General features: G+C 48.7%; 2 protein-coding genes, 2 non-coding genes and 2 pseudogenes across 4 annotated transcripts; 5 read left to right on the top strand and 1 right to left on the bottom strand.

Moving 5' to 3' along the window:
* Positions 1 to 12,409: 12,409 nt before the first annotated feature.
* LOC143396229 (small nucleolar RNA U3) lies at positions 12,410 to 12,630 on the top strand. Its single transcript, XR_013091085.1, has one exon. It is a non-coding gene; the product is annotated as a small nucleolar RNA U3 (small nucleolar RNA).
* An 8,888-nt stretch (positions 12,631 to 21,518) lies between these two features.
* Positions 21,519 to 21,724, top strand: LOC143396227 (small nucleolar RNA U3). Its single transcript, XR_013091084.1, has one exon. It is a non-coding gene; the product is annotated as a small nucleolar RNA U3 (small nucleolar RNA).
* Positions 21,725 to 24,442: 2,718 nt separating this feature from the next.
* LOC143396222 (small nucleolar RNA U3) lies at positions 24,443 to 24,633 on the top strand (annotated as a pseudogene).
* A 14,576-nt stretch (positions 24,634 to 39,209) lies between these two features.
* LOC143394361 (oxytocin-neurophysin 1) lies at positions 39,210 to 39,961 on the top strand. Its single transcript, XM_076848986.2, has 3 exons — positions 39,210 to 39,329; positions 39,620 to 39,821; positions 39,906 to 39,961. Exons 1-3 carry the CDS (start codon positions 39,210 to 39,212, stop codon positions 39,959 to 39,961), a joined length of 378 nt encoding a protein of 125 aa, XP_076705101.2.
* Positions 39,962 to 47,810: 7,849 nt separating this feature from the next.
* Positions 47,811 to 49,651, bottom strand: LOC143394868 (vasopressin-neurophysin 2-copeptin-like). The gene is made up of 3 exons (XM_076849443.2): positions 49,532 to 49,651; positions 48,116 to 48,317; positions 47,811 to 47,992 (listed from the first exon to the last, which is right to left on the bottom strand). The coding sequence occupies exons 1-3, from the start codon at positions 49,649 to 49,651 to the stop codon at positions 47,811 to 47,813; spliced, it is 504 nt and encodes a 167-aa protein (XP_076705558.2).
* A 12,754-nt stretch (positions 49,652 to 62,405) lies between these two features.
* On the top strand, positions 62,406 to 63,161 carry LOC143394869 (oxytocin-neurophysin 1-like; annotated as a pseudogene).
* Positions 63,162 to 70,741: the final 7,580 nt, after the last annotated feature.

The raw sequence follows: 70,741 nt of genomic DNA, 5'->3' as shown, positions 1-70,741 counted from the left end.
CCAGGTCATCGTCAGTTGGCCTTGTTGTTTCTGGGTTCAGGGCAGGGCAGCGTATACTGAGGGGATCACAACGTGGAGTAAAAACAACTCACCACATTACTGGGAAGCACAAGACAGAGCAAGAACGGGCCAGGGTACCATTGTCCCCTTAAAGGATAAGCTCCCCACAGCCACAAGTCCACCAGCTAGGCTCCACCTCTTCAATGTTGAAGCACATCCTAAAAACACCTCTCTGAGGATCAAGGCTCCTCCACTTGAGTATAAGCCCCATGAAGGCAGGAGGCCCTCCCCACCTACCCTAGGCCCACCTCCTGGAGCATGAGCCCAGAGACTCCTGCATGCCAGGCAAGCACTGCAGCACTGAGTGCACCCCCAGCCTGAGGACAGGATTTCTGCCTGCTTTGGACACTGGTGTTTCTGAGCATCTGTAATGGGGTGCATCAGCAGATGGGGAGGGGGTGAACAGAGGAATTAGGTCAGTTACACATGGACATTTTACTATAGTAATTTATGTGCACAGGTCAGTTTGAGTGAGGTCATTGTGGCCACAGGGTGTGTGGGAGGCCTCCCTGGGGCCATTGCTGGGCACAAGCCCTTGGCTTTCTAAGCCAAGAAGGCCAATGACCTGCATGTCCAACCCAGGTCAGCCTGACCAGCTCCTCAGGGCTGGAGCTCACACTAATGACTCGGGGTCAGCGACTCCAGGACAGAAGGCTCTAGTACCTGCTTGACCATGTTGGTCTCAGAACCTCCTTGAGGAGAGGGACAGGAAGGTAGGAGAGCCCAGGTCTGCCCCATTCTCCTCTCCAAGAGAAGAGGGACTGGTCTCTCTGACACTGGCTCTTATCTCTTCCTCATTACTGCATGTGGGTGCCCCAGGGAGCAGCCTGAGAGGGACTTTAGAGACAGGGTGTCTGCTGCAGTGGGCCTGGGGAGGGGCAGGGAGAGGCATAGGCAGAGGGGCCCCTGCCTTGCAGACCTCAGCTGACCCCACAGGGAGCTCTGGAGCTGAAATGCTCCTTCAGAGCAGAGGTGTCTTGCATTTGGGCCCAAATGGACCAGCCACTGGGTGTGGTCACCAGGAAGGGTGTGACCCTGGGCCAGGTTGCTCTGTGCCCTTAGGTCACCTGCTGACCTCATTCCTAGCTGCTGGTTGGCAAGCACTTTGGGAAAGGGAAGTCTTGGGAGCGCCTGTCCTTTCCTGTTCTCAGGATTGAGCAGCACCCCTTCCAGGGAGCCCATCTGGATATAAATTTTTGTGTTCATTTTCAGATAATCAAAATGCCTCTAGAATTTTTGGTCTTCTTTTGTTGTTGTTTTGTTTCCATCTGGGGAGCCTGTCCCATGTCAGGGACGTTCTATTACTAATCTTTGGACTAAGACGTAGATACCTCTTAGTCCAAAAAATTCATTGGTTTTTGTTTCTTCTGTAGTTTTTTTTTTCTTTCTACAATTATTTTTTCTTTTTTCTTTTTTTTTTTTTACTTCAGATTGGAATCTGGTGTGCTCTGTTACTAAGATATGTTGCCAAGTACTTTTTATTTTTTATTTTGAAATAGGGTCTCAGTAAGTTGCCCAGACTTAGAAACTCCTGCCCAGTTTCCTCACCTGCTGGGATTACATTTCATCTTCCCCAACAGCCCCACAAAGTTTTCAAAGCCATGAAACAAAAGCCATCTTTGATCCACAATTCAAAACAAAAAGGACAAGAAGTTACAAAGGAATCAATTATATTCAAAATAAAGTGAATATCAAAATCAAAATGCATTTTGATATTGTCTTAAATGTGATTCTTTAATAAACCATGAGATAGTCAACTCCTGGGGCAACCCAATGACTGCAATGATCTCCAAATGACAATGATTCTAAATAATCCTTAGAGACATTTGAAGTAACTGTATATAATGGGAGGTTGCCTGTCACCTGTGTTGGTGACATAGCCACAGATATTGCCAATTCCAATAAGGTGGACTGTAGCCCAGCTCCTAGCTGGAGGAAAGGTTGACTTGCAGGTAGAGGTGGGAGAAAGCTGGGATCTTGCCCATGCAAGAGCTGGGGGCAGGGAAGTGGCTGTGGCTGTGTGCTGGGGTGGGGGGGTTTTCTGGTTATTCAGGCTTAGGAAGAGGAGACCTTTACTAGGGGGTCAAGGACTGAATGTGTGTGGGCCAGGGAATATGGGTCGGGGGGGGGGGGTTCCAACCAGAGGCTGTTCCTGCCTGGAGAGGCCCCAGGATCCACATCACAACCCTCACAGCATCCTTCCAGTCCTGGAAGTCTGGAAAAATAGCCCTTGGTGGAGTGCATTCCACTGTCCCCTGTCACCCACTTCTCCTTTTCCCTTCTGTGTGGCCCTGGCCACCTCAGCCTGCTTCCTCCCCTGGCAGCACTGAACTTCCAAATCTCATCCATTAGTCAAGACAGTGACATTGACCCTGGCATGGCACTGGTAATGAGTGGCCTCGTCCTGTGCACACGGTCTGACACACAGCGACCTGCTGTGACCAGTAATGCAACCTGCTTTTTAGTGCTAGGCAGATCCACAGCCAGGGAATAAGAAGGCCAGGCCTGAGGGACGGCCACAGCTGTGGCTCCCCCACTCAGTGTGGCAACACCATGGCCAGCCACAGCCTTGCCTGCTACATCCAAAACTACCTCCTGAGTAGCAAGAGGGCCCTGATGGAGTTGAACATGTGCGAGATGAGCCCACAGGGACCACCACCATGCCACTCCTTTCCCTGGATCCCATCCCTTTCTTACCTGGGACCCCAAGGTGTTTGGCAGGTTTCCACTTCTGTCCTTAGAGCCTAGTTGGTGCCCCAGTACTTGTAGCCCCTTAAATCAGGCCAGCATGGAGGATCCCTGGACTCCCCAGGAACTATAGTCCTAGTGTTCCAAAACTGTTTACCCTGCAAACCTCCAGGAGTTCCCCCTTCCCTGTTGCCTCTCTCTACTTCACTTACTCCTTCTGTCCCACAGTGCCTCCCCTTGGCTGCAGGGACAAAGAGCACTGCTTCTGACCCAGCACCTGCTGCGGGGTCGAGCTGGGCTGCTTCATGGGCACCCCCAAGTCACTGTGCTGTCAGTAGAAGAACTACCTGCCGCCACCCTGCCAGTGGAGCCAAAAGCCGTGCAGGAGCGGGGGCCAGTGCATGGCCGTGGACATCTGCTACAGCTCAGGTGAGCTGGAAGAGGCCAGCACAGGACCCCAGGCTGAGTGGGATGCAGAGAATCCGACACTGACACCAAGTCTCATTGCAGATGGTTGCTGCAGTGACCCTGCATAAGACCCCGAGGTCGCCTTCTCCAAGTGCTGAGTCCTGCCCTCTCCAGACACTTTCTGACCTCACCCCAGCTCCCCATAGCCATCCCAAGAAGGAATGAAAATCCTGAAAACCCAGTGTGGTTGCACATGCCCATAATCTCAGCTACCCTAGGCACCTGGACTGCTGCCCAATGGATCCCACCTCCACCAAGAAAATATTTTCTGAATGATGACCTTGATGCCTATGGACATATTTCCACGGCACCCCTTGCTCCCTAAAGGCACCTCTAAATGTAATGAAAATCAAGCAAAACCACCACAGTGGTGCTCGGTGTATAACCAGTGACTGTGGTGTCTGGGCAGGAGGATCCCAAGTTTGAGGACATTATTAACAACAAGATGAGACTCTGTGCCAAAGTGAAAATTAAATGGGGCTAAGGATGTAGCTCAGAGGTAGAGCAGCCCTGTTTAAATCCCTTTTCTGTAAAAATAAAGAAAACGAAATAAAACAAAGCAGTTCTTTCCTATTCTTCTCTGGTCTAGGGGGTCAGAAATAAGGGGAGGCATTGGGGAATGAATGACTGCTCCCTACTGGGACTACATTTCAGCTATGCTGCTCCAACTGAGACCATAAGGGTCTCAAACCTTATGGTCTCAGTTGGAGGAGACTGGCGCAGGGAGGACCCTAAAAGGGCCAGCTCCAGAGAGATGGAAACAATCCAGCATCCCACTCCCAGCAGGGGCTGGGACCTGGAGCAGGGCACTCTAGAGGAAGTCCAAAAGGACAGCATCTAGTCATCTGCACACAGACACAGTGTCTGAGATTCTTTAATAAACCATGAGATAGCCAACTCCTGGGGCAACCCAATGACTGCCATGATGTGATTGGGGAGGGGGAAGGGACAGTAGGGATCCAGTGACTCCCTGACTCCTGGAGAGAGGCTACCTACGTACTCCTGCTTGCAGATTGAAAGAGTAGAGCTGACCAAGTGGACAGCTCTGGGGGGACAGCTGAAGAGCCACCACCATGTTTCAAAGAGCTGGACTCTCACACCCCAAGGAGGCCACTGCTGTGCTGAGCTGGGGAGGCTGGACTGGGGCACCCACAAGACACTCCCCTGCTCTCCCCACAGCTGGGTCTCAACCCAGTGGCCTGACTCCTGCCCGTGTAGAATCAGAACTTGTCAGAGATGGTCACCACCCAGAGGACCTGCAATCCTCAGCACCCACAGCCACAGAAATGACCACCAAGCGCAGAGGGGAGAGCAAACTGGCAGAACCTTCCGTCTATACTGCCCACCTATTCCCATGTAGTGACACCCCGTCCTCCACAGAAAATCTTAACTAAGCTTCTCCAGAAATCTTCACCATAATTGATTTTAGGACTATCAGCAAAAGAGTCTCTACAAAAGAGTTCAATGTATGTAAACTTCCTATTTTCCTGTGGCTCTATTTTACTTGGTCACCGGCCTGGAAGAAATCAGCACTCCAGGTGCTGAATGCCCCTTTACTAGTTTTTCACAAACATTTATCCAGTACAGTGGTTTGTAAAAATGTGTTTGCAAATGCAAAATGTGATTTTTAAAAAAAAAGACAAATCTGTTAACAAGCCTCTGGCTTTGAGACAGAGCTTCACAAAGATGTCTACATTTCTAAGAGAAGAGAAGTTACCAATTGGGATCCATGGTAACAGCTGGCAGGGGGAGGAAAGAAAGGGGAGAAGAAGATCCCCCTTTTCATGTGTTGTCCTTGAAGGGTTAACTTGCCCAGAACAGTGAAAGAAAAGCTGCTTTTATATGAACTTCTTCAGACTGTGAACTTCTGAGTCCCTACCCTTACGTGCTGGGTTTAAAGTTCTGAAACTACCTGAACTTGGGATTCATGGGATTAATTAATTGGTGAAAGCTGTACCCTCTGAACCTGGCTGCAGCCAAATAAAACTATTTCCTGCTATCTTTGGTGCCCTGACTCATCTGTCCCCTACAACACCCAGGTCAAGGATCTTTTGTGGGATCAGACAAAAGCCCATTCCTCTTTCCCAGAACATGCCTCATTCACCTGCCCATGAGTCTAGCCACAACCTCAGAAGGACCTGCTCACACTCTACTCCAAAACAAGAGGAGTAGATCATTCGTTGTCTGTTAAAAATTGCATATGCTATGTGAGTGTACCTCACTGACAGAGAGCTTGTCTAATGTGTGAAAGGCTCTGGGTCCATCCCAACACTGTGAAATTAAATAAGCATATAAATAAATAAACTAATAAAGTATAAGTAAATAAATAGTAAGTATATAAACCCAATAAAACATCCCATTTCTGTAGTTTTCTCCCAGAGTGAGTGGGGAGACCAACAAGAACGAACCCCAAAGCCCTATCAATAATGAGTGAGGCTCAATCACAGGGTGGACAACACAAAAAATACATTGTGATACTATAAGGTTTGAAATAAATTAATCAATTTTTTGGTGATGGGAACTGAAGATTGTCTCTATTAAATATAAAATGGCAAAACTAATGTATGGTGCTAAAGTTCTAGGATGGCACAGTGATACGAAAGGATGTTGGGGGGCTTCTGGATTGCTGGTCACATCACCTTTCTTGGACTGGAAGCTGGTGAAACAGATGTGTTCAATTTATAAAACTCATTACACCATTGGGCCTGGTAACACACACTCATAATCCCAGGTACTGGTGAGGCTGAGGCAGGAGGAGTGCAATTTCCAGAAGAGCCTCAGCAGAAAGCATTATACCCAACATCCAGAGGATGTGTGATTTGGGGGGGACTCATGAAACCCTCACAAAAATCCAACAGAGTTGCCACCAAAGAAGGCAGTTGTTACAGAACCAACACTGTACAGATAACCCACCCAAGAGTGAACCTTCAGGCAACTCAGCATCTCCACTGTGTGCAGGGAGCAGCCCACCTTCCCTGAGATTGGTCCCCAAGCAGTGCCCCATCTTCTGCCAGCTGGAGGAGATGCATTGCTGGGTTAGACGGGGGTGAGCACCAGTGGGAGGTGGTAAGGAAAGTAGGGGTGCCCACAAGACCAGGTGGGTGTGAGGGGCACAGAGTGGGGTTCAGGGCTCAGGAGTGCAGGTGACATCCATGGGACTGAGGTCCTTGGGCAAGTGGATCTGGACAGCAATAAAGGGCAGGTGCAAAATGGACCAAGTAACTGGTTTCTAGGTGACCAACAACCACATCTCAAAAATAGCCCTCAGCATCTTCAACTTCAGTCTCAGACTGGGTATCCCCTGGATTACAGCAAAATAAAGATCTTACTCTTCATCTAAGGGGACATTACTGGTGTGTCCCCCTCTGTCGCCAGCCCATTCCATCCTAATCCAGAATTTCTCTCTGCCACATTATTCCAGCTTGATCTTTGGCCCATTGCAGAGGAGCCCTGGACCATATGCAGAGCACACACGTCCTTCCTCCCATTTCTGACTTTGCTCTTGTGACCTACCATGAACCTGGCAGGCCAACTTGGGTCCATGATCCCATGCTCTCCCCATTATAGCTGCCCATGTGGCTTTCTAGACCCTGGGGAGGACACACCACACCTGTTGCCTCAGATCTTCAAAGGAGCCCAAGCACACAGTAGGGAGGCTGTGGGGTTGTCCACCTGCACAGTTTCACTTGTTCAATAGTGCCGGGTTTCTGTTCTCGAGACTAAAAGGCTCAGGGGTCACTCCAATTAAACTGGACTAACTGGGCTGCACGAAGTAACCACACAAGAGACACAATACCTTTTTCTTTGGGGTCGCTGTGACGGCTCCTCTGACCTTAAGGGTCCACAGGAAGAGAGAGAGCAAGAGCATGTGCTGACCCCTTTTATTGAGGAGAAGCTATTCAAATGAGGCAAGGGGTCAGATTTTAGGGGGCTGAGTATCTTCATGATGTCCACTGTCAGCAGGTTGACTGACACCTGGGTAGGCCACACCCAAGGACACAATAAGAGAAGGGGACACACACAAGGCACTTCCATGGAAGATTCTATCCTAAACAGGGCAAGGCCTTATATTACAAAGGAACAGGTGAGCATAGCTTCACCCATGGGGCTGTGGCAAGACACACTCATGCACAAGACACTGACCCTCGGACCCAAGAAGGATGGGGAAAGCTCTGCCACATTTCTGCGACTGAGCACCTCAGCACCCAGCCGAGGAGTGTGACCCAGTCATGTACAAGGATGGTTTCCCACACATCAGCCCCACATAGAGTCACCTGTGGCCTAGACAGAGCTGAGCATGGTGATCAGATTTTCTTCAGCTCTGCCACAGCTGACATAAAAAGAAATGAGCTGGACATACAGCATAATGAATATGGCTAGATACCCAGCAGAACTTCCTTCCAGGATACTTGCATGGTCCTCCTGCTCAGGAAAGTTTCAGATCAATTTCAGTTTCAGTCTATGTGTGGGGTCGGCCACCTGTGGCTGAGAGCAGATGGTGTGGGATGGGGAAGGCCTGGGATTGCAGGTAGGACAGAGCCTCCAGCTAGTCCAGATGGGATGACCCCATAGGCCCAGCAGAGGCCTCCCCACTGCATTCTCCCGAATCCAGTCCCAAGCCCAGTTACTGGGGAAGCATCTCTCAATTTCTTGCATCCCTGTGTGGATGGGGTCAGTGTCCGGCAGCCCCTCATGCCCCTCAAGACTGGCTTCTCCTAAAGATTCCCTTATCCTAGCCTCTGCCAGTGCTTGAGCACCGATCACTACAGGCAGCCCCCAGATGGGCCACAGTGGTATGTCACTCCTCTGCATTCTCAGTCATGGTCTTTTTGTCACCCTTTGGGCAGTTCTGGATGAAGCATGCAGAGGCGAAGGCCAGCAGGCCAAGGAAGCAGGTCGAAGCAGAGTGCTGGGCATCCTATAGCTCTGGGTGAGGCCAGGAACAGTGCTCCTGGGCTGGCTGGGTGCTGCTGCCTTGGTGGGCTGTCTATTTATATCCCATGTGTTCCTTCAGAGGCAATGTGGTGGCCACCTGTGTCATCCTTTAAAATAATAATAATAATAATAATAATAATAAATAATAATAACAGTAAAACATTATGTTCCTGAAACACACTTTTCCATTCCCAAGAACCTAGCCAAGTCAATGAAACAATAAAAGCAGCCCAGACATGAATGTCCATATATCTATTATCTTCACGATATCTCTTTCTCTCTCCCTCTCTCTTTCTATCTGTCTCTCCATCTCTCACCCACATTAGAAACTAAAGCAAAGTAGTGCTATCCATAGAGCCTGCTTTCATGGACATTTATAAAGCTGCTTGGGATGCTGTCCCTATGATGGGACAAAGTATACTATGACCTCACTGGTTCTGACCTAACCTATAACCCCCACTCCCTGCCTGGTGTGGAATCCAGCACTGTGGTCTTCCAGGCCACCATTGCTGGACAATGCACTGTGAAAGACAGAGGTGCTATGAGTCCTGTCTGTCGCCAAGGGACCTTTCCTGAAAGAGGTTTCCAACATCCTGTGCATCACACTCCATCTCAGGGCGTGTTCCTTGGGGTCTAAGAAAAGTATCCACTGCCCCAGCACAACTGGCTGGAACATAACCAGCTCCTTTCTCCAAGGCTTGCACAGCTACCAGGTCTCAAGCCATCTGCAATGATTCAGGCATCTGGGACACACATGAGTCTGTCTGTGACAAATATGGAAACAGAAAGCCTCAGGTGACCAGAGTGTCATTGACCACAGTGTGACAAAAAAATTGTAGTGTGACTCCAATTCGGGAAGAAGGACAGACTGGGTGTCACCTGGAGACCATCTCTGAGCATTGTGGCTGTCTCGAGGCTGCTGAGAGTCAAAGGACTCTTCCCCCTGACACAGCCCCTAGAACAGGCAGGGATTCTAGGGTCTGCTGTGTTACAAGCAGCCGCAGGCTCCATCCTGGAGTGGTGATGCAGGGAACACCCAGGCTTGTGGGGTCCCATCCAGTTAGCCCTAAAGCAGGACAAGTAACCAGTGACCAGTTCAAAGGCTTTGGAAAAGACATCCCTGTCTGCAGCCTCATGGACAAGGTAGCCACTGTCATGGAGTCAAAGGAAACTCACAGAAGCACAGGGGCTTGGGTAGTGGCTGACTTCAAGGAGAAACTGAAGTTGCTTACATCTCTCCCAGGCCACTACATGGCAGGCAGGGTTCAGAGACTTAGGCCCTGAGACTGGGGGCCTTGGGGACAATTTTGTGGCCTGTCCTTCATCACAGCACTGTCAGTCAGAAACATAGGATGGAGAGATACTGTGAGGTGCAAGAACTCCAGGGCCAGTAAGTCCACAGGTGCAAGGAGAGATTCATGGGTCCCGACAGCCACCTGAACCCCCTCCTGGACCCCAGACAAGTGCAATATCAGGCCAGAGTGGAGTGAGGTCCATGGGATCTCTGGGCCATGGGTGGGAGGAGTTTCCAGTGAATGGACCCAGCCCAAGAAAGCTGCTGTGTTCCTGACCTCAGGCAGCAGGTCTAAAGCCTCCCTCACCCAGGCCACCGGAGTGCCACTCTTGTCCTCGGCCCAGGCTGGGAATCCATGCTTCACAAGCTGTGCACGCTCTCCAGTTCTCCCAGACCCTGCAGGTGCTTGGCTGCCTCTCCAGGCCTGAGGGTGCTTTAAGGAAACTCCAGGGGATAGGTGGAGTCACCCTACCAAGGACATTGAGAGATGAGGCAGGCAAGGAGGGAGCCTGCCACACTGAGGACCTTGAAAGAAAAGTGGCACAGGACTGATCGCACACACACACTTGGGATGAGAAGGGGGTTTAGTGTCAGGAGCCTGACAAAGCTGCTCTGCACAAAGAGAGGGACAGCAGCAGCAACTCGCCCTGGAGTGTTACCTTTTATGGGCTAGAATCATGGCCGCGTGCTAGGGGAGGGTTTAGTCTGACTGACATAGTAAGCATCCCCGGATCTTGTGGAAGGCAAGTTTGTTTCAGGGAACAAAGACAGGCACTTTTTCTAACTCTCAAAGGCGGAACAGGAAAACCAGCATGTCCCTTTATCTTCTCAAGGAGAGAACAGGAAAACCAGAACGTCCCCATCTCAGGGACCAGTAAGTTGTCTCCTGTCTCTCAGTGAGAGAACAGGGAGAGACCAGCACATCTCCAGGCCGGTAGGTTTCTATCTCGGGCTACTTTCTATTTCTTGGGAATAAGAACAGTGTTCATAAAGTGGGGGTGGGGAAAAGGAAGATGGCTGCAAGTGTGCTAACAGATCTGACAACGAGCCATTCAGGAATGAACTCGTAGGCACAAAAGAGCCTTCAAAAAGAAGTCATGGGCAGTTCATATGAGGGACACTGGAGACCGGTGGTCAGGGTACCCCTGACTGTACTGCTTGGAGCTTCTTGATTGTTCAGCCACTGACCTCTCTGTGCCTTGCTTTCTTGCAGTGTAAGTAAGGAAGAATGGCAGCCACTGCACAGGGTTGTTGTGGGCACTGAATATTTAATATTCAGTGGAGGAAAATGCTGGTGCCATTGTGCAGTTTATTAAGGGTAGCATTGCATTATTCGTGTCAATCCTAAATGCTGAAGATATTTTTTTCTAGAGGGAACAGCTTCCTGAGTCAGGCGAGGAAAACCCTGTCATCCACCTGTGTCTGGAAACAGCCTGGATTGCAAGCCACTGTCCAAGACTCTGTGCATTGTAAGACAGGCCAAGAAAATGTGCATTTCCCACACCTTACCCTCTTTGCACTGTCAGTCCCAATTACCACCTGAAAACACTTGGAGCCAGAATAATTGAGGGTCACAAGCTCTAGGTCCCTGTCTCCATCAGCCACACCTGCCAGGGTCATCATTCTAAGACTGACCTATCACACCAGACCCCTTTGAAGACCCCAAATTCCACCTGGGCACAGATACCAGAGAGCCTTCTTCTCCCAATACCCACTACTCAGAGCTTTTGGTGGCTTAGAAAAGTCTCTTTACTGTTGACTGTTTCCATTTCAAATGTAGCATCTCACATGTCACATGGATCCCCAGACAATTCACATTCCTTCCACACTTCCTTTGTAATTATCCCTTCCAAAATAATTTTTCCACACTTTCTGAAAATGTATATTGCCTGGGCCTCAACTCCTGATATTGATTCAAATATCTTTTAAGAAGGGAAGACTTAGCTTTCTAACCCTTCCCCATCACATATATACCCTCCATTTACCGTCTCCTTCATACAATAATGTCATGAAGGTTACAGCAACATTACCAGTTTGTTTGATATTACACCCTTCTGAAATAAGCTATCAGGTTTAAATGATGAGTGTTTAATCTCAAAACAGCCTTTTATGTTACCTGGAGTTAGTATTGTCTTTGTTTTTCATGGGTGTTTTATCTGCCATTTTAATCCAGAAGCTACATTAGTTCTTCAACTCCTTCCACTCAGGCTTCAGCCCAGACCATCCCACTGAAACTCCTTTTAGTAAAGTCAAAACCTACCTCTGTATTGCCAAACTTGTTGGGCATTTGTAGGTCCTCATTATCTATATTCCCTGAGCAGCATTCAACATGGGTGTCCTGGTCCTTTTCTTAAAACACACTTGTTTGGCTCCAGTGACATTACACTTTCTTGGTTTTTCTTCCCTCCCACTGAAATACTTCTTCCAGTGTCCTTTTCTGCCTCCCATTTCTAAATGTTGGAGCGTCCAGGAACAAGTCCTCCATTCCTTCGTTTTTCTTCTTTGATGTAATTTTATACACTTTCTATAAGCTAAGGACTTCCAAATCCTTATCTCCATCCTGGGCCTCTCTCCCTAGTGTCAGACTTGTAGTCACTCAACTGCTCAATGACACCTCCCTGTGGATATCTAATGGGCCTCTGAGACTTAACCTAGTCAAACTGGGCTCTGGATTCTCTGCTGCCCCCTGCCTCTCCCAAGCTTCCCCAACTCTGCCATCAACCACCATCCCACCAGCTGCTCCTCCCACAGCTGGCCCTCACCCTACTCACCTGCTCCTTCTCTTCCCTCACCCTTGTCAGTCCTACCTCTCACATGCATCCCAACTCTGTCTGCTTCTTCCCACTCCTGCTTTGGGATCGCAGAATCTGCCATTTCTTTGTCCCAGAGGGCTCTGCTCCCCTCACCCCTCCTCAGGATCAACTTGACTGGCTCATATGGATCCTATTAAGAGGAACCTGTCCTGAGACTATGCCTTAGGGGATCATTTCTAGAGTTCATTCCTGGAGAAGTTTCTCTGATCTTGAAGAGTCCTGGAAACCATGAGGAAGGGGCCCAGAGTTCTCTCCTGAGGGTGAAGGCAGCTCTTGCAACTGCCTTTGCAGTTGATGACTGTTCTTCTCTCCCCTCATGCAGTCTGTGGGCTTCCCACTTAAAATAAAAAGAGTGGAGGATGTCAGATTAGAACATCTCCCTCACTCCCGCCCCTATCATTTTGTATCTTTTTTTAAAAAATTCACATCTTTATTTTGAAAATTCAAAACTTCAGACAGTGTAACAATTCCAATTTTAGATGTTTTTCAACCTTTCTATACAGTAAATATGAAAACCAGCCAGCCTTCCCCCCCACACACACACAGACTTTTCCAACCACATGTCCATTATGTCAGGCACAGCCCCTTTTCCAGAGACCTCAGTTCTCTAGAGTTCCACAGGGATCACTTTCTCCCCCAAGCCTTCTGCATAATTCTTTTTCCAGGATAGGATATAACCCTAGATGGAGATGAGGCAAACTGAAGACAGGTACCAACAAAGGCCTGACTGATTGACAAAGTCCATCATCCATTTTCAGCACCAAACAGCAAGATCTTCACCAAGTCTTGTTTTTGTAGCCCCCATCCAGGGACAGCACCACAAAGTCTGCAAGACAACTGAGTTTAGTCGAGTAACTTGATAAATAAAGCACTGATGGAAAAAAAAAGCCTATAATCACAATTTATCACTTTCACATCAGACAGGAGTTGGCATTAGAACTTCCAACAGAGATCAATACAGAAGTGGGGAGAAAAAGTACCTTTGGCCACTATAATATAAAACCTAGAGTGCTCCAAGGCATGGATTCAGCAAATATTTAAGAAACAAGCCATCAAAGCCTCAACCTTTCTTACAATCTTTATTGAAGTTATCCAAAAAGAATCCCCAAAAGTGAAAAAATACATTATATACAAAAACACTCTCTTGGGAGGAAAGTTCTGTTCCCTCTCAACATGAAGTGCTTTCAACTGTAGCTCCAGCCTCCACTGTCCCCTCCACTGCTGCCCGGCTGATTTTGTATCTTGATCTACATTATTATGTCACATGGAACCTACTATAGCTGACAGTTTAGTCTCTCTCTCTCTCTCTCTCTCTCTCTCTCTCTCTCTCTCTCTCTCTGTCTCTCTCTGTGTGTGTGTGTGTGTGTGTGTGTGTGTGTGTGTGTCCCTATAAAATGAAAGCCCCAAGTAATAAATGTCTCCATCTCTTATGTTTAGTACTGTGGCCCCTCTACTGGTAAGGTTTTGCCACATGGGGGATTTCCAATCATTGTGGCAAGAAGGAAGGGAGGGAGGGAAGCCCTGGGTACCTGCCTCAGCTCTCCAGGGAGTTGCTGTGTGACCTAGGGTAAGTCACACTTATTTCTATGGTTACTTGTTGCATGTACCAGCCCTCTTCCTAGCTCACTGACATCTTAAGGGAATCATATAATGTTGCCATAAAAGTTTAAGTTTTTCTAAGATGCTTTCCTAACTAAATGTTTCAAATCTCCAGATTAAAACCCCCATCTCTTAACTTTCTTTAAAGTACTCCCCTACTGTGTGAGAACAGGTAACAACAGTTCACTCATTTCAGCAGACCATCCGCCCCTCCCCACCCTCCTGTGCCTTTCTCTCCTCTCATGTGCACCATCAAGGAGCTGGGCCTCATTTTCAGATGGACTCTGCTGCTAGCAGCAGCACAACTTTCTCTCTTCCCCATTTTCCATTTGTCTCACCTGAGGACTCTCCACCATGAAGACACAGGAATGGTCTATAACTGTGAAGACGTGAACAGCAGGGACCAAAATTATAGGAACCCAAGAGGGCACCTCGTGTGCGATGGAAACATTTAAGGAACATGCTGGTCCTGAGTCAGACAGCTGTGGAACTGAGGTGGATCCCATCGTGACTAAGCAAAGAGTCAGCACCCTGGCGCTACCTGTCATCTAGCTCCTGGACAACTGAGGCAGGAGGATCTCAACTTCCAGGCCAGCCTTGGCAACTTAGCAAGACCCAGACTCAAAGAAAAATAAAAGTCCTGAAGACTCAGTTCAATGGTAGAGCCCTTGCCCAGCAGGTTGGGGGCCCTGGAGTGGATCCCCAGCACTGCAAAACACCCACTGCTCCTGCCTTGACGCATGTGGCATCTCTGCTCACCATTGCCCAGGGCTCTGAGGTCATGGCCAGGAGGAAGTTGACACCAACAACCCTTAGAAATGTGAGAACAGGCCCTTTCTCCAATCTCCATACCACTTACCAATATACAAAAGTTTTCTTTTTTTTTTTTTTTCTTTTTTTCTTTTTGAGGGGCTGTGCTGGGGATCTATCCCAGAGCCTTATACATGCTGAGAACCTGTTCAACCACTGAGCCATACCCCAGTTCCTATAACACAAGGTGCCTTTGCCTCTAAAATCTACTACGGTTTATCTTTGTTTCCCATTGCTGGGTTTCCACTCTACAGCAACATACCTGAGATAACTAGCTTGTGGAGAATTCAAGTTGATTTTGACAATGGTTTCAGAGGTTCCAGATCATCGTCAGTTGGCCTTGTTGTTTCTGGGTTCAAGGCAGGGCAGCGTATACTGGCGGAATCACAGAATGGAGCAAAACCACATATCTCATGGCTGGAAAGCACAAGACAGAGCAAGGACAGGCCAGGGTACCATTGTCCCCTTTAAGGACATGCTCTCCATAATAACAAGTCCTCCCACTAGGCACCACCTCTTCAAGATTGAAACACATCCTAAACACACCTCTCTGTGGATCAAGGCTTTAGCACAGGGGGCTTGGGGACACTCAATATCCACACTATAGCCCAGCCCTCTGGAACATGTTCACTGTCCCACCTCCCCTCCTCCATTGGAGTATAAGCCCCATGAAGGCAGGAGGCCCTCCCCACCTACCCTAGGCCCCCCTCCTGGAGCAGGAGCCCAGAGACTCCTACATGCCAGGCAAGCACTGCAGCACTGAGCTGCACCCCCAGCCTGGGGACAGGATTTCTGCCTGCTTTGGACACTGGTGTTTCTGAGCATCTGTAATGGGGTGCATCAGCAGATGGGGAGGGGGTGAACAGAGGAATTAGGTCAGTCACACTGGGACATTATACTATGGTAATTTGTGAGCACAAGTTAGGTTGAGTGAGGTCATTTTGGCCACACAGATGGGTGGGAGGCCTCCCTGGGGCCATGGCTGGGCTCAAGTCCTTGGCCTGGTAGGCCAGGAAGGCCAATGACCTGCATGTGCAACCCAGGTCAGCCTGATCAGCTCCTCGGGCTGGAGCTCACACTAATGACTCAGGGTCAGCGACTGCAGGCCAGAAACACTCTGGGACCTGCCTTACTGTGTTGGCCTCAGAACCTATTGAGGAAAGTGACATAGAGGAAAGGGAGCCCAGGGCTGGCCCATTCTCTTCTCCAAGAGAAGAGGGGACTGGTCTCTCTGACACTGGCTCTTATCTCTTCCTCATTACTGCATGTGGGTGCCCCAGGGAGCAGCCTGAGAGGGACTTTAGAGACAGGGTGTCTGCTGCAGTGGGCCTGGGGAGGGGCAGGGAGAGGTATAGGCAGAGGGGCCCCTGCCTTGCAGACCTCAGCTGACCCCACAGGGAGCTCTGGAGCTGAAATGCTCCTTCAGAGCAGAGGTGTCTTGCATTTGGGCCCAAATGGACCAGCCACTGGGTGTGGTGACCAGGAAGGGTGTGACCCTGGGCCAGGTTGCTCTGTGCCCTTAGGTCACCTGCTGACCTCATTCCTAGCTGATGGTTGGCAAGCACCTTGGGAAAGGGGAGTCTTGGGAGCGTCTGTCCTTTCCTGTTCTCAGGATTGAGCAGCACCCCTTCCAAGGAGCTCATCTGGCTTTAGAATCTGTGTTCATTTGAGATACATTAAAATGCCTCCATTACCTTTGGTGTATGAACTGGCTGGTGGTCTGTGCTCCACCTGGTATGGTCTCCCCTCCCTACCCAAGAGATTGAGAGGAACACTGGGGTGCATCTATAAAGGTTTATTTTCTTTGGGACAGGGGTGGGAAGAGATGTTCAGAGTGGCGGCTGAAGGCAGCTCAAACCCTGACTGGCCTTCTGGGCTGGGCAGGCCTCAGTGCCCCAGCTATCTGCAGCAGGTGGGCTCCTCCAGCTGGGTGGCATTGCTCCTGTCGCGGGCTCCCCTGCTTTGGTCAAAGGCGGGGCAGCACGCGGGGTCGCTGGTACACTTATCTGTGGGAAGGACCGTAACAGCGTAGGCATCCTGGGGGTGCGCAGAGCTCCGAAACCTCCACCCCTATGTCCCCTGCAGGCACCCGCCCCGACAACCCTCCCCAGTAGCTCACCTGCGTTTCAGCCTCAGCCTGGGGGGCTTTTGCTGCTCCTCTTCCGGCACAGCTTCAGGATGTGCTTGCCTGGCCACGTTGGAAGTTTCTTGTGGACGCAGTGCAGCATTTCCATGTTCCTCCTGAACCTCATTTTCTTCTCCTGGCAGTTGATTAAAATTCTCAGTCGGTGCCTTATCTTGTGGCTCTGGTACTGCAGGGATGGACGCAGGTGAGTGTGATCAGGGAGGCGGTGGGAAAAGTAGGGGCATGCACCAGGCCAGGCAGGTGCAAGGAGTACATGCTGGGCTTCAGGGTGCCAGAATGCAAGTGATAATCATGGGACTGAGGTCCTGGGGGGAGATGGATCTGGAGAGAGGTCAAAGGTGCGTGCAAAATGGACAAAACACTTCCATTTTCAGGTGACAGATGACCAGTTCTCAGTAACAGCCCGCAGCATCCTCACCTTCACTTGTGGGTCAGGTCTCCCATGGGATACCGCAGGAGACCTTCTCTCCAACTCTGGGACATCACTGGTATGCCCTCCTCTGTCATCTGCCTATTAGATGCCTATTGCATAACTTCCCTTTGCCCCATCATGTAAATTTCATCCCTAGGCCCTTGCAGAGGGACCCATGACCATATGCAGAGCACACACGAACCTTTTCTCCCATTTCTGGCTTTGCCCTTGCAACCTACCACCAACCTGGTGGGCCTCACTTGGATACATGATCCAATGCTCACCCTACTGTAGCCATCCAGATGGCTTTGAGGCCCCTGAACTCTGGGGAGAACATGAAAACCTGGTAACTCAGACCTTCAAAGAAGCCAACACACAGTAGGGAGGCTGTAGGGTTGCCCGCCTGCCCAGTCTCCCTTATTCTACAGCTCGACATAGAGCCACCTGTGGCCTGGGCAGAACTGATCAGATTTCCTTCAGCTCTGTCATAGCTGGAATTAAAAGGAATTGGCTGGGGCTGGGGCTGGGGCTGTAGCTCAGTGGCAGGGCGCTTGCCTCGCGTGCATGAGGCACTGGGTTCGATCCGCAGCACCACATAAAAATAAATAAATAAATAAAAGAAAGGCATTCTGCCCATCTACAACTATAAAAAATTTTTAAACAAAAAAAAGGGAGAATCAGCTGGACATACGGCAAAAGAGAATTGGGCTAGGTGTCTAGCAGAACCTCCTTACAGGTACTTGAGTGGTCCTTCTTCTAAGGCCAGCTTAGATCAGTAGCCATTTGAATGTGAGGTCAGCTATCTGTGGCTGAGAGCAGCTGGTGTTTGGTGGAGAAGACCTAGAATTGCAGGTGGAACAGAACCGCCAATCCTCCAACTAGTCCAGACGAGAGGACCTAAGAGGCCCAGCAGAGGCCTCCCCAACTGCATTCTCCCTGATCCAACCCCAAGCCCAGTTACTGGAAAAGCATCTCTCTCAATTTCTTGCATCCCCTGTGTGGATGGGATCAGTGTGCAGCAGCCCCTTCTACCCCTCAAGACTGGCTTCTCCCAAGGACTCCCTCTTTCCTAGCCCCTGTCCATCCTTAGGCACTGATCATGGCTGGCATCCTGAGATGGTCCACAGTAGTACCTGGGTCGTCTCCATTCTCAATCATGATCTTTTTGCCCCCGCTTGGGCACATCTGAATGTAGCACGCAGAGGTGAAGGCCAGCAGGCCAAGGAAGCAGGCGGGCAGCAGAGTGCTGGGCATCCTGTGGCTCCCTGTGAGGCCAGGGAACAGTGCTCGTGGACGGGCTGCGTGCTGCTGCCTTGGTGGTTTATCTATTTATGTGGGATGGTGTTCCCTCAGAGACAATGTGGCAGCCACCTGTGTCATCCTAAGAAAAAAAAAGAAAAAGAGCAAGACAGTAAAACACCATGTCCCTGAAACGCCCCTTTCCGTTCCCAAGGAGCTTTAGCCAAGTTAATGGCACACTTAAAGCAGCCCCAGACATGAATGTCTGTATAGGCATTATCTTGAAGAATTCTCTCTCTCTCTCTCTCTCTCTCTCTCTCTCTCTCTCTCTCTCACTAAGTAACTATAGCAAACAAGTGCTACCTGTAGAAACTGCTTTCTTGGACACTCATGAAGCTGCTTGGGATGCTGGCTCTATGATGTGACAACATAAGCTACGACATCACTGTTTCTGTCTGGTGTGGAATCCAGCATTGTGCTCTTCCAGGCCGCCATCACTGGGCAATGCACTGTGAAAGACAGAGGTGTTATGAGTCTTTCCTGTCGCCAAGGGACCTCTCCTGAAAGAGGTTTCCAACATCCTGTGCATCACACTCCATCTCAGGGCGTGTTCCTGGGGTCTTAGAAAAGTATCCACTGCCCCAGCACAACTGGCTGGGACATAACCAGCTCCTTTCCCCGAGACTTGCACAGCCACCAGGCCCCAAGCCATCTGCAGTGTTTCAGGCATCTGAGCGCATGCTTCAGTCTGTCTGCGCAGAATATGGAAAAGGAAGGGCTCAGGTGACCAGAATTTTATTGACCACACTGTGATACAAACTGCTGTAGTTATGACTCAGATTCGGGAAGAGGGACAGGCAGGGTGTCACCTGGAGATCATCCCTTTGAGCACTCTGGCTGTTCAGAAGAGGCTGAGGGTCAAAGAGCCCTTTCCACCTATCAGAGCCCTAGAGTGGGGACAGAAGAATGGAGGGGGCTGCTGTGTTCAGAGAAGAGTCAGGCTCAGCGGTGATGTAAGGGACAGCCATGCCTGTCACCTTGAGAATTTCTCTGAAAGCAGTTTTCAACAACCAGTTTTCAACAATCCATCTCAGGGTGTCTTCCTTGGGATCTCACCAAATGATACCACCACCACACCTCAACTGGACATTACAAAAGCCTTTCCGGAGGCCTATCATAGCCACTAGGTCCCAAACCATCTGCATTGATTCAGGTGTGTGGAGACACACATTGGTTTATCTGTGCAGAAGATGGTAGAGGATGGGGTGCAGGCCACTGTAATGTCATTGGCCACAGATACTGCCGTGATTGTGACTCTGAATTTGGGCAGAAGACCAGAGTTCACTTAAAGACCACCTCCAAGCACTCTTGCTATTCAGAAGAGGCTGGGGTTCAAATGGCCTCATCCTTCTGACCAAGCCCCTAGAGTGAGAACAGAAGGATTTAGGAGCTGGTGTGTTTGTTAGGAGCAGAGTGGGCCTCCAGGCTAGGACTGCTGATGCAGGGGACAGCCAGAGTTGTGGGGTTCCATTCAGTTAGCACTGTTGCAGGACAAGTGACCAGGAAAGACACCCCTAGTATGGCCAGTTCAAAGGTTTTGAAAAGAAAGTTCATGCCAGCAGCCTCATGGGCAAGGTAGCCACTGTCATGGACTCAAAAGAAGGCCACAGAAGCCCAGGGGATTGTTCCCAAGGAGGGGGGATATGGAGGGATATGGCAGACTTCACGGAGAAGCTGAGGATGCTCCTGCCACCCACATACCACCACAGGGCACGGTTCAGGGACTCAGGCCCTGAGACTGGGAGCATTATGGAAACAATCTGTGGCATGTCCCCCATCATAGCCCTCATAGTCAGGAACATTGGTTTTGGGAAGCTACTCTGAGGAGCAAGATCTCCAGGCCCTGGAAGGCTCAGAGGTACACAAATACCTCCTAGATTTGAGCATCACCTACTCCAACTCTAGGAACCTAGTCAAGTGCTGTGACAGAGCCTTTAGTGGTTGGGGAAAGTCTCACTGTGTTGACTGGCTACATTTCAAATATAGCATCTCATGGACCCCAGACAACCCACATTCCTACTACACTTCCCTTGTAATTATGCCTTTGGAAAAGGACTTTCCATAGTTTCTGTAACCTTATATTCCCTATGCCTCAACTCCTGATGTTGAGTCATACATCTTTAAAAAAGGGAAGACTTAGCTCTTTAACCCTTCCCCATCATATGCACCCTCCATCCATTGTCTCCTTCATACAATGGTGCCATGAAGGTTAGAGCAGTATTACCATTTTGGTTGATATCACATCCTTCTGAGGTAAGCCATTTGGTTTATATGATGATGCTTCAATCTCAGAACAGCTTTCTGTGTTTCCTGGAGTTAGTGATCAATTTGATTTTTTGGTTCATTTACCATGTTTATCCACAAGCCAATTTTCATTCTTCAACTTCCTCCACCCAGGCTTCTGCCCAGACCAGCACACTGAAACTCCTGTTATCAAGGTCATAAATTTGTTGCCAGATTTGGTAGGCAAGACCAAATCCTCATTGTCCATACTCCGTGAGCAGCATTCAACATGGTTGCCTTGGTCCTTTCCTTGATGCACACTTCCTTTGACTCCAGTGATATTATATTTACCTGGCTTTTCTTCCCTCATACTGGACACCTTCCCAGTGTCCTTTCCTGAAGTTACACCTGCCCAGTGACACCTCCCTGTGGATATCCACTGGGCCTCTGAGACTTTACATAGTCAAACTGGGCTCTGGATTCTCTGCTGCCCCCTGCCTCTCCCAAGCTTCCCCAACTCTGCCATCAACCACCATCCCACCAGCTGCTCCTCCCACAGCTGACCCTCACCCTACTCACCCTGATCCTTCTCTTCCCTCACCCTTGTCAGTCCTACCTCTCACATGCATCACAACTCTGACTGCTTCTTCCTACTCCTGCTTTGAGATCCCAGAACCTGCCATTTCTTTGTCCCAGAGGGCTCTGCTCCCCTCACCCCTCCTCAGGATCCTCTTGATAGGATTATATGGCTGCTATAAAGGAACCTGCCCTAAGACTATGCCTTAGGGGATCATTTCTAGAGTTCATTCCTAGAGAAGTTTCTCTGATCTTGAATACTCCTGGAAATCACGAGGAAGAGGCCCAGAGTTCCCTCCTGAGGGACATCTCTTGGTGTTGCTTTACTGAAACTGCCTTTTACCATTGATGACTGTTCTTCCCTTTAGAGGGGTGACAAGGAGAAATGCAAATCTCCAGATTAAACCCCAAGTCTCTTAACTTTTTTTAAAGTACTCCCCTACACTTTAGGTTGTGTGAGAACAGGTAACAACAGTTCATTTGAAACATTCATTTCAGCAGACCCTCTGCCCCTCCCCACCCTCCTGTGTCTTTCTCTCCTCTCATGTGCACCATCTAGTGGCCCTGCCAGTGTCCCAGGGGCTGGGCCTCATTTTCAGATGGACTCTGCTGCTAGCAGCAGCACAGCTTTCTCTCTTCCCCATTTTCCATTTGTCTCACCTGAGGACTCTCCACCATGAGGACACAGGAATGGTCTGTAACTGTGAAGAGGTGAACAGCAGGGACCAAAATTATAGGAGCACAAGAGGGCACCTCATGTGTGATGGAAACATTTGAGGAACATGTTGGTCCTGAGTCGGACAGGTGTGGAACTGAGGTGGATCCCACCATGACTAAGCAAAGAGTCAGCACCCTGATGCTACCTGTCACCCAGCTCCTGGAAGGCTGAGGCAGGAGCATCTCAACTTCCAGGCCAGCCTTGGCAAACTTAGCAAGACCCAGACTCAAAGAAAAATAAAAGTCCTGAAGACTCAGTTCAATGGTAGAGCCCTTGCCCAGCAGGTTGGGGGCCCTGGAGTGGATCCCCAGCACTGCAAAACACCCACTGCTCCTGCCTTGACGCATGTGGCATCTCTGCTCACCATTGCCCAGGGCTCTGAGGTCATGGCCAGGAGGAAGTTGACACCAACAACCCTTAGAAATGTGATAACAGGCACCTCTCTTATTCTCTGTGGCTCTTACTAATCTACAAAAGCCATTTCTTTTCTTTTGGAGGAAGGTCATACTGGGGATCAAGCCCAGACCTTGCACATGCTGAGCACCTGCTCAACCACTGAGCCATACCCCAGCTCCTCTAACATAATGTGTTTCTTGCTACTAAAATATATTATTGTTTAGCTTTGTTTCTAAACTCTTTTATTAGGTTTTCCTACCATAGCAAAATACCTGAGACATTAACTTATAAAGATTTCAGTTTGATTTGGCAATGGTTTCACGGGTTCCAGGCCATCACCGGTTGGCCTTGTTGCTTATGATCCATGGTGAGGCAGCATATACTGGCAGAATCACAACGTGGAGCAAAACCACTCACCTTTGGCTAGGAACAAGGATTGGCCAGGTTTCCACTGTCCCCTTCAAGGACATGCTCCCCAAAACCACAAGTCCTGCCACTAGGCGCCACCTCTTTAAGATTGAATCACATCCTAATAACACCATCCTAAGTACCTAGTCTTTTAAAACAGGAGGCTTTGGTGACCCTCAGCATCCACACAATAGCTTTACCCTCTGGAACATGCTCACTGTTTCCCATCTCTCTCCTCCACCTCAACATAAGCTCCCTGAAGTGGGACACTCAGCCCACGTACCCTACGTCTGCTCTTTCCTAGTCCCTGCCAGTCCTTGGGCACTACCCACTACCTGCAGGCCCAAGATGGGCCATGATAATACCTGACTCCTTTGCACTCTCATTCATGGTCATATTGCCACCCTTTGGGCAGTTCTGGATGTAGCAAGGGGAGGTGAAGGCCAGCAGGCCAAGGAAGAAGGCGGGCAGCATTGTGTTGGGCATCCTGTCACTCTTGGTAGGGCACTGGGCACAGCACTGCTGTGCTGGCTGGTCACCTATTTATGTGATCACATGTTTCCTCAGAGGAGATTTGGTATCCACCTGTGTCATCCTTAAAAACAAAAAAAGAAGGGCAGTAAAACACCATGTCCCAGAACCGCCCCTTTCTGTTCCCAATAACCTAGGCAAGTCAACGGAACACTGGAAGCAGGCCCGACCCGAATGTCCATGTAGACATTATCATGAAGAGCATCATTTCTTTCTCTCTCTCTCTCTCTCTCTCTCTCTCTCTCTCTCTCTCTCTTTCCATACCACACACACACACACACACACACAACACATACATCTTTCTCTAGCACTGGAAACTATAGAAAAATGGTGTTATCTGTACGAATTGCTTTGTCAGACATTCACAAAGCTGCTTGGGATGTAGGCCCTATGATGGGGCAAAGTATGCTATGATGTCACTGCTTCTGACCTAACCTATAATCCCCTCTCCCTGCCTGGTGTGGAATCCTGCACTGTGCTCTTCCAGGCCGCCATCACTGGACAATGCACTATGAAATGCAGAGGTGCTACGAGTCTTGCCTGTCGCCAAGGGACCTTTCCTGAAAGAGGTTCCAACATCCTGTGCATCACACTCCATCTCAGGGTGTGTTCCCTAGAATCTCAGCAAACTATCCCACTGCCCTAGCACAACTGGACTGGATCATCACAAATCTTTCTCCCGAAGGCTCCCACAGCCACCTGGTCCGAGACCTTCTGCAATAATTCAGGTGTCTGGGGACACACGTTGGTTTGTCTGTGCAGAAGATGGTAGAGGAGGGCACAGGTCACTGGAATGTCACTGGTCACAGTGTGAAAGGAACTGCTCTGATTGTGACTCTGGATGCAGGGGGACAGGGACAGACTGGGTGTCCCCTAGAGACATATCCAAGAATTATGGCTGTCCGGAAGAGGCCGGGGATCAAAGGGCCTCTTCCTGACACAGACCCTAGAATAAGGGCAGTGGATCTAGGGCTGCTGTGTTCAGATCAGGGTCAGGCTCCAGCCCAAGAGTGGTAATAGAAGGGACAGTCAGATTTGTGGGGTCCCATACAGTTAGCCCTATTGCAGGACAGTGACCAGGAAAGACACACCCATTGTAGCCAGTACTGGAAATCATGAGGAAGAGGCCCAGAGTTCCCTCCTGAGGGTGAAGCCAGCTCTTGGTGTTGCTTTACTGCAACTGCCTTTTGCCATTAATGACTGTTCTTCTCTCCCTTCCTTTGGGAGGGTGAGAGGGAGAAATACAGTCTGAGAGCTTTCCACTGAAAAAAACAAGGATCGTTTCATGACTGTCCTGTCTAGAGCATCCCTCACTCCCACCACTATGATTTTCTAACTTGGTTCTATATGAATACATCACATGGCACCTACTACAACTTTGCAGTTACATTGTTTTTGTTTTTGTTTGTTTTTGTGTGTGTTCCTGTAAAATAAAATCTCCAAGAAAGAAATGTCTCCATCTCTTATGTTCAGTACATGGCCCCTCTACTGATAGAGGGCTTGCCACATGGGGAGTTTCCAATGCATTAATGCAAGAGGGAAGGAGAGAGAGAATCCCTGGAAACCAGTCTCAGCTCTCCAGGAAGTTGCTATATGACCTAGGGCAAGCCACACTTGTTTCCATGGTTACTTATCAGGTGTACCAACCCCTCTTCCTAGCTCACTGATACCTTAAGGAAATTGGATAATGGTGCTAGAAAAGGTTAAGGTGTTCTAGGATGCTTTCCTAACTAAATGTTGCAAATATCCAGATTAAACCCCCCATCTCTTAACTTTCTTTAAAGGACTCCCGTATTACCCTTAGACCAGGTTATCTGAGAATAAGTAATAGTTAACTAATTTCAGCAGACCTTCTGCCCCTCCACGTTCCTCCCCACCCCTCCTGCATATTCTCCCCTCTTCTCTGCACCATCTACACTGCCAGTGTTCCAGCAGTGTGGACTTCATTTTCAGAAACTAACCTTGGGTGCTACTGGGGCTATGAAAGTTGTTCCTCTCCTCAAACCATTCTGGGGGGACACTAGGGAGGATTTGTGATGGAAAGGAATTAGAGGTGTCTGAAAGTGGGGAAAAGGAGATCTTATTCAAATTGGTCATGGCAATGCCTGTGATACGCACAGGGTATTTAAGGAAAGCTGTCAAAGAAACCAGGAGTGTATCAGTCAGCTTTCAGCTACTGTCACAAATTTCCTCAGATCATCAACTTACGAAGAGAGAAAGTTTATCAGATCTCATTTTTCACTGGTTTCAGTCCATGGTCAGTTGCCCAATAGGTCTTGGGCCTGTGACCAGGAAGGCATCAATGTGGGGAGGAGGAGAAGGGGCAAAGTCATTCCCTCATGGCCAGGAACCATTGAGAGGAAGAGGAGGGGCTGGGTCCTAATAAGCCCTTCAAGGGCAGACCCCAGTGAAAGGAAGACCTGTCACCAGCCCCCACCTCCTGAAGTTTCCACCCCCTCTCAAGAGTGCCAACCCTGGGACTAATCCTCTAGCACATAGGCATTTGGGGACAAGCTGTAGCAAGGAGCTTGGAGTTGGGGAAGGATGATATTGTCTACATTTGATTATGGTTGGGAAATTATTAAAATGAATCTGTTTATCAAAACTCCCAGAACTTGGGCTGGGGATATAGCTTAGTTAATAGAGTGCTTGACTCACATGAACAAGGCCTTGGGTTCAAACCCCAGCACCACAAAAAAAAAAAAAAAAACCAACTCACAGAACTCTACATCAAAAACCGTAAATTTCACCTGATGCAAATTATACCCAAAAACAAAGAAAGCTAGGTGCAATAGCCTCTTCCTTCAGTCCCAGCTGCCCAGGAGGTTGAGGCAGAAACATTGAATGCATTAATTTAAAACCAGACCAGGCAAAGTAGTGAAATCCTGTCTCAAAAAAAAAAAAAATGGGAGTGGGGGGGACTGGGGTTGTGGCTCAGTGGTAGAGTGCTCGCCTAGCATGCGTGATGCACTGGGTTCGATCCTCGGCACCACATAGGAATAAAATAAAGATACTGTGTCCACCAATATCTAAAAAACAAAGTATTTATTAAAAAACTTTTTTAAAGAAAGAGCAGAAGGTGTAGCTTGGTGTTAGAGTTCTTGCCTAGCATTTGCTAGACCCTGGATATCTTTATCAAAACTCACAGACCTCTACACCTAAAACAGTGAATTTTCCTCATGTGCTAAAGTATAGGCTTCGCCGTCATTTTCCATGCCTCTAGATGTCTCTCCTTCCTTCTGGCATCCCTGTCTCCTCTCTCTTTATTCTCCCCATCATTACTTCTTTCTCTCTGGGGAAGAACTTCGTTACCCTAACCCATTCTCTAGAGAGCCACCAAAAGCCTCTGCTCTTTCCCCTCCCCCTGGCCCAACTGACACTATCTTTGGCTTATATATATGACTCTTCTACCCCCAATACCTCTTCTGCCTTGTCGGGGGTGGATTTGCCCAGCACTTTGGGTACTGAAACTGCCGTGGCAGGCTCAGTGGTCCATGCATCATGCAAGTTCCTTGTCCCTCCCCCAGAGACCTAGACAGACACTAGGTTGCCTTTACAAAGGTTTATTTTCCATGCTTCAGGGTCCCACTCCAGAGTGTGGGGGTGGCAGATGGGGGGAGTGGCTCAGTAGGTGACAGACTTTGTGAGCGCAGGAGACTCAGGTGCCTCACAAGCTGCAGCAGCCAAAATAGCAGGTACCTGTGGGCAGGTGCAGATGTGCGGCATTGTCCAGTCATTGGCTCCTGCAACTTGTCAAAGATGTCATAGTACCCAGTGTCACTCACACAGCTCTCTGAGAAAAGGAACTCATGAGTGTGGGCGCTCTGGGATTGAGCACAACTCTGGGGCCTCAATCTCTGTGTCCCCTGTGGGAACCTGTCCTGCGTGACCGCCCCAAGTGCACACCTTAGATGCAACATTGGCCCAGGGCATCACAGTGTCCCCACTCTGAAAATCTTCAGGCCGGACTGACAGGGCAACCTCAGAAAGTTCTTATCCAAGCAGTGCAACATCTAGATGGTGTGCACAAAGCAGCCAAACCTATCAGACCAGCAGATGTTGGGCCCCATGCAACGCCCCATACTTGGGGTCACAGAAAACCGTTGAGGGGATGGAAACAGTTGAACTGGAGGAAAGAGGTAGTGGGGAAAGTGGGGGCTGTGAGGTCTGGAAAGTGCAAGGGGCACATGCTGGGGTTCAGGGCTCAGGGGTGCAGGCCCTTGAGCCAGGCAAATCTGGACAGTGGACAAGGTAAAATGAACTAAGCTGGTTTTCAGTGACTTGATGATCAGCTCTCAGGAATAGCTGTCAGCATCCTCACTTCCAGATGTGGGACAAGTCTCCCCTGAGTTACAGCAGGGGGACCTTCACCTTCAACTCTAAGGCCATCACAGGTGTGCACCCCTCTGTCATCTGCCCACACCACCCCTATTCCTCCACTTCTCCTGTTCCATTACTCAGACTTGATCCCTAGTCTCCTGTAGAGGGAGGGGGACTTTCCTCTCCAACTGTGGGGCCATCACTAGTGTGCACCTCTCTGTGAACTGCACCCCCCAATCCAGAGCTTCCCCTGCCCCATCACTCCAACTTGATCCTATCCCCCTCCAGAGGGTCCCTGAGCCATCAGAGCACACACAGGTTCCTCCTCCCAAGTCTGGCCTTGCCCTTGTAACCCACCACCAACCTCGTGGGCCTCACTTGGATCTATAATCCAATGCTCACCCTACTAGAGACCTCCAGGTGGCTTCCGGGGCCTAGAACCTTGGGGAAGACAGGCACAACTGGTACCTCAGACCTTTGAAACACCCAGTGGGGAGGCTGTGGGGTTCCCACATGCATAGTCTAACTTATTCTGTAGTTCCACATGGAGCCCACTGAGGCTTGGGCAGAACTGAGCATGGTGATCAGATTTCCTTCAGCCCCGCCACAGCTAGAATTAAAGGAATCAGCTGGACACACAGCACAAAAGAATTGCGCTAGGTACCCAGCATAACTTCCTTATAGATGCTTGGGTGATCCTTCTCAGGCCAGCGCAAATCAATGGCCATCTGTGTGTGGGATCAGCTACCTGTGGCTGGGAGAAGCTGGTGTTGGGCAGGGAAGGCCTGGAATGGCAGGTGGAACAGAGTCTTCAGTCCTCCAGTTTGTCTGGATGAAAGGACCCCACAGGCCCAGAGCTTCCCCACTGCATTTTTCCTGATCCAGCCCCAAGCCCAGTTATTGAGGAAGCATCTCTTATTTTCTTGCATCCCCTGTCTGGGTGCGGTCAGTGTCTGGCAGCCTCTTCTGACCCTCCCAAGCTACCCAACATCCTGATCCTTTCTAACCCTCTCTGAGGCCCTTCTGCCCAGACATGCCTCCTCTACCCAGCCTCTCCCCGCAGACTGGCTTCTCCTAAGAATTCCCTCTTTCCTAGACCCTGCCAGTCTTTAGACACCACTCATTAACAGCAGCCCGAAGATGAACTACGGTGATGCCTGCTATAGTTTCATAGCAGACATGGCCCTCCTGCCACCTTTTGGGCAAAAGAGGAGGAGAAGGCCGGCAGACCAAGGAAGCAGGCAGGCAGCATGGTGTCGGGCATCCTGGCACTGAGTGGGGCACTGTGTGCACACCGCCACGTTGGCTGTGTACTGCTGCCTTGGCAGGCTGCCTATTGAAGTCCCGAAATGTTGCCTCACTGGAGATTTGGTGGCCACCTATGTCATTCTTAAAACAAAGGAGGACAGTAAAACACCATGTCCCTGAACCACCCCTTTCTGTTCCCAATAACCTAGGCAAGTCAATGGAACACTGGAAGCAGGCCCGACCCGAATGTCTGTATAGGTATTATCTCTCCCTCCTTCTCTCTCTCTCTTTCTCTCTCTCTCTCTCTCTATCTCTCACACACACACACATACACACACACACACACACACACACACACACACACACACGGGAAACTACAGCAAACTAGTGCTATCTGTAGAAACTGTTTTCTTGGACATTCAGGAAGCTCCTTGGGATGCTGGCCCTATGATGAGACCTAACCTATAGTCTTCTCTCCCCGCCTGGTGTGGAATTCAGCACTGTGGTCTTCCAGGCTGCCATCCCTGAGCAATGCACTGTGAAAGTCTGGGATGCTGTCGGCCTGGCATGTCACCAACAGACCTTTGCCAAAAGCAGTTCCCTTTTCCTTTTTTTAAGCACAAAAGCAGTTTTCCACAACCTATACATCACAACCTATCTCTGAGTGTCTCTCTTGGTGTCTCAATAAACTATCCCACTGCCTTAGCATGACCGGGCTAGAACTTTATGAACCCTTTGGAAGGCTCCCACAGCCACCAGGTCCCAAACCATCTGCAATGATTCAGGCATCCAGGGACACACAAGGGTCTGTTTGTGCAGACAATAGTAGAGAAAATGTACAGGCCACTGCAATGTCATTGGCCACAATGTGACAGAAACTGTTGCAACTGGGACTCTGAATTCAAAGAGAAGCACAGACCGAGTGTCACCTGGAAATCATTTCCAAGCATTCTGGCTGCCAGGAGACGCTGGGGGTCAAAACAACACTTGCACCAGACACAGCCCCTACAGTGGGGCCAGAAGGATCTAAGGGGCTGGTGTGTTAGGAGTAGAACCAGGCTCCAGCCCAGGAGTGGTGATGCAGGGCACAGCCATGTTTGTGGGGTCCCATCCAGTTAGCCCTGAAGTAAGACGAGTGAACAGGAAAGACACACCCAGTGTGAACAGTGCAAAGGCTTTAGAAAAGAAATCCCTGTCTGCAGCCTCGTGGGCAAGGTAGCCACTGTCATGGAGTCAAAGGAAGGTCCCAGAAGCATAAGGAAATGTTCCAAAGGGGTATGGCAGATTCAGGAGGAAGCTAAGGATACTCCCACCACACCCACACCACTACAGGTCAGGGACAAGGGACTCAGGCCCTGAGACTGAGGACTTTGGGGACAACTTCATAGCATGTCCTCCACCACACCTCTCCCAGTAAGAAACTTGGGTTCAGAGCTCCTATGGAGAACAAGAACTGCAGGCACAGTAAGGTTAACAGGTGCAGGGACAACCCCACAGGACATGACACACGCCTGCCTCAACTGTTACCACCTCCTGGACCCTAAGCAAGTGCCATGTCAGGCCAGAGTGGGAGTGGGGTGCTTGAGAGCTCTGGGCTGGGCAGGAAGAGAAGGAACAACAAATGGACCCCAGGAAAGCTGCTGTGTCCGGGACCTCAGGCTGGCAGGTCTAAAGGGCTGAAGCCCCCTTCCCCAGGCCACTAGAGTGCTACTCTGGTCCCACCCAGGCTGGGAATCCAAGCCTCTCAGGCTGTGCACACTCCCCAGTTCACCCAGCCTCTGCAGGTGCTCTGCTCCCTCTCCAGGCATGAGGGCGCTTTAGGAAACTCCAGGGGATAGGTGGAGTCATCCTACCAAGGACATTGAGAAGTGGGGTAGACAAGGAGGGAGCCTGCCACACTGAGGGCCTGACAACAAGCCTTTCAGAAATGACCTTGTAGGTGCATCTCTCCACCATGTACAACCAGAGAATCGAAATGTTGCGCTCCATTTGTGTACAATGAATTGAAATGCATTCCACTGTCATGTACAACCACGTAGAACAAATTTTAAAAAAAAGAAAGAAATGACCCTGTAGAGATTAAAAAGCCTTCAAAAAGAAGTCATGGGCAGATCATATTAGGGACGCTGGAGACCAGTGGCCAGGGGCAGACCTGGACTATACTGCTTGGACCTTGCTGGTTGTGCAGGTCACTGATCTCTAGGTCTCACTTTCCTCCAGTATAAGTAAGACAGAGCAGTAGCCACTGCACAGTGTTGCTGTGGACACTGAACATTTAATAAGTAAAAGCTTGAAAAGAGTGCTATGCCATTGTGCAGTTTATTAAGCATAGTATATTATCAATGTCATTGTCTACACACACACACACATACACACACACACACACACACTGAGGATTGAACACAGGTGGCCTAGAATATAACTGGCTCGGGTTCTGTCTTGGGTGGTCTCCCATAGATCCCAACACTGATCTTGTGGGAGACCAGGGGTGACTTACAGGAACCTTTTCACTCAGGTCCAAAAATCTACCATGCAAAACAAGAGGGACAGCAGAATCCAGGGATGGAATAGCAAACTCGGGAGCAGCCCACAGCACAGTTCTTGAAAATTCAATATTAATACACTAGGCACAAAAATAGAAGCTACTTCCCCAAACAAAGGCTCAGCAGGAATGACTGAGGGGCACAAGCCCTGGGACTGGCCAGGACCTCCCAGTTTCCATCAGTCATGCCTGCCAGGGTCATCATTCGAAGACTTGCCTCCCACACCAGGCCCCATTAAAGACCCCAAACTCTATCTGGGCACAGATGCTAGGGAGCCTGCGTCACCCAATTCCCACAACTAAGAGCACTCAGTGAATGGGAAAAGTCTCTTTACTGTGTTGACTGGTTATATTTCAAATATAACCAGTTTCCTCTCCAAAATAACTTTTTCACACTTTCTTATATTCCCTATGCCTCAACTCCTGATGTTGATTCAGACATTTTTTTAAAAGGGAAGATTTATCTCTTTAACCCCTCCCCATCACATGTACCCTCCATCAACTGTCGCCTTCATACAATGATGTCGTGAAGGGTAGAACAGCATTACTGGTTTTGTTGCAATCACACATTCTGAGCTAAGTCATGTGGTTCATATGATGACCTTCTAGCTCAGAACAGCTTTTAGTATTCCCTAGAGTTAGTGATTGTCTTTGTTTCTCATTTGTGGTTCATCTGCCATGCTAAGCCACAAGCCAACTCATTCTTCAATTCCCTCCACTCAGGCTTCTACCCAGACCAGCCTACTGAAACTCCTGCTATCAAGGTCATAAATTATTTCTGTATTGCCACATTTTGTGAGCATGTCTATGTCCTCATTATCCATACTCCCTAAGCAGCATTCAACATGACTACCCTGATCCATTTCTTAAAACATATTTTGTTTGACTTCAATAACACTACCCTTACCTGGTTTTTCTTCTCTCAAACTGGACATTGTTGAGAGCCACAGCCCAGTCAGAATGAGGCCTGGCATATTGCCAGAGGGAATGGTTGAAAGGTGACTCCAGCGAACCATTGAGATGATGATTTGAGTTAAGCTGTATATAATTGCTGTGATGCTGGATTGATTGAGTTGTATATGGACCCTGCTCTGCTCCTGGAATCTGCCTCCATCGCCACTCCTTTGGAGTTCCCCTGCAGTTCTCCTGGGGGTTGGGGAGATTGGGCGGGCAGAGCCCGGTGGAAGGAGTGTGTTCCTGTGCAGTGTGTGTGCAGTGCCGTGAGAGTTGGGGAATAAAGAGTTGCTGTTTGAACCTACAAGGCTTTGTGGCGGCTCGGTTATTTGTGCCCAGCCAGACTGTGGCAGGACATTTCTTCCCAGTGTCCTTTTCTGCCTCCTCCTTCTAAATGTCAGAGCATCTAAGAGCTCAGTCCTCTGTCCCTTCACTTCTTCTTTGAGGTGATTTTATACACTTTCTATAGCTAATGATTCCCAAATCCTTATCTCCATCCTGGGCCTCTCCCCCTAGTGTCAGACTTGCAGTCACTCAAAGGCTCAATGACACCTCCCTGTAAATATCCAATGGGCCTAGTCAAAGTGGGCTCTGGATTCTCTGCTGCCCCCTGCATCTCCCAAGCTTCCCCAACTCTGCCATCAACCACCATCCCACCAGCTGCTCCTCCCACACCTGACCCTCACCCTACTCACCTGCTCCTTCTCTTCCCTCACCCTTGTCAGTCCTACCTCTCACATGCATCACAATGCTGTCTGTGTCTTCCCACTCCTACTTTGGGATCCCAGAACCTGCCATTTCTTTGTCCCAGAACCTCTGCTCCCCTCACCCCTCCCTAGGATCAGCTTGACTGGCTTAAATGACTTCTCTTAAGAGAAACAGTCCCTGTTTTCCTGTCTAAAGCACTCTTCACTCCCACCTCTATTATTTTCTCACTTGGGTCTGTATTAATATGTCATATGGTGCCAACTTGAAGTTCTGTGTGTGTGTGTGTGTGAGAGAGAGAGAGAGAGAGAGAGAGAGAGAGAGAGAGAGAGAGAGAGAGAGAGAGAGAGAGAGAGAGAGAGAGAGAGAGAGGGAGAGAGAGCCTGTAGAATGAAAGCCCAAGGAAGACAGGTCTCCATGTTTCATGCTTAGAACTCAAGCTCCACTCCTGGTAGAGAATTTAATACACCATGGCAAGAAGAAAGGCAGAAAAGCCCTGGGGCCCAGTCTCAGGTCATCAGCTCTCCATAGAGTTGCTGTGTGACCTAGGGCAAGTCATACCTGTTCCTCAGGTGACTTCCTTGTTGTCCAAATCCCGTGTTTTGGTCGATTTTTTATGTTACTGACTAAAATAGCCAACAAGAACAACTTATATTAGAAAAAGTTTGTCACTTGCAGTTTCAGAAGTCTTCATCTATGAATGTCCAACTACATTGCTCTGGGCCCAAGATGAGGCAGCTTATCATGGGAGAAGGACCCAGTAGAGAAAACCTGCTCAGCTCATGATCAGGTCAAGAAGCAGAGAGGGGGGTAGGGGCCACAAGAAGATGCACCTTCCAGGGAATGCCCTCAGTGAACCACCTCCTCCAGCCACACTCCATTTGCCTAGAGTTACCATCCAGCCAGTCCATTGAACTAGGATGAACTAATTAGGCCTGTGATCCAATCATTGTGATTGGATCATTAGGTCTTGTGATCCAATCATTCTCTCTCTGAATATTCCTGTATTAACAGATACATTTGGGGGACACCTCATATTCAAGCCATCACACTATGCCCCGGCTACCAAAACTCATGTCCGTCCCACAATGCAAACACTTAGTTCTCCCAAGAGTCCCACAGTCTCAACAGTTCCAGCATTGCCCAAAAGGTCATTCCAAGTCCAAAGTCTCTCCTGAGACTCAAGGCAAACTCTTGTCTTTGAGCCCCTATAAAAATCAAAAACAAATTATATCTACCCAATATGCAGTAGCACAGAGTAAAACTTCTCATTCCAAAAGGAAGAAATAGGGGCACAGAAAGGAGAAAGGGGGCCAAAACAAGACAGAAACCCAGCTGGGAAAACTGGTCCCCATCCACATACAGCATCTAGGACACATGGCTACGAGATGCTCTCTACAAAGGGCTTGGGCAGCCCTGGCTCTGGCCTTGGTTGCAACATGCAGGGCTCTCTTTAATCTTGCTCTTCCACCCCCAGCGGTTTTTCTCAGCTGCCCATGTTACTGGCAGCTCTTAATTCCTGGGGTTCCCATTCCAGCTTCAGCTTCACCTACAGGTTCACACGTGGCCTCTTAGGGGCAGTCCATGAGGACTCCAACCCTGCTGCACTGTGCCTGGCCTCCCAGGCCTGCCTTTGAAATCTCAATTGAAGCTTCCATGACCCCTGAACTTTAACCTCCTACATCCCTGCAGAACCAGAACCAGATGGATGATGCCAAGGTCCCCTGCCAATTCACACCGGGGCCCCTAGAATCATGGCTCCAATGGCCTCTGAGGGCCTGTGTGGCTCAGAAAGGTAAAACAACCCCCAAGCCTCCCCCCCCATGTGAGCAGGGCACCTCCATAATCTCTTCTCAAGAGAGTTTTTCCTTCTGCCTCCCTGAGCCTGCAATGGATGTGGTCTTGCAAATTTCTGAGATGCCCTCAAGGCAACTTACTTACTGTCTCTGTGCCAAGTACTGAGCATCTCTTCAACAAACACACCTTGCTTGGACACAGTTTTCTTTTTGTGGTGGGGTGGGGGTAGTGTTTATATTTTTTTGACGTTGATGGGCCTTTATGTTATTTATTTATTTATATGCAGTGCTGAGAATCGAACCCAGTGCCTCACACTTGCTAGGCAAGCGTTCTCCTACTGAGCCACAACCCCAGCTCCTTGGACATAGTTTTATATGCAGTCTTTTTGGCTTTTCAGTCACTTGTGCATAGCTGTGACCAAAATACCTGACAAGAACAACTTAGAGAAGGAAAAGTTTATTTGGGGCTCACAACTTTAGAGGTCTTGGTATAGACAATCAACTGCACTGTTCTTGGCCCAACATGACACAGCACAGCATGGGGGAAGAAGAAATCTGCTCAGCTCATGGCAGAGTCAAGAAGCAGGGAGAGATAAAGAGAGGGAGGGAGAAAGGGTCCATAAGGAAGATGCACCCTTCCAGGACATGCCCCCGGTGACTCACCTTCTCCAGCCACATCCCAACTGCCGACAGTTACCAATAAGTCCATTCAAACTAAGATGGACTGATTAGGATACAGCTCTCATAAGCTAATCATTTCAACTCTGAATATTCCTGCTTTGGGGGTACACATTACAAACAAATCATAACACTCCACTTCCTAGTCACTGAAGTCTTAAGGAAATAAGATGATAGTGCTATAAAAGGTTAAGGTTTTCTAAGATCCTTTTATAATTAAACGTTGCAAATGTCCAGATTAAACCCCCATCTCTTAACTTTCTTTAAAGTACTCCTACACCCTTAAAGCACATTGTCGAAAACAAGTAACAGTTCATTCATTTCAGCAGGCCATCTTCCCTCCCCACTCCCACTGTCTTTTGCTCCTCTAGATGGAGTGCACCATCTAGTGGCCAAGTCACTGTCCCAACAGGGTAGGTCTCATTTTCAGATGGACTCTGCTACCAGCAGCAAGCAAGGCTTTCTCTCTTTCCCACTTTCCAGTTGCCTAAACTGAGGACTCTCTACTATGAAGACAAAGGAATGGTCTGTCACTGTGAAGAAGTAAACAACAGGGACCAAAATTGTAGGAGCCCGAGAACCATCTCCTGCACTGAATAGAAGAGGCACCTTATGTGGGATAGAAACATTTGAGAAAAATGCTGGCCCAGAGTCGGACAGGTATACAACCGAAGCGGATCCACATCAAGACGGAAAGAAGAGCCAGGCACCTGGTATACACTGGTAATCCAGCGACGGAAAGGCTGAGGTTGCAGAACTGCAAGTTCCAGGTCAATCTTGGCAACTTAGCAAGATTCAACCTCAAAGAAAAATAAAATGCTGAGGATTTAGCTCAATGGTAGAGCCTTGCCCAGTATGTAGAAGACCCTGGGTTCAATCCCTAGTGTATGTGTAGGAGGGAGGAATCAAACCACTGCTCCCTGCTTTATGCAGATGATATCTCAATGTCACCCTGTGCTCTGAGGTCATCTTCAAGAGGAAGTCTACATCAATCATCCTAAAAGAAATTACAACAGCCCCCTCCTTTCCTCCCCACAACATGTGCTAATCTACCAGTTTTGTGAGTAGACATCAAGCCCAAGGTTTTGTACATGCCTGGCAGGAACACGACCCGCTACCCCTGAGCCACACCACAGGTCCTCTAATACAGTGTGCTTTTTGCTAGAAAAATATGGCTAATCTTTGTTTCCTAACTGTGTTGCTAGGTTTTCATCACCACTCCAAAATACCAGAGATAATTAACTTATAAAGGGAAATGACTTATTTTGGCTTATGATCTCAGAGGTTCTAGTCCACGATCCCTTGGGCCTGTTGCTTACAGGTCTATGGGGAAGCAGCATATGTCACCAGGAGCACACGGTGGAGCAAAACCACTCACCTCGTGGTCGAGAAGCGAGAGCCATGAGGAGCCAGGTCCCACTAGCCACTTCAAGACATGCACCCAACAACCAAAAGTGCTCCCACTAGGCCCCATCTCATAAAGATCGAACCACATCCTAATAACAGCATCCTGGGGACCAATCCTTTAACATATGACCTTTTGGGAAACAACCAGATTCAAACTATAGCAGTAGTCCACTGGGATATGTCACTATTACACCTCTCCTGCTCCACTAAAATGAAACCAATGAAGGAGGATATGACTCCCCCCACCATACAACCACTCCATTCCTGTGCTAGTGATCAAAACCAGGGCCTCTCACATGTTGTGCAAAAGTTTTCTAGAACATATCCCCAATCCCCCTCAAAAATTTTTTAAATGCATAAAACAAAACATAATTTCCATCATCATAACAAAAAAAGACAGTAAGTTACAAAAGAAACCAATTACATTTATATGCAGGTGTTGATATGTTATAACACATTTTGATATTTTCCCAAATGTGATTCTTTTTTTAAAAAACATACTTTAAATTCTCTATAATCTTCCATCTATTCAATGACAACTAAGTATCACCTCAAAATGTAAAAAAAAAAAAAGTGATCTGGAGTTCAGACATGTGGCCCCCAAAGGATATGCAAATAACTGAGACAATGGGGTCAGAATTCAGGCAAGAAATAGATTCAGAACATCCATCAGAGTTGCTTAATATTAAGTGGCAAAAACACAGAGAACCAGATTTTTCAGGCAGAGCTCTCACCCATGAGTACTTCTAACCACTATGAATTAGGTTGGCTACAGGCAGAGGGAGGACTCTACCTTTGCTTTGGAATCTGGAAATAACTCAATCAAATATAGCCATAAATAAGTGTTTTTCAACAAAACATAAAACACCCTTTGCAGTGGCTCTATGAGCATTTTTTTCTTCCAATGCATTCGAGGGAAGAAAAAATGACTCTAAAGTAACCAAAGGAGAAGGAAGAGTTAGCAATAGAAACAAAGAATTTTAAAAAGAGAAAATGAGCAAGGAGCAGGGAGAACAGGGAAGTAGGAGTAGAAAGCAGTAAAACGGGGTGAGATGGAAGACGAGGGGACATTCACGACTATTTTGGGAATATGTTACACAATATTCCTTCGCTCTTGCCATTGTGAAAAGTGTCTGCCATAGATACTGTTTCCGTCATAGCCACTTTCCATCAAGTTCCCTTTTAACTAGAAGAGGGATGGGGGGAAGTGTTTCCTGAGGTAGATATAAATCCAAGCTTTTTGCTAAGATAATATTCATCAGATCATATTTTCTTACTTATCAGCTTATTTTTTGCTTATTTGTTTATTTTGCTTTCCTTTATTATACTCAGTTGATTCTGATGCCAAATGTGATTCTTTAAATCATTAGATTCCAAGCTCTAGGGGCAGCCAGAAGAGTGCCCTGATCTCCAGGTGACCATGAGTCTAAACAATCCTTAGAGACATTTGCAGTGACTTTATATGATGGGAGGTTGCCCGTCACCTGTGTTGGTGACACAGCCACAGATATTGTCAATTCCAATACAGATGGACTGTAGCCCGGCTCCTAGCTGGAGGAGAGGTTGACTTGCAGGCAGAGGTGGGAGAAAGCTGGGATCTCGCCCATGCAAGAGCTGGGGGCAGGGAAGTGGCTGTGGCTGTGTCCTGGGGTGGGGGGGGGGGTTCTGGTTATTCAGGCTTAGGAAGAGGACACCTTTACTAGGGGGTCAAGGGCTGAATGTGTGTGGACCAAGGCGTATGGATGGGGATTCTAGCCAGAGGCTGTTTCTGCTTGGAGGAGCCCTAGGGTCCACCATCCCCACCCTCACACCGTCTTTCGGGTTCTGGAAGTCTAGAAAAATAGCTCTAGGTTGGGCTGAACTCCCCACCCTCCATTATCCAATTCTTCCTTTCCCACCCTCATGGCCCAGGCTGACCCAGCCTGCCTCCTTCCTAGGACACCTCTGGCCCTCTCTCAGTTCATTAGCAAATGTGTGACATTGATGCTGGGGGTGGGGGTGGACTGGTAATGAGAGGGTTCACCCTGAGCAAACACAGCCTGACCCACAGTGACCTGCTGTGACCAGTAATGGGACTGCATTCTTAGACAGCTGCCAAGCAGGTCCAGCGCCCAAGCATAAAAAGACCAGGCATGAGAAGACTGCCACCAGCTGTGGATCCCCTTACCCAGCGTGTCCCCACCATGGCCAGCCTCAGCCTCGCCTGCTGCCTGCTGGGCCTCCTGGCTCTGACCTCTGCCTGCTACATCCAGAACTGCCCCCTGGGCGGCAAGAGGGCCGTGCTGGAGCTGGATATGCGCAAGGTGAGACACCTGACCCTCATCCTGCTATCTGCATGGCTATGCTGTGTGGCCTGGAGGCCCGACCACCTACAGGCATGACCCTCCAATCCCAGGCTTATTGGGGCCTCTGGCAGATTTCCTGTGTCCTGACCGCCGCGCATGCCAACCAGTGCCCTTAGCGACTGCCACCCCATGGAATCCGCCTGCACTCCCTGATCCCTGAATCCCAGGAATCTGCTCCTCCCACCCTGCAGGAGAGACCACCTTCTCGGTCGCCTCCCCACTCCTGCTATCCCTCTTCCTCCCCGCAGTGCCTCCCCTGCGGCCCCGGTGGCAAAGGTCGCTGCTTCGGGCCCAGCATCTGCTGCGGGGACGAGCTGGGCTGCTTCGTGGGCACAGCCGAGGCGCTGCGCTGCCAGAAGGAGAACTACCTGCCGTCGCCCTGCCAGTCGGGCCAGAAGCCCTGCGGGAGCGGGGGCCGGTGCGCATCCGCCGGCTTCTGCTGCAGCTCAGGTGAGCCCTGGGAGGCCAGCGCGGGGACCCGGGCTGGGTGGGATGCGGGGGGAAAACCGCCACTGACACCAACTCTCACTGCAGATGGCTGCCGCACAGACCCTGCTTGTGACCCCGAGGTCGCCTTCTCCCAACACTGAGCTCTGCTATCTCTGGACCCTTTCCGACTGCACCCCTAGCTCCCCTTAGCGGTTCCAAGAAGGAATGAAAATCCAGCAAACCCAGTGTGGTTGCACATGCCCATAATCTCCACTACCTGAGCACCAAAGCAGGATTCCAAATTCCAAGGCCAGTCTCAGCAATTTAATGACACCCTATTTCAAAATAAAGGACAAAAAGGACTGTGATGCAGCTCAGTGGTAGAGCAAGTGCAAGGCCCTAGGTGTAAGCCCAGTACTGCAAATAAATCAATAAAGCAGATGCCCACAACCCTCCACTCTCCTGCTGTCTGATTGTCTGAAATGGGAGGAGGCATTGGGGATGGATTCCAGCTGGGCTGGTGGAAACTCAGAAGTGACCCAACATGCTTTCACCATCCTGAAGAGAAGAGGGAAGGAGCCCACAGGGGTCCAGGAATATAAAAACAGCCCTAGCTTCCCCTCCCAGCAAGGGCTGGGACTTGCAGCAGGTTCCCAAAAACAAGGATCCAAAAGGACAGGATCCAGTCATCTGCACACAAGACAGTGTCTGAGAGGGGAACAGGGGAAGGGGAAGGGACAGTGGGGATCCAATGACTCCCAGACTCTTGGAGAGAGGCTACGTACCTACCCCTCCCTGGAGACTGAAGGAGTAGAGCTGGCCTAAGGGAGGGCACTTGGCAGGGCCGCTGAAACAGCTCACCATGTTTCAAAGAGCTGAACCCTTTCACCCAAGGAGGCCACGGGGCCAAGCTGGGGAGGCTGGGCTGGGGCACCCACAAGACTTTTGCCACACAGCTGGGTCTCACCTCAATGGCCTGACTCCTGCCCGTGTAGAATCAGAACTTGTCAGAGATGGGTACCACCTAGAGGGCCTGTAGTCCTCAGCACCCACAGCCACAGAAATGACCAGCAAGCGCAGAGGGGAAGAGCAAACTGACAGAACCCTTCCATGTATACTGCCCACCTATTCCCAGGTCAAGGACCCTTTGGGGGATCAGAGAAAAGCCCATCCCTCTCTTCCAGAACACTCCTCATTCACCTGCCCATGAAGCTGTCCATAACCTCAGAAGGCCCTGCTCACAGCCTACTCCAAAATAAGAGGAGCCCATGGTTCATTGTTAAAAGTAAAACATGCTGGGCTGGGGTTGTGGCTCAGCAGTAGAGCACTTGCCTAGCACATTCGAGGCCCTGGGTTCCATCCTCAGCACCACATAAAAATAAATAAAACAAAGGTATTGTGTCCAAATACAACTAAAAAATAAATATTAAATAACAAATAAAACATGCCTGCCAGGTGCAATGGTGCCCACCTATAATTCCAGTGACTTGGAGAACGGGGAAAGAGATTCAGAAGTTTGAAGCTCACATTAGAACTTAGTAAGACCCTCAGCAAGTCAGTGAGACCCTGTCTCAAAATAAGACAAAAGTTGGACTGGGGATGTAGCTCAGGTTCAATCCCCTGTACCCAAAATAAATAAGTAGATAAAACATGGATTTTAGGTCAGTGCTGAGCACTTGCCTAACGTGGAAGCATCTAATTCCCATCTCCAGCAAAAACAAACAAACATATAAATAAGTCTTCCCATTTCTGTGGTTTTCTCACATAGACCTTGTTCAGAAGGTCTATGCCCACACCCTACTCCAAGAGAAGCAGATCATCCATTGTCTAATAAAAATAAAACATGTTTGGTACAGTGTAGCTCACTGGTAGAGAGCTTGCCTAACACGGAGGAGGCCCTGGGTTCCATTCACAAAGCTGTAAAAACTAACCAATTACTTAAATAAACAAACTGTAACTAAATGACATTTAAATGTAAAAACCATTTCTTTGTTTTTTTTAAAACATACCAGAGAAAGTGGGTAAAACAGCAAGAAAGTACCCCAAAACCCCACCAGTAATGGAAAATTAGTTGTGGGGCTCAAAACAGAGTTGAAACACACACACACACACACACACACACACACACACACAAAATATATATATATATATATACTTTGGAGGACTGTAAGATTTTTAATTAACAATTTTTTTGTTTGTTTCTGGGAATTTAAGATTTTTTTAACAATTACAAAAATAGGCAGAACTAATTTATGCTGTAAGCAAAGAATGGAAGAAGCTATGTCACCAAAATAGGAAGCAAAAGAAATACAAGGAACAATAATGTGTGATGTTCAAAGACAGGGTGGAGACAAAAATATATACATACTATTGAAAACTTAATGTTTTAAGTTAACCAATTAATTTTTTTGGCACTGAAGACTGAAGATTGTCTATATAAATTAGACCAAGCTGGGGCTGGGGCTGGGGCTGAGTAATAAAGCACTTGCCTGGCCCTGGGTTCGATCCTCAGCATCACATAAAAATAAATAAATAAAATAAAGATATTGCATCCACCTACAACTAAAAATATATTTTAAAAAATTATACAAAACTAATCTATAGTGCTGCAGTTCTGGGGTGGCACAGTGACATGAAGGGGTGTTCCCCAACAATACAGAAGTTCCCCAACTTCTGTTTTGCTGATCACTATTTGTTGGGCTGAAAACTGGACAGATGTGTTCAAATTATAAAATCAAGCAGCCAGGAGCAGTGGCCTACACTTGTAATCCCAGCTATTCAGGACTCTGAGGCATGAGGGCTGCAAGTTTGAGACCAGCCTCAGTAATTTAGCAGTATCCTCAGCAACTTAGTAAACCTGTTACTCAAAAAAAAAAAAAAAAAACAAAAACAAAAAAAACCTGTGGCTGTATCTCAATGATAAAGTGACCTTGAATACAATCACAATTCCCAGTAACAAAAAAAATAAAAATAAATATTAAACTATGGTCATGGAATTTGTTCCCTCTTGTGTACTTGAATAAAATATTCATTCCATGTTAACAAGATTGTTATTGATAAGAGGTCTGAAAAAGATCAGAGATAGGGTTGTGGAAAACCTGTGGCCAACAGCAAACCCGACCATGATGGTTCCTGGGGCTACGAAAGCTTATTCCTCTCCTTAAACCATGTCCAGTGAGCACCAGAGAGGCTTTGTCATGGAAAGGTGACTCATAGGAGAAATGGAGGTCCTATTCAGATCAACCATAGTGATGCCTGTGACATGCACAAATAGGTATTTGAGGAAAGTTGTCAAAGTTCTAAGGCCCCATGGAAACCAGGAGTGTATCAGTCAGCTTTCACTTACTGTGACAAAATTCCTCACATCATCAACTTCCAAAGAGAAAGCTTATTTTGGCTCACACTTTTAACTGATCTCCATCTGTGATTGGTTACCCAAATGCTCTTGGAAGTCATCATGGTGGGGAGGAGAAGAAGAAGTGAAGTCATTCCCCTCATGGCCAGGAACAATGAGAGGAAGAAGAGGAGCTGGGTCCCAATATCCCCTTCAAGGACAGGTCCCAGTGAAAGGAAGAACCCCCAACAGGACCCACCCCCTCCTAAGAGTGCTAACCTAGGACTAAGTCTGTAGCACATGGGCATTTAGGGACAAATTGTAGTTTGGAGCTTGGAGTAGGGGAGAGATGACACTGTTTACAAATTGACTGTGGTTGGGAAGTTACTAAAATGAATATGTTTATCAAAGCTCACAGAAATCGACACCAAAAACAGTGAATCTTACCCTATGTAAATTTTACCTGAAAAACAAAGCAATACAAAAACAGAAAGCCAGGTGTAGTGCACTGTTTGTCGTCAGTCCCATTTATGCAAGATGAAGAGGCAAGAGGTTCACTTGAGGCCCTAGTTTTGAGACCTGCCTGGACAATGCAGTGACACCCCTTATCAAAAGAGAGAGGGCTGGGGATGTAGCTCAAGTGGTAGTGCACTCGCCTGGCATGAATGAGGCCCTGGGTTTGATCCTCAGCACCACATAAAAATAAAATAAAGATATTGTGTCCACCTAAAACTAAAAAAAATAAATATTAAAAAATAAATAAAACCTTGGATCTTTGAGAGAGAGAGAGAGAGAGAGAGAGAGAGGAGAGAAGAAAATAAAAGGAAGGGCTGGGAGTATAGCTCAGTGTGAGAGTCCTTGCCTAGCACTGGTGAGACCCTGGGTTCCATCCACAGCATCACACAAAAGAAAAGAAGAAATAGAAAAAGACCTGACAACAAAGAATGGGGCAAGTCATGTCATCCAAAGAGAAAACCAAAGAAATACAGGGGACAGATGTTGATATTGGGCAAAATATAATCAAGGAGAAAGATCATTAGGGACATGCAGGTAAAACAACAACATATCAAAAAGATATTATGAGCACCTATGTATTTAGCAATGTGCCTGAAAATACGGATCAAGCAACAAGTGAGAGAACAATGACAAAGAAAGGAAAAAAGGCTTTTTTTGATTGTTGTTGCTATTGATGGGGACAAACCCAGGGTTCACACAGTCTCGGCAGCTGCTCTACCACAGAGCAGCTGCCCCACCACCAGCCAACAATTTATTTGGAGTGTTTCAACATACACTCACAACCATCAATCTGATGAAATGAGCAAAGAGATATATATATAAGACTTCAATAACACCATTTAAAACTTTGAACTAACAAATATCTAGAAAACATACCGAAAAGCCAGACAATGTGTGATTTGGGATGGGGGACACATGAAATACAAAAATCCAACCATGGACAAGCCACCAAAGAAGGCAATTGGTACAGAACCAACACTGTACAGATGATGTTCTCGAATCTCAATGCTTAAAATTAAAGATGACAAAAGATGGCTGAAGAAAAGGCTCACGTGGCCACACTCTATACACCTATTTCAAAGAGCCCTTGGGTGAGCATGGTGATCTTCAGGATATCACCAAAGGTCAAAGGAGGAAAGCAGGACACAGAGGAAAGCATGCAGCTTTAGGTAAATAAGGGAAGGCAAGAAGTGCTTCTTTGATCTCTTCTGTTCTGGGAAGAGGACCAGGGCCTGGTGTATGCAGACCCTCTCCCACTGAGCACCACCTCCAGACTCTGCCTGCTTAGTAATAAGTTAAATATTGAACTTGAGAATGGTGAGAAATGACAGAGAAAGCCCAAACGTACATGAAGGAGAAACCCAAAATAACAAAGTTCAGAAAACACTTAAAGAAAACACAAACAAGGGCTAGAGATGGAGCTCAGAGGTAGAGCACAGGCCTAGCCCAAGGGAGGCCCTGGGCTCCATGCCTGACACTACAAAAACAGAAAACAGAAAAAGCAAACACAGACACACACACACACACACACACACGAAAAAAAAAAAAAAGAAAAGAAAAGAAAGAAAGAAAAAAAGAAAAAGAAAAAGAAAAAAGGAAAAAGAAAAATACATTTTTTAAATATAAAATTATTTATATAAAAATATTAAGGTAATCATGGATCTGGGGTTGTGGCTCAACAGTAGAGCACTCACCAAGCATGTGCAAGGCCCTGGGTTTGATACTCAGCACCACATAAAAATAAATAAAATAAAGATACTGCATCCAACTATGATTAAAAAATAAATATTTTTTAAAATATTAAGGTAATCAAATAGCCTTTGCTGAGACTAACCAAGATTTCTCTCCTTCTTTTTTTCAAATACAGGGTCTCACTAAGTTACCTAAATTGACCTCAAACCTTAGATCTTTCTGTTTCAGTCTCCCCAGCAGCTGTGATTAGAGGCAGCACCACCCTGCCTAAATGGGAGATGCTCACATTTCAGTTTTATGAACTCACAAGTATGGAGACCTGGACACTTCTCCTTAAAACTCTTGACATTTGTCACATGCTGAGAGAGCCCTTCTGTCCCTGGAGAGACTGAGGAGACAGAGCGAGAGTTCCCTGACACTTGTGGATTTTCCCCCTAACTGACTCTGCAGCTGGGTCATGGGGCTCAGGAAAGGAAGAAACATGGAGCAAGTTGGCAGTGGGCAGAGGTGACTCCTTCTCAGAGGTGGGCGTGTGACTGTTCTGAAGACAGGTGGTGGAAAAGGAGTCTCTGGGACTGTGCCTAGGAAGAGGAGGGGTCTGAATCTCACTGTGACACCAGCACCAGGCATTGGATCCAGTACAGCCAAGCCAACTGCTCTTCCACCCTCTTCTGACTGGAGGTTAATAGATTCCTGTGAAGTCTAGCCCTGCCCAGGCCCTAGCCTACCTGGGGGCAGAGCCTCACAGAGAAGAAGCAGGGATAGGAGCTGGCCTAACCCTGCCCTACCCAGCTTCACCCAGTCTCACTGAGTGCCTTCACTGCACAGGATGCCAGGGCCAAGTCAGGGGTGGGACACGGGAATCTCTGAGGAGACTGCAAGAGAGCTTGAACTGGCCAGGGCACATCTGTCCAGGGCTGACCCAGGTGGAGCTGCTTGGGTCACAAGATCTGGCCAAAGTCTTGGGGGCAGGGGCAGCACTTAGAGTGATTTCTTTCTGCCTGGGATCCCTCCAGGCCTGAGTCAGGCAGGCCATCCTCTGACAGAGGATCCCCAAGAAAATGCAACCTCCTGTGGCCCACAGGCCTGGAGCAGGAGAGCCCAAGGAGGGGATACTGAGAGCAGAGGGACAAAAAGAGAAATATAGGAGGTGATGAAGAGGTGAGAAGACGGTGGAGGCAAGTGGGAGATGGAGGGGCCTGAGAGAGAAGCCAGAGAGAGCCAAGGAGCAAGGAGGTGAGGGGACAGAAAGAAATGTAGGGACAGGGGCCAAGTGCTGGTGACATCTTTGCCCTGATGTTGAGTGTGTCAAAGGGCAGTCAGATTGAGTGCACCTAAGTGTGTGGACACTTGTTTCTGTCTATCATCATGTCCCCAGTGTGTTTCTCTGGGCATCTGCGGTTCTGAATGTGCTTCTCAGGGAGCCATTTGGTTGTGGTCAAGAGTCACAGGCACGCCCATAGCAGTTGCTTTCCTCTTTCTCGGAGTGTGTAAATGGTGGTCTGGATCTGGGGTTTGCCTGCCACTCTGCGGAAAGTCCCTAATGGTAAGTCCACCTGCAGAGATGCCAGGAGGACTTCTCCCTACTAGGATGAAGTAGATCTTGCATTGGGAATTGGGGACCTTTGAGTCTCCTAAGCTTTCTGTCCTAGTCTCCTGGAATGAAAATGTGTTGGAGTCTGTAAACAAGTCAGGATGGCGCCTGGCATTTTGCCAGAGAAATGTTAGAGTCTATAAACAAGTCTGGATTGTGCCTGGCAAAATGCCAGAGGGAGTGGTTTGTGAAGTAATGCCAGCGAGCCATTAAGTGTGGAGATTCCTTATTGGCTGACCGCTATATCGAGTTTATGTTAATTAGATAAGCTGTGTGGAATGTATAAATACCTCTGTTGTCCTACAATAAAGGCTCCTACTCCCGCCCCCCCCCCAGCCCCGTTATTTTGCCCAACCAGCCGGACTGTGGCAAAAATGTGTACTGATAGTCCCCCCTGGCTTGTCCCCTTCTGCCTTTCTCACTCTTCCTTCATTCTCTAGCCTCTGCGTCTCTCTGTTCATCTGCCTTCTCTGTCTCAGTCTCTCTTGCCCATCACATCTTCTCCCTCCCTGCCTTTACTTCTTTGTCCCAGTTGGAGAATCCCCAGCCCACCATCTCCAGGGTCATCCTTTGCCTCTAGCCTTTTCCCTCCGCCTTCCCCTAGGTGGCCCTGTCCTCTGTTTTTACATTTCCCTCTTTGGTTTCCAGGATCGCTTCCTCTATAGCATCTCTCCCTTCTTTGGGGTGGATCTGCCCTCGACCACGGGGCAGGAACTGACTGGGTCGGGACCAGGGTCCGCGCCACACCCACTTTCCTCTTTCCTCCCGGGCCCAGAGACTGAGACAGACACTCGAGTGCATTTACAGAGATTTATTTTCGGTGCCACAGGGGCTGTCGCGGAAGGGCGGGGGCAGGGCGGCAGGAGGGATCGGTTCAGTCCGCGCCGGGCTTGGCGAGCTCGATGGGCTCGGCGGGCTCGGGCGCCCCCGCCAGCTGCAGCAGCCGCAGCAGCAGGGCCCCCGTGGTCCGGTCCAGCTGCGTGGCGTTGTTCCGGTCGCTGGCGCGGGCTCGGCGGCGAAAGCCCTTGCTGCACTCTGAGTCGATCACACAGTTCTCTGCGGAAAGGACAGTGTGAGCGCGGGCTCCCCGGGGCCAGGCACAGATCAGGGGCCTCGACCTCAGTGTCCCCCCTCCCTCCGTCCCCGGACCTGCCCCGCCTGCCTCCTGAAAGCGCGCACCTTCGTTGCAGCAGATGCCAGCGGCCGCGCATCGGCCCTGGCTCCCGCAGGGCTTCTGGCCCGACTGGCAGGGCGACGGCAGGTAGTTCTCCTCCTGGCAGCGCAGCGCCTCGGCTGTGCCCACGAAGCAGCCCAGCTCGTCTCCGCAGCAGATCCTGGGCCCGAAGCAGCGACCTTCGCCCTCGGGGCCGCAGGGGAGGCACTGCGGGAAGGAAGAGGGTGAGCGGGAGGGGGCAAGCAGTGAGGACGGTGGAGGACCCCAAGAGGCAGATTCTGGGGTCCAGGACTTGGGAGGGTGCGTGATACCATGGGAGCTGCAGGTGCCAGGGTGCTGTCTGTGCCTGACAGTGGTCAAGAGCATGTGAGCAATCTACTAAACTCAGGTTTTCCGTGGACTGGAGATAGCTCTCAGTAATAGCTCTCACCATCCTCCCCTGAGTTATGGGAGGGGGCTATAGGAGCAGGTCATCTTACTCTTCAGCCCTGGGTCATTGCAGTTGTGCACCCCTTAGTCATCTGCCCACCCCATCCTCATTCCAGACCTTCCTCCTGCCCCATTACTCAAGCTTGGTCCTTATGCCTTGTGGCCCTCTGGATCATCCAGAGCACATCCTGGCCCTTCATCCCATTTTCTGCCCTTGCCCTTGAAACCCACCACTAACCTGGTGGACCTCAACAGGGGCAGCTCTCTGGGTCACCAAACTATGGTCAGTTAGGTGGGTGCCAGGGGTCTGAGCTCTAAAGGAGGGCAGGGCCACCTGATTCCTCAAAAGGAAAAAAACCCATCTGCCCAGCCTCACTTATTCTACAGTTCAACATGGAGCCACCTGTGACCTGGGTAGAATTGAGTATGGTGGTCAAATTTCCATCAGCTCTGCCACAACTGGAATAGAAAGGAATCCGCTGAACACACAACACTAGAGAATTGGGCTAGACACCAAGCAAAACTTCCTTACAGGTTGCTTGGGTGGTCCTCCTGCTCAGGCCAACTCAGATCAATGGCCATCTGTGTGTGGGGTCAACCACCTGTGGCTGAGAACAGCTGGTACTGGGTGGGGAAGGCCTGGGATTGCAGGTGGGACAGAGCCTCTGATCCTCCAGCTAGTCTGGATGAGAGGACCCCACAGGCTCAGAGACCTCCCCACCACATTCTTCCTGATCCAGCCCCAGCCCAGTTATGGGGAAGCAGCTCTTTCCTACGTCCCTTGTCTACTTAGGGTCTCTGTCCAACAGCCCCTTCTGCTCCTCCCAACTTGCCCAGCAGCCTGGTCCCTTCTGACCTAGCCTGATGCCCTTCTGCCCAGCCTTGTCTCTCCCCTTAAGACTGGCTTCTCCCAAGGATTCCCTCCTTCCTAGCCCCTACCAGTCCTGGGGACTGCCCACTCCCAGCAGCCCTGAGATGGGCCATGGTGCTACCTGTCTCAGCTCCAGGTCGGACATGGCCCTCTTGCCACCCCTCGGGCAGTTCTGGAAGTAGCAAGCAGAGGAGAAGGCCAGCAGGCCGAGGAAGCAGGCGGGCAGCATGGTGTCGGGCATCCTGGCGCTCGCAGTACAGCACTGTGCAGAGCTGCTGGGCTGGCTGTGTGCTGCTGCTTTGGCAGGCTGCCTATTTATGTCCGCAGGTGTTCCTTCAGAGGTGACGTGACTTCCATCCCCCCTCCCCAGTGGCTCCCCAGGAGCCCTCAGCAACCAGGTCCCAAGCCATCAGCAGTGATTCATGTGTCTAGGGACACACGTGGGACTCAGTGCAGAAAATGGTGGTGGAGTGAGGCAGGCCACTGGAATGTCATTGGCCATAGTGTGACAGGAGCTGCCGCAACTGTGACTACAACTCTCTAGTCTCTGGGAGAGGGACAAACTGGGGGTTACCCGGAGACATTCTGAGCACTCTGGATGCCCAGAGGAGACTGGGGGTCAAAGGACCCCTTCCACTTAACACAGCCCTTATAGAGGGGGAAGAGAGGCCCAAGGGGCTGGTTTGCTCGGAGCAGGGTAAGGCTCCAGACAGGAGTGGTGGTGCAGGGGACAATCACATTATCCCTGCAAAAGGATTTGCCCAGCACTTTGGGTACTGAAACTGCCGTGGCAGGCTCAGTGGTCCATGCATATTGCAAGTTCCTTGTCCCTCACCCAGAGACCTAGACGACACTAGCTTGCATTTACAAAGGTTTATTTTCCATGCTTCAGGGTCCCACTCCAGAGTGTGGGGGTGGTAGGTGGGGGTGGCTCGTACGGGACAGACTTTGTGAGCGCAGGAGACTCAGGTGCCTCACAAGCTGCAGCAGCCAGAATAGCAGGTACCTGTGGGCAGGTGCAGATGTGTGGCATTCTCCAGTCATTGGCTCATGCAACTTGTCAAAGATGTCATAGTACCCAGTGTCACTCACACAGCTCTCTGAGCAAAGGAACTCATCAGTGTGGGCGCTCTGGGATTGAGCACAACTCTGGGGCCTCAATCTCTGTGTCCTCTGTGGGAACCTGTCCTGCGTGACCGCCCCAAGTGCACACCTTAGATGCAACATTGGCCCAGGGCATCACAGTGTCCCTACTTCCAAAATCTTCAGGCCAGACTGACAGGGCAACCTCAGAAAGTTCTTATCAAGCAGTGCAACATCTGGACGGTGTGCACAAAGCAACCAAACACATCAGACCAGCAGATATTGGGCCCCATGCAACGCCCCATACTTGGGGTCACAGAAAACCCATGAGGGGATGGAAACAGTTGAGCTGGAGGAGAGAGGTAATGGGGAAAGTGGGGGCTGTGAGGTCTGGAAAGTGCAAGGGGCACATGCTGGGGTTCAGGGCTCAGGGGTGCAGGTCCATGAGCCAGGCAAATCTGGACAGTGGTCAAGGTAAAATGAACTAAGCTGGTTTTCAGTGACTTGATGATCAGCTCTCAGGAATAGCTGTCAGCATCCTCACTTCCAGATGTGGGACAAGTCTCCCCTGAGTTACAGCAGGGGGACCTTCCCCTTCAAATCTAGAGCCCTCACTGTTGTACACCCCTCTGTCATCTGCCCACACCACCCCTATTCCTCCACTTCTCCTGTCCCATTACTCAGACTTGATCCCTAGCCCCTTGTAGAGGGAGGGGGACTTTCCTCTCCAACTGTGGGGCCATCACTAGAGTGCACCTCTCTGTGAACTGCACCCCCCAATCCAGAGCTTCCCCTGCCCCATCACTCCAACTTGATCCTATCCCCCTCCAGAGGGTCCCTGAGCCATGCAGAGCACACACAGGTTCCTCCTCCCAAGTCTGGCCTTGCCCTTGTAACCCACCACCAACCTAGTGGGCCTCACTTGGGTCTATAATCCAATGCTCACCCTACTAGAGACCTCCAGGTGGCTTCCGGGGCCTAGAACCTTGGGGAAGACAGGCACAACTGGTACCTCAGACTTTTGAAACAGCCAAGCACCCAGTGGGGAGGCTGTGGGGTTCCCACATGCATAGTCTAACTTATTCTGTAGTTCCACATGGAGCCCACTGAGGCTTGGGCAGAACTGAGCATGGTGATCAGATTTCCTTCAGCCCCACCACTGCTGGAATTAAAGGAATCAGCTGGACACACAGCACAAAAGAATTGGGCTAGGTACCCAGCAGAACTTCTTTATAGGTGCTTGGGTGATCCTTCTCAGGCCAGCACAAATCAATGGCCATCTGTGTGTGGGATCAGCTACCTGTGGCTGGGAGAAGCTGGTATTGGGCAGGGAAGGCCTGGAATGGCAGGTGGAACAGAGTCTTCAATCCTCCAGTTTGTCTGGATGAAAGGACCCCACAGGCCCAGAGCTTCCCCACTGCATTTTTCCTGATCCAGCCCCAAGCCCAGTTATTGAGGAAGCATCTCTTATTTTCTTGCATCCCCTGTCTGGGTGCGGTCAGTGTCTGGCAGCCTCTTCTGACCCTCCCAAGCTACCCAACATCCTGATCCTTTCTAACCCTCTCTGAGGCCCTTCTGCCCAGACATGCCTCCTCTACCCAGCCTCTCCCCTGCAGACTGGCTTCTCCTAAGAATTCCCTCTTTCCTAGACCCTGCCAGTCTTTAAATACCACTCATTAACATCAGCCCTAAGATGAACTACGGTGATGCCTGCTGCAGTTTCATATCAGACATGGCCCTCCTGCCACCTTTTGGGCAAAAGAGGAGGAGAAGGCCAGCAGACCAAGGAAGCAGGCAGGCAGCATGGTGTAGGGCATCCTGGCACTGAGTGGGGCACTGTGTGCACACCGCCATGTTGGCTGTGTACTGCTGCCTTGGCAGGCTGCCTATTGAATTCCCGAAATGTTGCCTCACTGGAGATTTGGTGGCCACCAATGTCATTCTTAAAACAAAGGAGGACAGTAAAACACCATGTCCCTGAACCACCCCTTTCTGTTCCCAATAACCTAGGCAAGTCAATGGAACACTGGAAGCAGGCCCGACCCGAATGTCCGTATAGGTATTATCCCTCCCTCCTTCTCTCTCTCTCTCTCTTTCTCTCTCTCTCTCTCTCTCAATCACACACACACACACACACACACACACACACACACGGGAAACTACAGCAAACTAGTGCTATCTGTAGAAACTGCTTTCTTGGACATTCAGGAAGCTCCTTGGGATGCTGGCCCTATGATGGGACAACTTAAGTTACGCTGTCACTGCTTCAGACCTAACCTATAGTCCTCTCTCCCTGCCGGGTGTGGAATCCCGCACTGTGGTCTTCCAGGCTGCCATCACTGGGCAATGAACTGTGAAGGTCCGGGATGCTGCCTCCCTGGCATGTCACCAACGGACCTTTGCCAAAAGCAGTTCCCTTTTCCTTTTTTTAAGTACAAAAGCAGTTTTCCACACCCTATACATCACAACCTATCTCTGAGTGTCTCTCTTGGTGTCTCAATAAATTATCCCACTGCCTTAGCATGACCGGGCTAGAACTTTATGAACCCTTTGGAAGGCTCCCACAGACACTAGGTCCCAAACCATCTGCAGTGATTCGGGCATCTGGGGACACACAAGGATCTGTTTGTGCAGACAATAGTAGAGAAAATGTACAGGCCACTGCAATGTCATTGGCCACATTGTGACAGAAACTGTTGCAACTGGGACTCTGAATTCAAAGACAAGCACAGAACGAGTGTCACCTGGAAATCATCTCCAAGCATTCTGGCTGCCAGGAGAGGCTGGGGGTCAAAACAACACTTGCACCAGACACAGCCCCTACAGTGGGGCCAGAAGGATCTAAGGGGCTGGTGTGTTAGGAGTGGAATCAGGCTCCAGCCCAGGAGTGGTGATGCAGGGGACAGCCATGTTTGTGGGGTCCCATCCAGTTAGCCCTGAAGTAAGACGAGTGAACAGGAAAGACACACCCACTGTGGCCAATGCAAAGGCTTTAGAAAAGAAATCCCTGTCTGCAGACTCGTGGGCAAGGTAGCCACTGTCATGGAGTCAAAGGAAGGTCCCAGAAGCATAAGGGAATGTTCCAAAGGGGTATGGCAGATTCAGGAGGAAGCTAAGGATACTCCCACCACACCCACACCACTACAGGTCAGGGACAAGGGACTCAGGCCCTGAGACTGAGGACTTTGGGGACAACTTCATAGCATGTCCTCCACCACACCTCTCCCAGTAAGAAACCTGGGTTCAGAGCTCCTATGGAGAACAAGAACTGCAGGCACAGTAAGGTTAACAGGTGCAGGGACAACCCCACAGGACATGACAGACACCTGCCTCAACTGTTACCACCTCCTGGACCCTAAGCAAGTGCCATGACAGGCCAGAGTGGGAGTGGGGTGCTTGAGAGCTCTGGGCTGGGCAGGAAGAGAAGGAACAACAAATGGACCCCAGGAAAGCTGCTGTGTCCGGGACCTCAGGCTGGCAGGTCTAAAGGGCTGAAGCCCCCTTCCCCAGGCCACTAGAGTGCTACTCTGGTCCCACCCAGGCTGGGAATCCAAGCCTCTCAGGCTGTGCACACTCCCCAGTTCGCCCAGCCTCTGCAGGTGCTCTGCTCCCTCTCCAGGCATGAGGGCGCTTTAGGAAACTCCAGGGGATAGGTGGAGTCATCCTACCAAGGACATTGAGAAGTGGGGTAGACAAGGAGGGAGTCTGCCATGATGAGGGCCTGTCAACAAGCCTTTCAGAAATGACCTTGTAGGTGCATCTCTCCACCATGTACAACCAGAGAATCGAAATGTTGCGCTCCATTTGTGTACAATGAATTGAAATGCATTCCACTGTCATGTACAACCACGTAGAACAAATTTTAAAAAAAAGAAAGAAATGACCCTGTAGAGATTAAAAAGCCTTCAAAAAGAAGTCATGGGCAGATCATATTAGGGACGCTGGAGACCAGTGGCCAGGGGCAGACCTGGACTATACTGCTTGGACCTTGCTGGTTGTGCAGGTCACTGATCTCTAGGTCTCACTTTCCTCCAGTATAAGTAAGACAGAGCAGTAGCCACTGCACAGTGTTGCTGTGGACACTGAACATTTAATAAGTAAAAGCTTGAAAAGAGTGCTATGCCATTGTGCAGTTTATTAAGCATAGTATATTATCAATGTCATTGTCTACACACACACACACACACATACACACACACACACACACACACTGAGGATTGAACACAGGTGGCCTAGAATATAACTGGCTCGGGTTCTGTCTTGGGTGGTCTCCCATAGATCCCAACACTGATCTTGTGGGAGACCAGGGGTGACTTACAGGAACCTTTTCACTCAGGTCCAAAAATCTACCATGCAAAACAAGAGGCACAGCAGAATCCAGGGATGGAATAGCAAACTCGGGAGCAGCCCACAGCACAGTTCTTGAAAATTCAATATTAATACACTAGGCACAAAAATAGAAGCTACTTCCCCAAACAAAGGCTCAGCAGGAATGACTGAGGGGCACAAGCCCTGGGACTGGCCAGGACCTCCCAGTTTCCATCAGTCATGCCTGCCAGGGTCATCATTCGAAGACTTGCCTCCCACACCAGGCCCCATTAAAGACCCCAAACTCTATCTGGGCACAGATGCTAGGGAGCCTGCGTCACCCAATACCCACAACTAAGAGGACTCAGTGAATGGGAAAAGTCTCTTTACTGTGTTGACTGGTTATATTTCAAATATAACCAGTTTCCTCTCCAAAATAACTTTTTCACACTTTATTACATTCCCTATGCCTCAACTCCTGACAGACATTTTTTAAAAAGGGAAGATTTATCTCTTTAACCCCTCCCCATCACATGTACCCTCCATCCACTGTTGCCCTCATACAATGATGTCGTGAAGGGTAGAACAGCATTACTGGTTTTGTTGCAATCACACATTCTCAGCTAAGTCATGTAGTTCATTTGATGACCTTCTAGTTCAGAAAAGCTTTTAGTATTCCCTAGAGTTAGTGATTGTCTTTGTTTCTCATTTGTGGTTCATCTGCCATGCTAACCCACAAGCCAACTCATTCTTCAATTCCCTCCACTCAGGCTTCTACCCAGACCAGCCTACTGAAACTCCTGCTATCAAGGTCATAAATTATTTCTGTATTGCCAAATTTTGTGGGCATGTCTATGTCCTCATTATCCATACTCCCTAAGCAGCATTCAAAATGACTACCCTGATCCATTTCTTAAAACATATTTTGTTTGACTTCAATAACACTACCCTTACCTGGTTTTTCTTCTCTCAAACTGGACATTGTTGAGAGCCACAGCCCAGTCAGAATGAGGCCTGGCATATTGCCAGAGGGAATGGTTGAAAGGTGACTCCAGCGAACCATTGAGATGATGATTTGAGTTAAGCTGTATATAATTGCTGTGATGCTGGATTGATTGAGTTGTATATGGACCCTGCTCTGCTCCTGGAATCTGCCTCCATCGCCACTCCTTTGGAGTTCCCCTGCAGTTCTCCTGGGGGTTGGGGAGATTGGGCGGGCAGAGCCCGGTGGAAGGAGTGTGTTCCTGTGCAGTGTGTGTGCAGTGCCGTGAGAGTTGGGGAATAAAGAGTTGCTGTTTGAACCTACAAGGCTTTGTGGCGGCTCGGTTATTTGTGCCCAGCCAGACTGTGGCAGGACATTTCTTCCCAGTGTCCTTTTCTGCCTCCTCCTTCTAAATGTCAGAGCATCTAAGAGCTCAGTCCTCTGTCCCTTCACTTCTTCTTTGAGGTGATTTTATACACTTTCTATAGCTAATGATTCCCAAATCCTTATCTCCATCCTGGGCCTCTCCCCCTAGTGTCAGACTTGCAGTCACTCAAAGGCTCAATGACACCTCCCTGTAAATATCCAATGGGCCTAGTCAAAGTGGGCTCTGGATTCTCTGCTGCCCCCTGCATCTCCCAAGCTTCCCCAACTCTGCCATCAACCACCATCCCACCAGCTGCTCCTCCCACACCTGACCCTCACCCTACTCACCTGCTCCTTCTCTTCCCTCACCCTTGTCAGTCCTACCTCTCACATGCATCACAATGCTGTCTGTGTCTTCCCACTCCTACTTTGGGATCCCAGAACCTGCCATTTCTTTGTCCCAGAACCTCTGCTCCCCTCACCCCTCCCTAGGATCAGCTTGACTGGCTTAAATGACTTCTCTTAAGAGAAACAGTCCCTGTTTTCCTGTCTAAAGCACTCTTCACTCCCACCTCTATTATTTTCTCACTTGGGTCTGTATTAATATGTCATATGGTGCCAACTTGAAGTTCTGTGTGTGTGTGTGTGTGTGTGTGTGTGTGTGTGTGTGAGAGAGAGAGAGAGAGAGAGAGAGAGACAGAGAGAGAGAGAGAGAGAGAGAGAGAGAGAGAGAGAGGGAGAGAGAGCCTGTAGAATGAAAGCCCAAGGAAGACAGGTCTCCATGTTTCATGCTTAGAACTCAAGCTCCACTCCTGGTAGAGAATTTGCCACATGTAAGGTTTTTAATTCACCATGGCAAGAAGAAAGGGAGAAAAGCCCTGGGGCCCAGTCTCAGCTCATCAGTTCTCCATAGAGTTGCTGTGTGACTTAGGGCAAATCATACCTGTTCCTCAAGTGACTTACTTGTTGCCCAAACCCGGTGTTTTGGTCGATTTTTTATGTTACTGACTAAAATAGCCAACAAGAACAACGTAGATTAGAAAAAGTTTGTCACTTGCAGTTTCAGAAGTCTTCATCTATGAATGTCCAACTACATTGCTCTGGGCCCAAGATGAGGCAGCTTATCATGGGAGAAGGACCCAGTAGAGAAAACCTGCTCAGCTCATGATCAGGTCAAGAAGCAGAGAGGGGGGTAGGGGCCACAAGAAGATGCACCTTCCAGGGAATGCCCCCAGTGACCCACCTCCTCCAGCCACACTCCATTTGCCTAGAGTTACCATCCAGCCAGTCCATTGAACTAGGATGAACTAATTAGGTCTGTGATCCAATCATTGTGATGGGATCATTAGGTCTTGTGATCCAATCATTCTCTCTCTGAATATTCCTGTATTAACAGATACATTTGGGGGACACCTCATATTCAAGCCATCACACTATGCCCCGGCTACCAAAACTCATATCCGCCCCACAATGCAAACATTTAGTTCTCCCAAGAGTCCCACAGTCTCAACAGTTCCAGCATTGCCCAAAAGGTCATTCCAAGTCCAAAGTCTCTCCTGAGACTCAAGGCAAACTCTTGTCTTTGAGCCCCTATGAAAATCAAAAACAAATTTTATCTATCCAATATGCAGTAGCGCAGAGTAAACCTTCTCATTCCAAAAGGAAAAAATAGGGGCACAGAAAGGAGAAAGGGGGCCAAAACAAGACAGAAACCCAGCTGGGAAAACTGGTCCCCATCCACATACAGCATCTAGGACACATGGCTACGAGATGCTCTGTCCAAAGGGCTTGGGCAGCCCTGGCTCTGGCCTTGGTTGCAACATGCAGGGCTCTCTTTAATCTTGCTCTCCCACCCCCAGCGGTTTTTCTCAGCTGCCCATGTTATTGGCAGCTCTTAATTCCTGGGGTTCCCATTCCAGCTTCAGCCTCACCTACAGGTTCACACGTGGCCTCTTAGGGGCAGTCCATGAGGACTCCAACCCTGCTGCACTGTGCCTGGCCTCCCAGGCCTGCCTTTGAAATCTCAATTGAAGCTTCCATGACCCCTGAACTTTAACCTCCTACATCCCTGCAGAACCAGAACCAGATGGATGATGCCAAGGTCCCCTGCCAATTCACACCGGGGCCCCTAGAATCATGGCTCCAATGGCCTCTGAGGGCCTGTGTGGCTCAGAAAGGTAAAACAACCCCCAAGCCTCCCCCCCCATGTGAGCAGGGCACCTCCATAATCTCTTCTCAAGAGAGTTTCTCCTTCTGCCTCCCTGAGCCTGCAATGGATGTGGTCTTGCAAATTTCTGAGATGCCCTCAAGGCAACTTACTTACTGTCTCTGTGCCAAGTACTGAGCATCTCTTCAACAAACACACCTTGCTTGGACAGTTTTCTTTTTGTGGTGGGGTGGGGGTAGTGTTTATATTTTTTTGACGTTGATGGGCCTTTATTTTATTTATTTATTTATATGCAGTGCTGAGAATCGAACCCAGTGCTTCACACTTGCTAGGCAAGCGCTCTCCTACTGAGCCACAACCCCAGCTCCTTGAACATAGTTTTATATGCAGTTTTTTTGGCTTTTCAGTCACTTGTGCATAGCTGTGACCAAAATACCTGACAAGAACAACTTAGAGAAGGAAAAGTTTATTTGGGGCTCACAGCTTTAGAGGTCTTGGTATAGACAATCAACTGCACTGTTCTTGGCCCAAGATGACACAGCACAGCATGGGGGAAGAAGAAATCTGCTCAGCTCATGGCAGAGTCAAGAAGCAGGGAGAGAGAAAGACAGGGAGGGAGAAGGGTCCATAAGGAAGATGCACCCTTCCAGGACATGCCCCTGGTGACTCACCTTCTCCAGCCACATCCCAACTGCCGACAGTTACCAATAAGTCCATTCAAACTAAGATGGACTGATTAGGATACAGCTCTCATAAGCTAATCATTTCAACTCTGAATATTCCTGCTTTGGAGGTACACATTACAAACAAATCATAACACTCCACTTCCTAGTCACTGAAGTCTTAAGGAAATAAGATGATAGTGCTATAAAAGGTTAAGGTTTTCTAAGATCCTTTTATAATTAAACGTTGCAAATGTCCAGATTAAACCCCCATCTCTTAACTTTCTTTAAAGTACTCCTACACCCTTAAAGCACATTGTCCGAAAACAAGTAACAGTTCATTCATTTCAGCAGACCATCTTCCCTCCCCACTCCCACTGTCTTTTGCTCCTCTAGATGGAGTGCACCATCTAGTGGCCAAGTCACTGTCCCAACAGGGTAGGTCTCATTTTCAGATGGACTCTGCTACCAGCAGCAAGCAAGGCTTTCTCTCTTTCCCACTTTCCAGTTGCCTAAAATGAGGACTCTCTACTATGAAGACAAAGGAATGGTCTGTCACTGTGAAGAAGTAAACAACAGGGACCAAAATTGTAGGAGCCCGAGAACCATCTCCTGCACTGAATAGAAGAGGCACCTTATGTGGGATAGAAACATTTGAGAAAAATGCTGGCCCAGAGTCGGACAGGTATACAACCGAAGCGGATCCACATCAAGACGGAAAGAAGAGCCAGGCACCTGGTATACACTGGTAATCCAGCGACGGAAAGGCTGAGGTTGCAGAACTGCAAGTTCCAGGTCAATCTTGGCAACTTAGCAAGATTCAACCTCAAAGAAAAATAAAATGCTGAGGATTTAGCTCAATGGTAGAGCTCTTGCCCAGTATGTAGAAGATCCTGGGTTCAATCCCTAGTGTATGTGTAGGAGGGAGGAATCAAACCACTGCTCCCTGCTTTATTCAGATGATAACTCAATGTCGCCCTGTGCTCTGAGGTCATCTTCAAGAGGAAGTCTACATCAATCATCCTAAAAGAAATTACAACAGCCCCCTCCTTTCCTCCCCACAACATGTGCTAATCTACCAGTTTTGTGAGTAGACATCAAGCCCAAGGTTTTGTACATGCCTGGCAGGCACACGACCCGCTACCCCTGAGCCACACCCCAGGTCCTTTAATACAGTGTGCTTATTGCTAGAAAAAAATATGGCTAATCTTTGTTTCCTAACTGTGTTGCTAGGTTTTCATCACCACTCCAAAATACGAGAGATAATTAACTTATAAAGGGAAATGACTTATTTTGGCTTATGATCTCAGAGGTTCTAGTCCACGATCCCTTGGGCCTGTTGCTTACAGGTCTATGGGGAAGCAGCATATGTCACCAGGAGCACACGGTGGAGCAAAACCACTCACCTCATGGTCGAGAAGCAAGAAAGAGCCATGAGGAGCCAGGTCCCACTAGCCACTTCAAGGATATGCACCCAACAACCAAAAGTGCTCCCACTAGGCCCCATCTCATAAAGATCGAACCACATCCTAATAACAGCATCCTGAGGACCAAGCCTTCAATATGCGACTTTTGTGAAACAACCAGATTCAAACTATAGCAGTAGTCCACTGGGATATGTCACCTATCCTGCTCCACTAAAATGAAAACAATGAAGGAGGATATGACTCCCCCCACCATACAACCACTCCATTCCTGAGCTAGTGATCAAAACCAGGGCCTCTCACATGTTGTGCAAAAGTTTTCTAGAACATATCCCCAATCCCCCTCAAAAATTTTTAAATGCATAAAACAAAACATAATTTCCATCATCATAACAAAAAAAGACAATAAGTTACAAAAGAAACCAATTACATTTATATGCAGGTGTTGAAATGTTACAACACATTTTGACATTTCAGAACATCCATCAGAGTTGCTTAATATTAAGTGGCAAAAACACAGAGTACCAGAATTTTCAGGCAGATCTCTCACCCATGAGTACTTCTAACCACTATGAATTAGGTTGGCTACAGGCAGAGGGAGGACTCTACCTTTGCTTTGGAATCTGGAAATAACTCAATCAAATGTAGCCATAAATAAGTGTTTTTCAACAATGCATAAAACACCCTTTGCAGTGGCTCGATGAGCACTTTTTTCTTCCAATGCATTCGAGGGAAGAAAAAATGACTCTAAAGTAACCAAAGGAGAAGGAAGAGTTAGCAATAGAAGCAAAGAATTTTAAAAAGAGAAAATGAGCAAGGAGCAGGGAGAACAGGGAAGTAGGAGTAGAAAGTACTAAAACAGGGTGAGTTGGGAGATGAGGCAACATTCACGACTATTTTGGGAATATGTTACACAATATTCCTTCGCTCTTGCCATTGTGAAAAGTGTCTGCCATAGATACTGTTTCCGTCATAGCCACTTTCCATCAAGTTCCCTTTTAACTAGAAGAGGGATGGGAGGAGGTGTTTCCTGAGGTAGATAAATCCAAGCTTTTTGCTAAGATAATATATTCATCAGATCATATGTTCTTACTTATCAGCTTATTTTTTGCTTATTTGTTTATTTTGCTTTCCTTTATTATACTCAGTTGATTCTGATGCTAAATGTGATTCTTTAAACCATTAGAATCCAAGCTCTAGGGGCAGCCAGAATAGTGCCCTGATCTCCAAATGACCATGAGTCTAAACAATCCTTAGAGACATTTGCAGTGACTTTATATGATGGGAGGTTGCCCGTCACCTGTGTTGGTGACATAGCCACAGATATTGTCAATTCCAATACAGGTGGACTGTAGCCCAGCTCCTAGCTGGAGGAAAGGTTGACTTGCAGGTAGAGGTGGGAAAAAGCTGGGATCTCGCCCATGCAAGAGCTGGGGGCAGGGAAGTGGCTGTGGCTGTGTGCTGGGGTGGGGGGGTTTTCTGGTTATTCAGGCTTAGGAAGAGGACACCTTTACTAGGGGGGTCAAGGACTGAATGTGTGTGGACCAAGGTGTATGGATGGGGATTCTAGCCAGAGGCTGTTTCTGCTTGGAGGAGCCCTAGGGTCCACCATCCCCACCCTCACACCGTTTCGGGTTCTGGAAGTCTAGAAAAATAGCTCTAGGTTGGGCTGAACTCCCCACCCTCCATTATCCAATTCTTCCTTTCCCACCCTCATAGCCCAGGCTGACCCAGCCTGCCTCCTCCCCAGGACACCTCAGGCCCTCTCTCAGTTCATTAGCAAATGCGTGATATTGATGCTGGGGGTGGGGGGGGTGGGTGGACTGGTAATGAGAGGGTCCACCCTGAGCACACACAGCCTGACCCACAGTGACCTGCTGTGACCAGTAATGCGACTGCATTCTTAGACAGCTGCTAAGCAGGTCCAGCGCCCAAGCATAAAAAGACCAGGCATGAGAAGACTGCCACCAGCTGTGGATCCCCTTACCCAGCGTGTCCCCACCATGGCCAGCCTCAGCCTCGCCTGCTGCCTGCTGGGCCTCCTGGCTCTGACCTCTGCCTGCTACATCCAGAACTGCCCCCTGGGCGGCAAGAGGGCCGTGCCTGAGCTGGATATGCGCAAGGTGAGACACCTGACCCTCATCCTGCTATCTGCATGGCTATGCTGTGTGGCCTGGAGGCCCAACCACCTACAGGCATGACCCTCCAATCCCAGGCTTATTGGGGCCTCTGGCAGATTTCCCCGTGTGTGTCCTGACCCTCGCGCATGCCAACCAGTGCCCTTAGCGACTGCCACCCCATGGAATCCGCCTGCACTCCCTGATCCCTGAATCCCAGGAATCTGCTCCTCCCACCCTGCAGGAGAGACCACCTTCTCGGTTGCCTCCCCACTCCTGCTATCCCTCTTCCTCCCCGCAGTGCCTCCCCTGCGGCCCCGGTGGCAAAGGGCGCTGCTTCGGGCCCAGCATCTGCTGCGTGGACGAGCTGGGCTGCTTCGTGGGCACAGCCTAGGCGCTGCGCTGCCAGGAGGAGAACTACCTGCCGTCGCCCTGCCAGTCTGGCCAGAAGCCCTGCGGGAGCGGGGGCCGGTGCGCGGCTGCCGGCTTCTGCTGCAGCTCGGGTGAGCCCTGGGAGGCCAGCGCGGGGACCCGGACTGGGTGGGATGCGGGGGAAAACCGCCACTGACACCAACTCTCACTGCAGATGGCTGCCGCACAGACCCTGCTTGTGACCCCGAGGTCGCCTTCTCCCAACACTGAGCTCTGCTATCTCTGGACCCTTTCCGACTGCACCCCTAGCTCCCCTTAGCGGTTCCAAAAGGAATGAAAATCCAGCAAACCCAGTGTGGTTGCACATGCCCATAATCTCCACTACCTGAGCACCAAAGCAGGATTCCAAATTCCAAGGCCAGTCTCGGCAATTTAATGACACCCTATTTCAAAATAAAGGACAAAAAGGACTGTGATGCAGCTCAGTGGTAGAGCAAGTACAAGGTCCTAGGTGTAAGCCCAGTACTGCAAATAAATCAATAAAGCAGATGCCCACAACCCTCCACTCTCCTGCTGTCTGATTGTCTGAAATGGGAGGAGGCATTGGGGATGGATTCCAGCTGGGCTGATGGAAACTCAGAAGTGACCCAACATGCTTTCACCATCCTGAAGAGAAGAGGGAAGGAGCCCACAGGGGTCCAGGAATATAAAAACAGCCCTAGCTTCCCCTCCCAGCAAGGACTGGGACCTGCAGCAGGTTCCCAAAAACAAGGATCCAGAAGGACAGGATCCAGTCATCTGCACACAAGACAGTGTCTGAGAGGGGAACAGGATAAAGGGAAGGGACAGTGGCGATCCAATGACTCCCAGACTCTTAGAGAGAGGCTAAGTACCTACCCCTCCCTGGAGACTGAAGGAGTAGAGCTGGCCTAAGGGAGGGCACTTGGCAGGGCCGCTGAAACAGCTCACCATGTTTCAAAGAGCTGAACCCTTTCACCCAAGGAGGCCACGGCGCCAAGCTGGGGAGGCTGGGCTGGGGCACCCACAAGACTTTTGCCACACAGCTGGGTCTCACCTCAATGGCCTGACTCCTGCCCGTGTAGAATCAGAACTTGTCAGAGATGGGTACCACCCAGAGGACCTGTAGTCCTCAGCACCCACAGCTACAGAAATGACCACCAAGCGCTGAGGGGAGAGCAAACTGACAGAACCCTTCCATGTATACTGCCCACCTATTCCCAGGTCAAGGACCCTTTGGGGGATCAGATAAAAGCCCATCCCTCTCTTCCAGAACACTCCTCATTCACCTGCCCATGAGGCTGACCACAACCTCAGTAGGCCCTGCTCACAGCCTACTCCAAAATAAGAGGAGCCCATGGTTCATTGTTAAAAATAAAACATGCTGGGCTGGGGTTGTGGCTCAGCAGTAGAGCACTCGTCTAGCACGTTCGAGGCCCTGGGTTCCATCCTCAGCACCACATAAAAATAAATAAAATAAAGATATTGTGTCCAAATACAACTAAAATATAAATATTAAATAAAAAATAAAACATACCTGCCAGGTGCAATGGTGCCCACCTATAATTCCAGTGACTTGGAGGATGAGGAAAGAGATTCAGAAGTTTGAAGCTCACATTAGAACTTAGTAAGACCCTCAGCAAGTCAGTGAGACCCTGTCTCAAAATAAGACAAAAGCTGGACTGGGGATGTAGCTCAGTGATACAGCACCCCTGGGTTCAATACCCTGTACCCAAAATAAATAAGTAGATAAAACATGGATTTTAGGTCAGTGCTGAGCACTTGCCTAACGTGGAAGCATCTAATTCCATCTCCAGCAAAAACAAACAAACATATAAATAAGTCTTCCCATTTCTGTGGTTTTCTCACATAGACCTTGTTCAGAAGGTCTATGCCCACACCCTACTCCAAGAGAAGCAGATCATCCATTGTCTAATAAAAATAAAACATGTTTGGTACAGTGTAGCTCACTGGTAGAGAGCTTGCCTAACACGGAGGAGGCCCTGGGTTCCATTCACAAAGCTGTAAAAACTAACCAATTACTTAAATAAACAAACTGTAACTAAATGACATTTAAATGTAAAAACCATTTCTTTGTTGTTTTTTTTAAACATACCAGAGAAAGTGGGTAAAACAGCAAGAAAGTACCCCAAAACCCCACCAGTAATGGAAAATTAGTTGTGGGGCTCAAAACAGAGTGGAAACACACACACACACACACACACACACAAATATATATATATATATACTTTGGAGGACTGTAAGATTTTTAATTAACAATTTTTTTGTTTGTTACTGGGAATTAAAGATTTTTTTAACAATTACAAAAATAGGCAGAACTAATTTATGCTGTAAGCAAAGAATGGAAGAAGCTATGTCACCAAAATAGGAAGCAAAAGAAATACAAGGAACAATAATGTGTGATGTTCAAAGACAGGGTGGAGACAAAAATATATACATACTATTGAAAACTTAATGTTTTAAGCTAACCAATTAATTTTTTTGGCACTGAAGAGTGAAGATTGTCTATATAAATTAGACCAAACTGGGGCTGGGGCTGGGGCTGAGTGATAAAGCACTTGCCTAGCACATGTGAGGCCCTGGGTTTGATCCTCAGCATCACATAAAAATAAATAAATAAAATAAAGATATTGCATCCACCTACAACTAAAAATATATTTTAAAAAATTATACAAAACTAATCTATAGTGCTGCAGTTCTGGGGTGGCACAGTGACATGAAGGGGTGTTCCCCAACAATACAGAAGTTCCCCAACTTCTGTTTTGCTGATCACTATTTGTTGGGCTGAAAACTGGACAGATGTGTTCAAATTATAAAATCAAGCAGCCAGGAGCAGTGGCCTACACTTGTAATCCCAGCTATTCAGGACTCTGAGGCATGAGGGCTGCAAGTTTGAGACCAGCCTCAGTAATTTAGCAGTATCCTCAGCAACTTAGTAAACCTGTTACTCAAAAAAAAAAAAAAAAAACAAAAACAAAAAAAACCTGTGGCTGTATCTCAATGATAAAGTGACCTTGAATACAATCACAATTCCCAGTAACAAAAAAAATAAAAATAAATATTAAACTATGGTCATGGAATTTGTTCCCTCTTGTGTACTTGAATAAAATATTCATTCCATGTTAACAAGATTGTTATTGATAAGAGGTCTGAAAAAGATCAGAGATAGGGTTGTGGAAAACCTGTGGCCAACAGCAAACCCGACCATGATGGTTCCTGGGGCTACGAAAGCTTATTCCTCTCCTTAAACCATGTCCAGTGAGCACCAGAGAGGCTTTGTCATGGAAAGGTGACTCATAGGAGAAATGGAGGTCCTATTCAGATCAACCATAGTGATGCCTGTGACATGCACAAATAGGTATTTGAGGAAAGTTGTCAAAGTTCTAAGGCCCCATGGAAACCAGGAGTGTATCAGTCAGCTTTCACTTACTGTGACAAAATTCCTCACATCATCAACTTCCAAAGAGAAAGCTTATTTTGCCTCGTACTTTTAACTGATCTCCATCTGTGATTGGTTACCCAAATGCTCTGGGATGTATGGCCAGGAAGTCATCATGGTGGGGAGGAGAAGAAGAGGTGAAGTCATTCCCCTCATGGTCAGGAACAATGAGAGGAAGAAGAGGAGCTGGGTCCCAATATCCCATTCAAGGGAAGGTCCCAGTGAAAGGAAGAACCCCCAACAGGACTCACCTCTTAGAGTTTCCACCCCCTCCTAAGAGTGCTAACCCTAGGACTAAGTCTGTAGCACATGGGCATTTAGGGACAAATTGTAGTTTGGAGCTTGGAGTAGGGGAGAGATGACACTCTTTACAAATTGACTGTGGTTGGGAAGTTACTAAAATGAATATGTTTATCAAAGCTCACAGAAATCGACACCAAAAACAGTGAATCTTGCCCTATGTAGATTTTACCTGAAAAACAAAACAATACAAAAACAGAAAGCCAGGTATAGTGCACTGTTTGTCGTCAGTCTCATTTATGCAAGATGCAGAGACAAGAGGTTCACTTGAGGCCCTAGTTTTGAGACCTGCCTGGACAATGCAGTGACACCCCTTATCGAAAGAGAGAGGGCTGGGGATGTAGCTCAAGTGGTAGTGCACTCGCCTGGCATGAATGAGGCCCTGGGTTTGATCCTCAGCACCACATAAAAATAAAATAAAGATATTGTGTACACCTAAAACTAAAAAAAATAAATATTAAATAATAAATAAAACCTTAAATCTTTGAGAGAGAGAGAGAGAGAGAAGAAGAAGAAAATAAAAGGAAGGGCTGGGCGTATAGCTCAGTGTGAGAGTCCTTGCCTAGCACTGGTGAGACCCTGGGTTCCATCCACAGCATCACACAAAAGAAAAGAAGGAATAGAAAAAGACCTGACAACAAAGAAGGGGGCAAATCATGTCATCCAAAGAGAAAACCAAAGAAATACAGGGGACAAATGTTGATATTGAGCAAAATATAATCAAGGAGAAAGATCATTAGGGACATGCAGGTAAAACAACAACATATCAAAAAGATATTATGAGCACATATGTATTTAGCAATGTGCCTGAAAATACGGATCAAGCAACAAGTGAGAGAACAATGACAAAGAAAGGAAAAAAGGCTTTTTTTGGTTGTTGTTGCTATTCATGGGGACAAACCCAGGGTTCACGCAGTCTCGGCAGCTGCTCTACCACTGAGCAGCTGCCCCACCACCAGCCAACAATTTATTTGGAGTGTTTCAGCATACACTCGCAAACATCAATCTGATGAAATGAGCAAAGATATATATAAGACTTTAATAATACCATTTAAAACTTTGAACTAACAAATATCTAGAAAACATACCGAAAAGCCAGACAATGTGTGATTTGGGAGAGGGGAACACATGAAATACAAAAATCCAACCATGGACAAGCCACCAAAGAAGGCAATTGGTACAGAACCAACACTGTACAGATGATGTTCTCGAATCTCAACGCTTAAAATTAAAGATGACAAAAGACGGCTGAAGAAAAGGCTCACGTGGCCACACTCTATACACCTATTTCAAAGAGCCCTTGGGTGAGCATGGTGATCTTCAGGATATCACCAAAGGTCAAAGGAGGAAAGCAGGACACAGAGGAAAGCATGCAGCTTTAGGTAAATAAGGGAAGGCAAGAAGTGCTTCTTTGTTCTCTTCTTTGCTGGGAAGGGGACCAGGGCCTGGTATATGCAGACCCTCTCCCACTGAGCACCACCTCCAGACTCTGCCTGCCTCGTAATAAGTTAAATATTGAACTTGAGAATGGTGAGAAATCAACAGAGAAAGCCCAAACGTACATGAAGGAGAAACCCAAAATAACAAAGTTCAGAAAACACTTAAATAAAACACAAACAAGGGCTAGAGATGGAGCTCAGAGGTAGAGCACAAGTCTAGCCCATGGGAGGCCGGGGTTCCATGCCTGACACTGCAAAAACAGAAAAAGCAAACACACACACACACACACACACACACACACAATGGAAGCTGATTAAACATAAAATTATTTATATGAAAATATTAAGGTAATCAAATAGCCTTTTTGAGACTCACCAAGATTTTTTTCCTTCTTTTTTTAAACACTGGGTTTCATTAAGTTACCTTAATTTAACTCAAACCTTAGATCTTTCTGTTTCAGTCTCCCCAGCAGCTGCGATTAGAGGCAGCACCACCCTGCCCGATTGGAAGAATTTTAAAAAGATGCTCACATTTCAATTTTATGAACTCACAAGTATGGAGACCTGGACACTTCTCCTTAACTCTTGACATTTGTCACATGCTGACAGAGCCCTTCTGTCTCTGGAGAGACTGAGGATACAGAGCGAGAGCTCCCTGACACTTGTGGATTTTCCCCCTAACTGACTCTGCAGCTGGGTCATGGGGCTCAGGAAAGGAAGAAACATGGAGCAAGTTGGCAGTGGGCAGAGGTGACTCCTTCTCAGAGGTGGGCGTGTGACTGTTCTGAAGACAGGTGGTGGAAAAGGAGTCTCTGGGACTGTGCCTAGGAAGAGGAGGGGTCTGAATCTCACTGTGAAACTGTCCCTAGTGCCGACACCAGCACCAGGCATTGGATCCAGTACAGCCAAGCCAACTGCTCTTCCACCCTGTTCTGACTGGAGGTTAATAGATTCCTGTGAAGTCTAGCCCTGCCCAGGCCCTAGCCTACCTGGGGGCAGAGCCTCACAGAGAAGAAGCAGGGATAGGAGCTGGCCTAACCCTGCCCTACCCAGCTTCACCCAGTCTCACTGAGTGCCTTCACTGCACAGGATGCCAGGGCCAAGTCAGGGGTGGGACAAGGGAATCTCTGAGGAGACTGCAAGAGAGCTTGAACTGGCCAGGGCACATCTGTCCAGGGCTGACCCAGGCTGAGCTGCTTGGGTCACAAGATCTGGCCAAAGTCTTGGGGGAGGGGCAACACTTAGAGTGATTTCTTTCTGCCTGGGATCCCTCCAGGCCTGAGTCAGGCAGGCCATCCTCTGACAGAGGATCCCCAAGAAAATGCAACCTCCTGTGGCCCCCAGGCCTGGAGCAGGAGAGCCCAAGGAGGGGATACTGAGAGCAGAGGGACAAAAAGAGAAATATAGGAGGTGATGAAGAGGTGAGAAGACGGTGGAGGCAAGTGGGAGATGGAGGGGCCTGAGAGAGAAGCCAGAGAGAGCCAAGGAGCAGGGAGGTGAGGGGACAGAAAGAAATGTAGGGACAGGGGCCAAGTGCTAGTGACATCTTTGCCCTGATGTTGAGTGTGTCAAAGGGCAGTCAGATTGAGTGCACCTAAGTGTGTGGACACTTGTTCCTGTCTATCATCACGTCCCAGTGTGTTTCTCTGGGCATCTGCGGTTCTGAATGTGCTTCTCAGGGAGCCATTTGGTTGTGGTCAAGAGTCAAGGGCACGCTCATAGCAGTTGCTTTCCTCTTTCTCGGAGTGTGTAAATGGTGGTCTGGATCTGGGGTTTGCCTGCCACTCTGCGGAAAGTCCCTAATGGTGGGTCCACCTGCAGAGATGCCAGGAGGACTTCTCCCTACTAGGATGAAGTAGATCTTGCATTGGGAATTGGGGACCTTCGAGTCTCCTAAGCTTTTTGTCCTAGTCTCCTGGAATGAAAATGGGTACTGATAGTCGCCCCTGGCTTGTCCCCTTCTGCCTCTCTCACTCTTCCTTCATTCTCTAGCCTCTGCGTCTCTCTGTTCATCTGCCTTCTCTGTCTCAGTCTCTCTTGCCCATCACATCTTCTCCCTCCCTGCCTTTACTTCTTTGTCCCAGTTGGAGAATCCCCAGCCCACCATCTCCAGGGTCATCCTTTGCCTCTAGCTGCCGCAGTCTCTGGCTGGGCACAAGATCACGAGCCACTCAAACAGGAACAAACTTTATTTTAAAGAACCGCCAATAACACGTCCCCCGGGAAACTTCCCGATCCACCCACGCGGCGTTCTGCCGGTTCCTTCCCGGAACTCTAGCGCAAGCGCCTCCCCGGAATTCCCTCCTACTGCACTTTCCCAACCAATGGGAACTCTCCAGGAGTCCCGCAGCAGGAGTCCGGTATCCATATGAATGTAATTTTTAACATAATCATATCATCTCAATGGCTAGCTGGCATCACCTTTCAATCAAAAATGCCATGCATCATATTAATTGGCTGTGGCTCCCAGCATCTCCCCCCTTCTGTTTAATTAAGCAACAAGTAATGTGGCTAGGGACCGTGCCTGTTAGGTTTGTCCAATTCAACATATGGTTCTTACCCGTCATTGGAAAACTGACCTTTAGGCGTCAGCCTCCTGTCTTAGGTTGATACCACTGCAATTGGATCATACC

The sequence above is a fragment of the Callospermophilus lateralis genome, chromosome 3, assembly GCF_048772815.1.
Source record: "Callospermophilus lateralis isolate mCalLat2 chromosome 3, mCalLat2.hap1, whole genome shotgun sequence".
In the NCBI taxonomy this organism is placed as follows: domain Eukaryota; kingdom Metazoa; phylum Chordata; class Mammalia; order Rodentia; family Sciuridae; genus Callospermophilus; species Callospermophilus lateralis.
The sequence above is the reverse complement of the archived record's forward strand: the minus strand, read 5'-3'. Positions and strand labels throughout refer to the sequence as shown.

What these genes read in the sequence shown, in the direction of transcription:
- LOC143394361 (XM_076848986.2), top strand. Translation starts at nt 39,210, where the DNA reads ATGGCCAGCCTCAGCCTCGCCTGCTGCCTGCTGGGCCTCCTGGCTCTG. An exon ending in TGGAGCTGGATATGCGCAAG is followed by an intron (nt 39,330 to 39,619) that starts GTGAGACACCTG and finishes TCCTCCCCGCAG; the next exon opens with TGCCTCCCCTGCGGCCCCGG. An exon ending in CGGCTTCTGCTGCAGCTCAG is followed by an intron (nt 39,822 to 39,905) that starts GTGAGCCCTGGG and finishes CTCTCACTGCAG; the next exon opens with ATGGCTGCCGCACAGACCCT.
- LOC143394868 (XM_076849443.2), bottom strand. Translation starts at nt 49,651, where the DNA reads ATGCCCGACACCATGCTGCCCGCCTGCTTCCTCGGCCTGCTGGCCTTC. An exon ending in CCGACCTGGAGCTGAGACAG is followed by an intron (nt 48,318 to 49,531) that starts GTAGCACCATGG and finishes TCCTTCCCGCAG; the next exon opens with TGCCTCCCCTGCGGCCCCGA. An exon ending in TGGCATCTGCTGCAACGAAG is followed by an intron (nt 47,993 to 48,115) that starts GTGCGCGCTTTC and finishes TCCTTTCCGCAG; the next exon opens with AGAACTGTGTGATCGACTCA.